This window comes from Salvia miltiorrhiza, chromosome 4, assembly GCF_028751815.1.
Source record: "Salvia miltiorrhiza cultivar Shanhuang (shh) chromosome 4, IMPLAD_Smil_shh, whole genome shotgun sequence".
NCBI classification, from domain to species: Eukaryota; Viridiplantae; Streptophyta; class Magnoliopsida; order Lamiales; family Lamiaceae; genus Salvia; species Salvia miltiorrhiza.
Window position 1 is genome coordinate 27,314,225 of NC_080390.1, and position 72,089 is coordinate 27,386,313.

Sequence of the window (72,089 nt, forward strand, 5' to 3'; positions counted from 1 at the left end):
ATGCTTTCCTTTAAATTATGTTATTTCAATTCTGCACTTTCGTTTTATGTCTTGCTTTAAATTATGCAATTTCATTATGTTTATGCTTTCCTTTAAATTCTGCACTTTAGTTTCATGCCTAGTAGATTAGTTGTTTTTGTTTACAAGTATTTAAATTCTTAGCTTAGTAGCGTTTACATTCAATTCGCCTTTACTTTAATTGTTTAGTCTTGCCTATGGTTTAATAGTTTATTTCGCCTAGTTAATTCTAAGTTCAGTTTTTCATTAAGTTTTTAATTACAAGTTTAATTTCACGTAAGTTTACTTTATAAGTTTTAGTTTAATAATCCAAGTTTATTGCTTTCTCGTGACATAATTAAAAGCCTTTAAAGATCTTCCTTGAGAGACGACATTGGGTTAATTTACCACTGCTAGATGATCACTAAATTATTAGCAACAAATTACCGCAACTAACACGGTGCAATTGTAGCACAAACTGGTAACCAAGTATCGTATCCACAGGGACTGACACAACGAAACTACTCTAGCTATCTCCTAAACAGACTAAAACAGTAGACAGGCAAACGAAAGTAGAGATTGATTTACTTAAACTAAAACGCAATTAACGATAAATAAAAGTATGTAGACGAATTCAAATATGAAAGACAACTGATCCTAGGGCAGTAAATTCATTAACTAAATCTATGCAATAAATCTATTAATCCTATGTACCAGTTTAATCCAGCTATGATGAGAGATCACACAACTATTCACAAGCTTCTCTAACGAACACCTATGAAAGTAGATTAATTTACCCCCCTTCACATTCAAGACTCCAAGGAATAAATTAACTCCCAAGCGTACACAAAGAATAGCTCCCTATAGCTTCACCTATCGCATTCAAGACTCAAGGCTAACACTATATCATGCATTCCTGAATCGGCTGAACAATTATCGCATTCAAGACTCAAACTGAACAGCTAGACATGTAAATTATTGGCCAAATAATTCACAAGAAATTAAGCACCAGGAATCATGAATCATAAACTGGAAGGCACAAAGGTATTAACAAATAAATCACATAAATTCAATCAACTATTTACAAACCCTAGAATCAGCTAAAGGAAATTAGCCAAACATAGCAAAATAAAACTTAAACATAATTAAAAAGAAAGCAATAATAAAAACTGAATTAAATAAAAATTGAATTAAAAACGATTGTAACGACTTGAATCTTCAATCTTGATCCAAGCCTTTAAAACTGGAAAGCTAAAATATTCTAAAGCTATAAAACTGTAAAATAAATGTTTGGAACTGAAAAACTAAAGCTGGGAACCATGAATAGGTGCAAGGAAGACCTATATATAGTGTCAGGGTAAAACTACAGAGTTTGAGCTCGAAAAGACTTCAAAAAACGAGAAAAAAAACGCGGAAGAAACGAAACACGCGCCCCGTTCGGCGACCCGTTCGGCGATCGCCGTCTGGGTCGCCGAAAATCAGCCTTTTTACTCTAAGATTCGGCGATCGCCGAATTTTCCACCGGAGGCCAAAATTGAAACAGGGAATTCGGCGACCTGGCCGGCGGTCGCCGTTTGGGTCGCCGTTTTGCTTCTTTAAAATGCCAAAATTCGGCGGTCGCCGTTTAGGTCGCCGAATTTTGACTGCTGCGCGCGACGTTTTTGTTTCGGCCATAACTTTCTCGTCCGAACTCCGATTTATGATCCGTTTGCGCTCACGAACTCGAATCGAGACGATCTACAACTTCTATTTCAGTACAGTTCTCCAAATTCGAACTCAATAAACTTGAAAAATCCTTCAAAGTTCGAGTAAGAATCATGTTTCACAAGATAAAGCAATTTAAGCACAAAACAATCATTCAACACTCAATTTCCTATAAAATTAACATCATATGAACATTAAAAACCATGGAAATATGAGTGTTATCAACTCCCCCAAACTTAAGCCATTGTTCGTCCTCGAATAATGAGAAGAACACAATCAATAACACGAATGGGTAAGAAATCTAGCTCATCGATGCCTCCGAAAAATAAAGAATGATAGAATTCTCAAATCCTCAATAATTAAGCACAAAATTCACCAACAAACACAACCTATAGCAAAATCAACCTTGACATTCCAAACAATTGAATCTCACAAGGTATGTGTATCACTCAACTCTCAATTTGATGGAATAAATAGGACGTGTATGCTCTCATCGAATTTAATGCAATATAGATCACTTACCATAGGCTTGCCAATCGTCTACAATCTCCATCGCTAAAAGTGTGCCAGGACTAAGATCAGAAAGGTCTTTTTCTTTGGGTTATAATGTAGGGACATTGGTTAAGGTAGGGAAATATAGGCTAAGTGACTCAAATAAATCAAGAACACCAACCTTATAGCTTCACAAATCAAGTATGGAATAAATTCCATCTTCCTCCCAACTATGCCACCATAAACAACACAACTCAAGGGATTTAATCATCACAAAATAGAACTAAACACTCTTTTATGCTCTCCATTTATTTCCAACACACAAAGTCGATTTTCAAACAAATATCTCAATATACACTCGACTTTATACTTTTTTCTCTTTCTTTTTCTTTTCTTTTTTTCTTTTTTTCTTCTTTTTTTTTTCTTTTCTTTCCACAACTTTTCTAGAGCTTATAAGAGTAAATAGTATCACAATATCATCCCTTCTTTTTCATGAACCACTATGATATTCACCACACAAAGATTCCCATATACTACATCACCCCCTATCATCCGGCTAAAGAATAAAAGCTAAATAGGCTCAAAGTGGATAACAAAGGATAATTTTTTTCAATAAGGACAGTGTTTGGGAAAATAATGTGGCTAACAAAAGATGGCCTAAAATCATCTCCTAATCCTGGGCACAACAGCAACCTCGACACAGAAACCATGGCAAGTTCTAGAAGATCACCACATATGCATGACAAAACTCACAACAAAGAATAAACTGTGTATGATAAACAGTTATGGCTCAAAATCTCACAGGTTTATTCAACGTCCAAAAGTCAAGGTTAAAATCACTCTAGAATTATGCAAATTAGTTCCAGTTATACTTAAATCATCAAAGAAAATCAAACTCCAAAATTTTTTTTTCACAGAAATCATCATTGGCATCTCACCAGAAATCTAATGGAGCAATAATCATCTCAAAAAAAACAATCACACACCACCAACCAAGTAGGATAAAACAATAAAGCTAACAAAAAGATAAAAGTGATACACATATCTACTCTCACCCCCCTCCCCCAAACTTATTACAGAACATAAGTTCGAAAATAAGTTTGGAGGGATGATGATATGTGTGTCACTACTCACAGAAATACATGCTCCATGGTGGTGGTATGAACCAAGCGCGAGTTCCCGCATCTTCCAAGCTCAACACTGCACTAAACTCCCAAACAAAACAACGAAACAAAACGAAACTAAAAGAAAGAAAAACAAAACAAAGAAAAACAGTTGGGTTACCTCCCAACAAGTGCTTAATTTAACGTCTAGAGCTCGACGATACCTCAAAAACTCATGGAGGTCGGAAACAGCACTCTAACCATTGGAAAGCTTTTCTACTCTTGGGTGCCCTCTCCACCAAAACACTTCTCTTGGCTCGGACATCCTCCACAAGCATTGCCCCCTTCTCATTCTTGTTCCGAAAAATCCGGAATTTCACTTTCTTCTTCTTGGGGGTATGGGTTTTCAAAGACCCCCCATCATACTCCAAAAACATACACTTCTCAAAAGTCAGAACTTCTTTTGGTTTTGGAGTTTTTTTCTTGGTTTCAAGCTTGGGGAGTTCATTCTTCTCAACCTCTTCATCCTCCAAATTTGCTAGAAAACTGTCAGCCAAATTAATCTCTTCATTCTGGGGAACTTCCTTTGGTGGAGGTTTCTGTGTGATACACTCCTCCAAAGGATCATCTACAGCTGCAGGAAAAGCTATCAGAGAGTCGATCATGTTGCACTCATCCAGCGGCGGCTCGGCTGGTTTTTTCATAGCATCATAGATAGATAGAGTCAATTTTTCATCATTGACTCTAAATGTGAGATCTCCATCCTGCACATCAATAAAAGCACGGCCGGTAGCTAGGAACGGACGTCCTAAGATCAATGGAGTATTCTTGTCCTCCGGCATGTCCAGGACTACGAAATCTGCAGGAAAAATAAACTGCTCCACCTGCACTAGGACATCCTCCACAATTCCCTTGGGATATGTGATGGAACGATCTGCCATCTGCAATGCAATGGAGGTAGGCTTGATATCTCCAATCTCCAACCGGTTGAAAATAGAGAGAGGCATCAAATTGATGCTAGCCCCCAAATCACAAAGAGCACGAGCGAAATTCTGTCCTCCCATCATACAAGCGATGGTAAAGCTGCCAGGATCCTTTTGCTTCAACGGCAGCTTTTTCTGTAGTACTGCACTGCACTCCTCTGATAAATTGATCGTCTCATATTTCCCCAACTTTTTCTTATTGGAAACTGCATCCTTGAGGAACTTAGCATACCCTGGCATATCTCTCAGCGCATCAAGTAATGGAATATTGATTTGTAACTTTGAAAATATCTCCATAAACTTGCCCATCTTCTTATCCAACTTCGGCTTTAGCAAACGCCCTGGAAACGGAGCTACAGGCTTGTACTCCGGTCTAGGGAACGAAGGGGTAGGAACAGGCTTCTTAACAGCAGAAGAGCTCGAATCATTCTTAGGGGGAGGAGTCTGTTTCGCTGCAAGCTCCTCCAAGTCATCATCATCGTCCTCCACTACTTTGCTTTTTCCTTTGTCATTCTGCAGCTCTGGAAAATTCTGGTACTCAGTCCCGCTTCGAAGATGGATCGCATTACACTGATTTTTGGGATTTATTTCAGTGTTGCTAGGAAACTTCCCTGGTTTGTGCTGCGCAGCTGCTTGGTTGGCCATCTGACCAACTTGAGTCTCCAACATCTGTACTTGCTTGGAAAGTTGTGAAAAATTATTTCCAATATGACCCACTTGAGACTCCAAATTGGTCATCCTTGTATTAACAGTTGTCTCTATCCCAGTCATCTTCATTAACATCTGCTGCATCATATCCTCCATTGATACCTTCTTCGGATCATTTATAACTCCTCCGCTAGACACAGAAAATCCAGGTGGAGGCTGCAAAGCATTGTTCGGATTGCCGTAAAAAAGGTTAGGATGCGGGCGTGCTCCTGGCTGATATTGCTGCTGAAACTGCTGCCCTCTGTTGTACATTCCTGGTTGCACCTTCTGAAAATTTCCAAAGTTTTGGCCATTGACAAAATTTACGTCTTCTATGCATATGGGATCTCTCACAGCTCGCTCCTGATTTCCAATGGTCAAAGCATTAATCTTAGTAGTCAGCTCTGCCAGCTGCGTAGCAATCGCTGCCATAGGATCAGAGCTGGAAGCAGCTGCTACCCTTTGCAATTGTACTCTTTCTACTGGCCATTGATAGCTTGTAGCGGCCATACTCTCTATGATGTTCCAAGCCTCTGAACTGCCTTTCTGAAGCAGAGAACCTCCTGCAGCTGTGTCCAAATGCATTCTTGTACGCTCTCCACAAGCATTGTAGAACATGATAATGAGCGTGCCTTCATCAAATCCATGGCTCGGACATTTTCTCAACTTCTCTTGATATCTCTCCCACGTATCTGCCAGCTTTTCTCCCTCAAACTGCTGGAACTGCACAATGTCCATCTTTAATTTCAGGGTCAGGCCAGGAGGATGGAACTTGCGTAGGAAAGCTTGAGCAACATCTTCCCACGTAGTAGTTGCACTCAAATTCAATGTATGATACCACGACTTCGCTTTATCCCGCAGTGAGAAAGGGAAAAGACGAAGACGGATAATATCATCAGATACTCCATTCATCTTTACGGTGCTGCAAAGCTCCAGAAATTGCGCCAGATGCGCATTAGGATCCTCTATAGCGTGTCCTCCATACTGGTTCTGCTGGACCATCGTGATCAAACCAGTCTTCAGCTCAAAATTATTGGCATTAATACGTGGAGGTTCCTGGTAAATATACCGAGGAACGAACATCTCTGCAATCGGAGGCTGATTCTGAGCTTCTTTAGCAGCTTGAGCGTCCAACAGCTGTTGCAGCTGCTCCTGGAGAGCACGAATTTGTTCATCGGTAGCCATCGTAAGCAGTGCCTAAAAAAATGAGAATTAAAAATAAAAAAAAATAAAAATAAAAGCCTGAAGTACTACTACGTCCTATCAGAGATATTAAAGAAACTTCTAATCAGTCCCCGGCAACGGCGCCAAAAAGTTGATCACTAAATTATTAGCAACAAATTACCGCAACTAACACGGTGCAATTGTAGCACAAACTGGTAACCAAGTATCGTATCCACAGGGACTGACACAACGAAACTACTCTAGCTATCTCCTAAACAGACTAAAACAGTAGACAGGCAAACGAAAGTAGAGATTGATTTACTTAAACTAAAACGCAATTAACGATAAATAAAAGTATGTAGACGAATTCAAATATGAAAGACAACTGATCCTAGGGCAGTAAATTCATTAACTAAATCTATGCAATAAATCTATTAATCCTATGTACCAGTTTAATCCAGCTATGATGAGAGATCACACAACTATTCACAAGCTTCTCTAACGAACACCTATGAAAGTAGATTAATTTACCCCCCTTCACATTCAAGACTCCAATGAATAAATTAACTCCCAAGCGTACACAAAGAATAGCTCCCTATAGCTTCACCTATCGCATTCAAGACTCAAGGCTAACACTATATCATGCATTCCTGAATCGGCTGAACAATTATCGCATTCAAGACTCAAACTGAACAGCTAGACATGTAAATTATTGGCCAAATAATTCACAAGAAATTAAGCACCAGGAATCATGAATCATAAACTGGAAGGCACAAAGGTATTAACAAATAAATCACATAAATTCAATCAACTATTTACAAACCCTAGAATCAGCTAAAGGAAATTAGCCAAACATAGCAAAATAAAACTTAAACATAATTAAAAAGAAAGCAATAATAAAAACTGAATTAAATAAAAATTGAATTAAAAACGATTGTAACGACTTGAATCTTCAATCTTGATCCAAGCCTTTAAAACTGGAAAGCTAAAATATTCTAAAGCTATAAAACTGTAAAATAAATGTTTGGAACTGAAAAACTAAAGCTGGGAACCATGAATAGGTGCAAGGAAGACCTATATATAGTGTCAGGGTAAAACTACAGAGTTTGAGCTCGAAAAGACTTCAAAAAACGAGAAAAAAAACGCGGAAGAAACGAAACACGCGCCCCGTTCGGCGACCCGTTCGGCGATCGCCGTCTGGGTCGCCGAAAATCAGCCTTTTTACTCTAAGATTCGGCGATCGCCAAATTTTCCACCGGAGGCCAAAATTGAAACAGGGAATTCGGCGACCTGGCCGGCGGTCGCCGTTTGGGTCGCCGTTTTGCTTCTTTAAAATGCCAAAATTCGGCGGTCGCCGTTTAGGTCGCCGAATTTTGACTGCTGCGCGCGACGTTTTTGTTTCGGCCATAACTTTCTCGTCCGAACTCCGATTTATGATCCGTTTGCGCTCACGAACTCGAATCGAGACGATCTACAACTTCTATTTCAGCACAGTTCTCCAAATTCGAACTCAATAAACTTGAAAAATCCTTCAAAGTTCGAGTAAGAATCATGTTTCACAAGATAAAGCAATTTAAGCACAAAACAATCATTCAACACTCAATTTCCTATAAAATTAACATCATATGAACATTAAAAACCATGGAAATATGAGTGTTATCACTAGAGTGTCCTTGTCCTATTGCAAGTCAATCTAGAGGTGTTTCTAGTTGAGCCAGGCATTCTGGCTGACTGCCGGATATTTTTGGTATAAAACGACGCACCACATACTACCACCGCCTGCATCAACCGCACTATATAGAGCAGGATTTCTCCAAGCTCTTGCCCATGTACTGCTTGTAACTTGACTTTGCCCATAACGTCATCGGCCAAATAAAGCTCTGGGTCTGCCCAAGTTGTTTGGATTCAGGACTAATGCTTCGGGAACACACATGCACAACTACGTTGCCCAGATACGACCTCACAATTTCACATGTCCAATACATAACTCGATTTTGCCCAAACCAGGAAGGAAAACTTAACTAGATATGATAAAGTAAATAAAGGCAAATGAAAAGATATAAAATATCATACTTGGATAAATGATATAAGGTCAATATGAAAAACGATCTCTGCCCAAAACCAACTTTGGGCAGAGCAAATAAAAACAAGACAAAACAAACTAAACTAAGCTATGGCTACCCAAACTACTCTAAGGATTACATAGTGATGATTGTAAAGTGTACAAAGTGATAAAGATGATGTAGAGTTGCAGCTCTAAAAAATCGTGTTCTGGGCGTAGAGGTATGCATCCTTATATAGAGAATGGTAGTGGGCCTTGGGCCAGGTCCATGTAGATTAAGGCTTCTGGGCGCAACAACTAGGGTTTTTGGGCACAACGGCTAGGGTTTCTGGGCGCAACTAAATTGCTGAGATTTCTTTCCATATGTGCTTAGCCCAATCAGATATGCATCCCATACTATGACAAGTAAATCACACGGATCTCTCTATAAAAGGTAAGTCAATATCCGCATTCTTCTTTCCTTATGTTGATGGGTGCGCGCTTTGCCCTTGTACTCCAGGTTTTGCCCCAAAGTCAGCATCGTATTTCTGCTCAATTTTTGCTCGACCTCTGACTTGCGGCTTTGCCCTTGAATACCAATTTTTTTTCTGCTTTGCCTTTGAACACTAACTTTTGGCTTAAAGTCTGCATCAAGTCTCTGCTCAGTTCCTGCTTAAAGTTTGGCTGGTCCCTTTGCCCTGGGTTCTACATGGTACTTGGTCTGGACAAAGGAGTACGACTGTTGTGCCCATGAAATGATCTCAAATCTTTGCCTATTTTGCGGAATGCAGCATGCTTTGCCCAAGAACCCGTCCACATGTCCTATTGCCCAAAATGTGTCCTTCCAAACAAAAAACACACGAAAACAAGACTCGATCTATACCTAAACGACACACAAAAAGAGCACAAAAAATGGGCTCGTCAGATATGATAGCATCTTGGGGAAGATGATTTGAAACTCACGAGTTAATTAAGTGGAGTACAATTGATGGAGAGCAAATGAGTGGGACATCTACCTACCATAATACCGCTCAAACTTGGAAGCTTGGAAGGTGTCTTGGGCAGGAAGGAAGTTGACTGAAGTCAAGACAAAAGACTGAAGGAAAAAAGAAGAAAGGAGTTATCATGGGCAAGATGGTGACATGGCAAAATCTTACCCAATCGCGGACATGAATAAGAAAGATCAGCAAGAATCTATTCTAGATAAGGAAAGAATTTGGGCAGGATAACAGAGGCATATATGAAAAAAATATGAGTGATACTGGGCGAGATAACACTGACTACTCTATAAGGAAAGTTATCAAACCCTAGCAGCCAGCCCACGACTTGGAGCCTACTCCAGCCCTCTCCTATAAATACCTAATGCATGTGCACGACTAAGGAGCATTTTTTACACATCTTTGCAGCCATAATCAACCCCTACACATAGCAACTTTAGTTTTAACTTTTATTTTCCGTTAAGTCCCTTCGGGGCTAGTACTTTAGTTTTTCATGTTATTTTCCGGCGACGTTGGAGTCGACCGTGCACTCTTTTCCATTTAATCGTAAGTTTTTTTTAATTTAATTATGTCTTCAATTATTATTTTCGTTTTTGTTCTTTATTTTATGTATAGCTAAGTTTTATAATCTAGGTTGGGCATGATGACATAAATATAAACTCTTAAAATTGTGAGGCTGTTTTGGGCGTGGGGATCTGCATATGTGTGTTCTCGAAGTGTTTGACTTGATTCTAAAAAGGTCTAATTTGTTTCGATTAATTAATAGGCCGTTAATTAATTGAGTAGACTTATATCACCAATAAATCGAGGTTAGAGGGTGTGCATAATCACTTTGCTTCTCGAGAGTATCGTGGGCACGGGAGATTGAAGTAAACTGCGGTCTGCTTGTGTCAATACCAGGTCTGTCTAGAGCTCAATGCTGCTTGGATGATTGCACTTACTGAGGAGTCCTTGTGAGTGGTTGGTCAAGTAAGTTAGCTTGCATAGGGTGTCCCTTGCATGTCTTTAAATAGTAAGGACAGATTGAATCAAGAATGGAAGTGCATGTGACAAGTGACAAAGGGGCACATGGCATTAGTGGTTTATAACTGGTAGACACGCATTGTAGTGAGTATCTTGACCAAGGACTGATCGAGGTAGATTACCTTTTTATACTAATCACTTTCTTATTTAATATTTCAGTTTACTTTTCTCTGTTGTCCTCTTGACCAAGTTACTGTCCCTTGAGACCAAGTCTCTCGAGACTAGGATGACAAATCCACCATTTTACCTTTTTCTTTGGTTACCGTGACAAAGAGACAAGCTACACCAACTCCTACTGGGATTGACCATATACCTCTGCTGGCTACGCCCGTCGTGGGCAATAGGAAATTATAAAATTATTTGTGTGAAGAGTCCAAACGACGCTTTCGTCAGCTGCCCTATGGGTGGACTGTGCCTATAAATAAGACAACCCACCATGCATCATTCTACACTTGCAAATTAATTTTATGCACACAAACATCTCATACGCACTCTTTGCATTTCACAGTTGAGTTCTGTTCTCGCCTCGTTCTAGTTCACTGGAGCTCGTTGGTTTGTGGTGCTGCTACCCACGAGACGAAGTTGTTTTATCTTTGGAGACGACATGCCAAACCTTGAGCACTACCAGCGTGTATCTAGTCTTGCAGATAGAGGATTATCCTCGACTCGGCTCTATTGTTCTATGGGTTCTTATTCTTGTAATTTTAATTCAATTTTGTTCTTAGTAATCTGATTTTCTATATTTTCCATTTCATTTGTAATACACCCAAGCAAGCTATCTATTTCCAACAACCGAGGACGTTGGTCATTGGTGGAAGTTTTACAAGAATGGAATGACTGAAGTTCCACGCTCATACCGTAATCAAAAGCAAACGGAGTTCTTGGACCTCAAACAAGAAACCATGTCAATCATGGATTACGAAAGAAGATTCAACCAACTGGCACGCTATGCTACTCGTGATTACTGAAGATCAGAAGGTTGATCGGTTCTTAAAAGGACTTCGACTTGTATTCTTGCAAGGCAAGAGATTGTGGATTATGGGTTGGCAATATGACGTGCTCATGAAGTGGAAATTGGCAATACGGTTATGGGTTAAATATGACCCACTATCCATTTTGGGTCATCCTATTTAACTCTTGAAAAATTGTGGGCCCTTCCGCTTTTATTCAATTTACACTTCCTTCTTAATCCCCATGCCGAAAAGAAGTGAGTCATGTTTAGTGGGACGGCGGGAGTATAATTTAGATAAATATTTTTTTTTCGTTATTTATGAGCACATTATACATAACACTATTATATATAACATAGTTTTAGAAGGCATAGATAACGGAGCAACTCCGTTATGTATGAGTGAATTTCTAATAGTGATATGGAGTAAACTTACCAAAAATGGAATGAGTCTATTTTTTATGAATAGATCAAAATGAAAAAAATTGGTCATGAATTAATAGACGGAGAGAGTATAATTTTATGCTGAAACAAGTATCATATATCTAACGCATGGTTTTTGTAATATCACCGGAAGCTAGAGAAATGATGATTAGTAACTAAACAATTATGTAAACAGTACGCACTTCGTTTAATTAAGATTCAATGAAAGTATTGCCGTGGTGTGTGGTCTCCATTTCCGAGCGATTTAAACCATCTGTACACTATGAGGTTGCCAAAACTTTGAGAGAAACTATGCAATCTGCAAAACATTTCTCTCAATATAGTTACCAAAGATATAAAGTCTACTGCGTGTTGGCTTCATCAATGTTGGTATCTTCTAAGATTTTACACTCCATTGCAGCAGAATTGGACGCATCTGGAGCCGGTTGAAATGATAATTCTTCCTTCTTACTAGCCTGCAGCCCTGTGTACCTTGCCAGATCTATCCATTGCTGCAGCGATCATACAAAATTAACTTGATCAAATGTATTAAGAGCTGAACATATCTAGCATGCTTTTACATTCGGTGAAAACTTATTTTATCAAATACTTTTCAAAAACTTATAAACTCTTAAATAACTAAATTGTTTTAAAGAGCTTATAAGCTCAACTAAACACCCTTGAAAATTAAAACTCTCTCCAAAACCGCATCTCAAAAATAGCTTCCAAGAAGGGGAAAAAAATAAAATCAGCAGCATTATCTCAATCAAACAAACCGAAATCCTAGCACCAAAGGATCCTACACACTGCTTAATCTAATTAAAAGACAAATTAAGCTGAAATCCATGCATATATATAAGTTAATGGAGAGGTGAATGTTGTTCCTAACCTGCGTTCCCCAGTAGGAGTTTAATGTTCGAGCCACAAATGAGATCACGTTTACAAGCAATGGCTGGTCAGAGAACTCGTCCGAAACACGATGCTCCACTATTCCTGCAATAAACTGTACAAAAACAATTTAATTAGTTAAAGAGGTATTAAGTTAACTTATAATTTAAAAATTTATTAATTAAAATAGGCATTTTATATTCAATGAATTTCACGAGAAAAGTTAGAAATAAAATTCATTTTGATTTTATTTTCAATAGAAAGTAAATAAGTAATAAATTTATATTTTACTAAGTTATTCTAATGTTGTTTTTGTAATTTTAGGAGATTAATTATTAATTTATGATGTTGATCAGAACATAAAATAATACTCTCTCTGTCCTAGAAAAAATAGTCTTAATTTTTTTCTTTTGAAGTGTCGGTAAAAACTGGTACTCCCTCTGTCAATCAAGAATGTACTTCCTTCATCCCATTATTGTTGTCCCAAAACTTTTGAGCACGATAATTAAGAAAAAGTGTAAAGTGATAAAAAGTGGTAGGACCAACATTTTTTGAAGGATTATTTATTACCTTATATGGAAATGAGACAACAATAGTGGGATGACCCAAATAGAAAAGTGGAACAACAATAGTGGGATGAAGGGAATAACATTTTTGGTAGACACGAATTTAAAAAAAATAATTAGTAGATGTGTGTTAAAGTAGAAATGAGTGTTTGTAGTTGAATTGAGTAAAAGGAGAAAGTTGGGTAATTGTGCTACATTCTTGGTGAACGGATAGAGTATATTAACTTATTTACATATTCTACCGGATGATATGCTCATTTTTCACTTAGAATACAATTAATTATCATTATTAATATTATCTTCGCTCACAATATACTCAATCATTGTTATTAAAATATGTGTCACTCTTTTTAGGATTATTTTTCAGGATGGAAGGAGTATAAACAATCTTTTGAGAAATTATTGTGTTACAATATCAAAATTATTAATCTACATATTCGGGCAAGTAGAAATGGAAGAAAATTAAAGTTAAAAGGGAATTGTAGTGTACCTGATATCGCAGATTCGCTGATGTTCCAAGAAAAGTGCAATAGACGAGCGCTGATTTGAGTATAGGCGAGCGTTTGTTCCCTTCCATCCCAGCAAGGGTGGGATTGAGAAGCTTCCGAAGCGCGTAGAGAATGTTGGACGAGGCGACAGCGCCAATGCTGGAAACAAATCCGACAGCAGCCAGCTTGAGGCCGCCAAACACTACGGATGCAATCCTATGATTGAAGTTCCAGTTCCTTCCAACTGGATTTTTCTGGAAGGCGTTGTCGGGGATGGAGCCCAGGAGGGTTTCTAAGCTGTCGGGGATGCTGTCGGCCACGGGGAGGAACGACAGCGTGGGCGCCGGGAGCCACACCGTGAAGAAATCCACTACGATTCCCCTTAGCGTATCGGTCACAACGTAGTCCAGCTCTTCCATGAATTTGTCTTTGCGCTTTTGGTATTGAGCTATCAGGGTTGTGCTGATTGATATGGATTCTTCTATGGCCAACCTGTGTAGAAATTTCGGATCTGCCAGTAATCTTTCTCTGAAACCCTGTTCATAAACATTAATTAATTTGAGTTAAATTGTGGCTAGGCAAAATATAGTGATGAATTCTAAACCATCCTTGACAAAAATGGAGTTGAAGAGAACGAGGTGCGTTACCTGGAAGCGGTGTGTGAGTTCGGAGATGAGAGGATATCTCTCTAGATCGAAGAAATTCTGCAGTACTTCAGGGGACACTAGACCACGATCCAGTCCATTTTGAAGGTCCTGATTAATGATCACAATTTGGATTAATATAATTAGCTGGTGTAATTATATTACATATAATCGAGGTCTTAAATATTTCTAAAATATTTACTAATTTTTATTTTTGACACGTATGGTACGGTTTATAAATTGTGATAATAAATTAAGGATTGGTTGAGAAATTAAAGAGAGCGAGTGACCTGAGGCAAGGCTTCTCTCCTGGTTCCAGCAGCATTCATGACTCGAGCAATCTCAGCACGATCGAAGCAGTTTCTACTGCACGGCCTCGCAGCCGAATACCACAAGAAATCCGCAACAGGGACTTCGCCCTCCCTCCTAATATACTGCCGCTCCGGGTCAAGCAATATCACCACTTGATTTTTCTTCTGCATCTTTCTCGAGATTCTTGCCGGCAGACCCGTCCCTCTCGACCCGTACGCCACGTGCCCAGCGCCCGTCACCACCACCAGCATGCCGTTGCTCCCACCTTCTGCCACGGCCTGTAAGATGGTCTGAGACATGGAGTAGTCCTCCACCACTCTCGCTTGTATGGAGAGGTACGAGCTCGGCTCGTACGGCGCTGGCGGGCTCGAGAAATTTATATCAAGAGACGACGACGATGATGAAGTGCGCCTTGAGATGGAAGGGAAGCCTGTGATGAAGCCCGACCCAGCAGGCGGAGCATACTTCTTACGATCACCTTTCGACAGCCCTCCAACTCCTTCACTTTGAATTGTTCGTAGGATCTATAAGACAACCACTTAATGTTATTATAAAGATCAAACATAGTCACAAACATCAAAAAAATAAAATTTAAAATAGTAATTATTTTTTGGTTTAAAGTATTATTTGCCATAACTCACAGTCACGGGAATTATGTGAGCTAGCCTTAATTAATCCACAATTAAAATTTTGTGGTTAGTAAATTATAGGCAAAATAAGGTCAATTCATGATTAATAAGTTCTATGATTTTTAATTATGGTTGATTAGTATAATTATAAGGATAAACTATAACAGTAACTATTTTTATCGTTCTTACAATAGCAAAATGTATATTTTATTAATTGACTTTGATAACTCTTTAAAATAAGCTTAGCCAAATACCTTCTTAATAGATTAGTCATATACAAATATCATCACTACAAGAAAACATGCCAGACACCGACAGAATTTCTCCTTACCGACGAAATATTTGATTTTACCGACGAAATCAATAATATATGGTTTCCCCTTTTTCTCCTGCGGTGACTCGATGTTACAATACCCTAAGTAGAACTCATCCCTCAAAAGCTAGGCTATTAAGGAGAGAATACCTAACACTACAAAAACACGCAATTACCGGCGGCAAATGCCGTTGGTAATCGGAGGACGGCGGTTAGTAATCGCCTTGCAGGCGGCGTTACCGACGGCGAGCCGCCGCTGGCAAAAACCTCGACGGTAAAAACCTCGACGGCTAGCCACCGCCGGCAATTAACGGCGGTGCCGCCGCCGCCATTTGTCGTCGTTGAACGGCATCGCCGTCCGGTGAACATTACCGACGGCGGCATTGAATTAGCGGCGGCTGTTGCCGGCAGTAATTATTTTATTTTTTATTTTATTGTATATCCACAATTTATTTTCGTATTTATACAGTATTGGATAAGTTAGACGAACTTCCCAGTCGGTCACCCATCTTACTTGTGCTCTGAGTCAAGCACGCTTAACCTTGAAGTTTTTTTTCGAGTGGTCACCAGTACAGAATACTCGTATTATTGATATATCTAGTACCTATTAATTCATTTAAAGGCTATATACAATATCATATATTCATAACTCATAAGTTGTTATAAACCACAACAATCAGCCTATACTTAATAGACGTGAAACGAATCATGACACTCAAACATCAACTTATTAATTGAAGGAAAAGCATCTTTATCATTTAAGATATTAGAGTTCTATATATATGTTTTTTCAAGTTCAAATCTTACCACTCCTCCTCTCTAAGAAATAAAATAAAATAAGTCCAATGGGTATTATGCTAGATAACCATGTAGTTTTAATATTCTTGTGATGGAGAGAATTCACAAAAAAAGAAAGAAAGATATAAACCTAGCTACCTGAAGTGGAAGGCCGCATGCAATAAGTCGAACTCCATTATCGCGGCAGTAAGTGAGTAGAGGCTCGTATTCTTGCCACCGCTGCGACGGCCAATGTGTTAGTAAAGACTTTAGGGCCTCTGCATTGCTCCTGCCAAAAGCTACCTCTTTTTCAGACACTACCACAATGCCCAGCTTCCACAAATACTGATTAATTTTCATGCCACAAACGGTTGTCTATCACTGTTTTTGTTGTAGTAGCTACTTAATTTAAAGACCGAATATTAGTAAGTACGTATGAGACTATTGCAGGGAACAAAAGTGCAATTGTGAATAAATACATCAAAATATCCATTTGTTAACTTATGATAAAGATAAAAGATAGCCATCAAATTAAAAAAAAATGACAAAAAGAAAGAGTTAATTATATATAGGCCATTCTATTCCATGTCACTCGGTAAAAATAAATTCTTGCTATATATATAGATAAACATATGAAAATAGTAATCTATGTTATTATTTTGCCCTTACTATTTACATGAATTTTTCATGTAAAGAATCATATAACATCGTAAATGACATTGTTACACAAAATTGTAAATTCGTAAATATTTTAAATAACATTGTTACACAAATTATGTAATAGAATAAATGCATGTAGATTGTTGTAATTCATACATGCATGAATTTATTTATGTAATCATCGAATTTGTTGTGTAATTAAGGGTGTTAATATATATCATTTTAACACAAAAAAATGAGTATTATTTTCATGTTTTGGCTATGATTTCTTAATTATACTATATATCATAGGCTATTATAAGGTGTTGCATGCCTCTAAAAAGATAGTCATTAGTATTATGTTGTAGTCTAATGGATAAGAGTCTAAAAAGATAGTCATTTTTTGGCTTAAAATGCTGCTTTATCCTTACTTTACGTGGATTAATTAACCTATTCATGAGTAAAAGGCTTCTAATTTGAATATCAGGCAAAATACAATCAATTCATGATTAAGAAGCTTTGTGGTTGTGAATTGTAGGCTAAATTTGATCAATTCATAATTAAAGAGCTTCGTGATTATAAAATTATAGGTAAAATATGATGAATTGACGATTAAAGCATGAATTTATTGATGATGAAAAGGCAAGAGAAATGAAACCTTGGATCCATATAGCGATTAAGGTGGTCCTGCAAATCAGAAGGAATAGCCTCCAATGCCAAAGACATGGGCCTCTCAACTTGAAGGCATCTCTTCCTCAAGCTCTTGACGATCTCCAGCTCCACCTCTTTATCGTCTCGCGTAGGGACTTGCTCCGCCTCGCCCAAATACACGATCCGCGCCTTCATCATCTTCTCCCACGCCTTTCTCTTGTCCTTCCCCAGCGCCAGCGGCTCTCCTATCGCCGTCGCGTCGTAAATCCTCGAGTTTATCACCTCCTCCTTCGCCGGAGCTTCTACCGCCTTGGCCACCGCTGAGTGGAGCGCGTACGCTCCCACGGCCAGCAGGGGAGTGATGAGCACGTCCCGCCGCTTCGCCGCCGGACATGCGTCGTCGGTGGCACGGCGGCAGAGCACCGGAATGCGGACGTGGCGGCGGTGGGTTTTGTTGGGTAGTAAATGGAAGCCCGGAGGTTTGACTGTTAATGCCATTTTTAAGATTGTTTTTGAGGTTGGAGAGAAGACCAATGGGAGAGAAGGGATTGATTTGAGGCTTGGAATAACAAATATTAAAGGAATTTTGAATATTTGAGCAAGATATATGCGAGTAAATTTAGTGGTGGATCTCGGCGGTCTGGTTTAGTGGCGGGAAGAGGTACACCGTTAGCTTGCATTTGGCTTTATATACCAACAAGTTGTGTGTAACACTTACTTTATAGTAGTATATTTGAGGTACACTTCCGTCCACAGCCGCATCTATGTGGCATAAGAGCAAGTATATTGGAGAGTCCCTTGGAGCCTCTATAGAGGTGGCCCCACCTTAGAGTCGACCCTTTTAAACGGGGGCTCTATAAGGTATTTTATAGATTTTAATTGGGTAAATATCATGAAAACCCCCGAATTATACCCAATTTATCAAAAATATCCTGAAACTTTTAAAATGTTCTCTAAACCCTCAAACTATCATATTTATATCAAATATATCTCATATCTATTTTTCGGTCACCAGAAACATGATGTGGCTCACCGGATACCACAATATAATTTATATTCATTTTTTTTTAAAATGACATGCAAAAACGACTTCATTTCGTACCATATCATTTAAACAAATTCACTATAAAATTTAAAATTCACTTTTATCGTGGTTGAAATTCACGCTAATACGATAGAAGTTATTCTTCTATCGTGTTTAGTCCTAATTTTATGTTATTAGCGTGAATTTCAAACACGACAGAAGTGAATTTTAAAGTTTAGAGTGGATTTTTTTTAATGATATGGTACGAAACGACGTCGTTTTTGCCATTGAATTTGAAAAAAATAGAAAATAAATTACATTGTGGCATCCAGCGAGCCACATCACGTTTCTGGTGACCGAAAAATAGATGCGGGATATATTTTATAAAAAACTGATAGTTTGAGGGTTTAGAGAACATTTTAAAATTTTCAGGATATTTTTGATAAAGCGGATATACTTCAGGGGTTTTCATGATATTTACTCATTTTAATTTTATTTTGTAAAAATAATGTATTTTTAAGATTAAAATAAATATTATTAAAAATTAAAATTTAAAATATCATCAAATTTAAATTCAAAAATTATAAAAATTTCATAAACGTGCTTACAAGTTCGAATATTTCTTCGTCAGAATCAACGGTCGGAGCCTCATGACCGGCCTCATGAGTAGAAAAGTTGAAAAAAGATAGTAACATATTTCTATTAAAAAAAATAGGGAAAATGTCACTTTATATCCCATCGTTTTAGCGAATTCTAAAAATTGTCCTAAATTTACGATATTATCAAATTGATACCCAACCTATCACAAAAATTTTGATTGTGTGCCTTAAAAAAAATTCGCCTCTCGAAAATTGATGTGTAATATCAGAGTTCCTATATAGATTGCATGCGTGTACTTATTAATCTACATGAATCATCGGTTATATTATATTTTAAAATAAAAAAACACAACTCCGCCTTTCTTTTCGTCGCGTGACGAAGATGGCGACATCGCCTACAACGAGGTCGTCTTCTTCCTCTCCTTCACCTGAGAGAACGAGATCGCCGACAGAACCTCTCCTTGTTGCTCGTTCTCCCTTCGCTCTTGCTCCGGTGCAGAAAATCCTTGAGAAATATCTACTTTTTTTAGTGCCTTCACGACACTGAGCAGGACAACGTCGTCTCAGCCGACTCATTGATCTCCTTCGCCTCCCTCACCCTGTCTCCGGCACCGGCGCTAGCGTTGAAGCCGCCTTGCCACTCATACTCCTCTGTAGTGTATAGAGGTGACATGGATCTAGCTTTCCAGTGTGAGTATTTCGGACCTCTGCCTCTCGCACTTGCACTTGGGGATTCGCCAGCGCACAGATCCAAAAATGGTGCAGCGCAACTCCTCCACGGCCTCTGCAGATGCGATGACTACTTCATCGGTCAGATCTGTCGTTGAGAAGACCTCGTCCACCGACATCATCGAGCCGTTGCTCAAATCGGTGGGAGAAAACCTAGACGAAACTCAAACTCGAACAAGCCGAAAATCCGACGCGAGAAACACAGGTCTGTCGTAATCTGGCGGGAGAGGTTAGAGATAGATAGGAAGTAGAGGGGGATATTGAGAGAGTGTGGTGGTGTTGGTGGTTCACCGCGACGCCCTTAGCCGGGGAATGAGGCATGATGGAGAAGAAAACATAAATACCAAATTATTGTAGTATTTTTTTTATTTTTTAACGTCCACATAGGCAAGCCATGTAGGAACTCCTGCATTCCATGACAATTTTCAGCAGTCGAATTTTTTTACAGGAGACAATCAAAATGTGATAGGTTAGATATCAATTTGATAATATCATAAAGTTAGGATATTTTTTAGAATTCGCTAAAACGATGGGTGTTAGGTCCCGGGGGGTCTCGAATAGGTGTATGGGGGGGAATACACCTATGGGCTATTTTCACAAAAATCCTCAATCAGAGGGATCTCAAGATAAAGATCTAAACGAAACTTTACACGCAAACAAAGACACCTGTTGACTGAAAACAGTTTTGACCAAACATGGTTGACGACTGATACTGAATGCTCTTCAGTAAGGAGTTATCAGTTAAGCTACTGTAACTTAACTGATGCACTTATGAGCTTTAGTCGAGTTTGCTAAAACAGAGATGATAACACTCTTCCTGACTATCAAAAGATAGATCAGTCAGACTGATATCATACGCAGCGGAAATTAAACTTAGTTTCGCAATAGTCTCGGTAGAGCACGTTGTTGGTCTTAGGTTTCTCTTTGCCGTTATCAGTATTCAGTTTATCAATTGAAACAACACAAGTAGGAATATAAAACTGAAAGCGATAAACAACACAGAGACTTTTACGTGGTTCGGGGGCACACAACCGTACCACTGAAGAAAACCCTTCTTCAGTATCCACGCTTCACTCGTGTCGGATTTCTCTTGCTTAGCACAACCCGCACTAAGACTCTCAGAGACAGAAAACCCTTCTGACCTCCGAATCACTCAAAACACTCAAATCTTTCTTTGGGAAGGAGGTTTGAACGAGTGCCAACTATACTGCAAAGAACAAGTTCTTTGTAGCAAGTTTGACCTTGGCTTCTGTGTAAACAGAGGTTTGCCTAAGGTCTAAGAGAATGTATGTAATCTGCTGAAATAGAAATTTTATTAAAAGGAAAAAAAGAAAGACAAGAGTCAAAACAAAAGCAGGCGTAAACACCCGCGAGAAACCACGGGTAAACGAAAAAACAAACAAACCAAACTAAGAGAAAATATTTAGAGATTCATCCTCATCCAAAGAGTCGTCGTCGTCCAACATATCTCCCCATCTTTTAGAAACCACCGCCGACATAGCTCGAGCGGCGTCGGAAGAAGAATGAATCACAAAATTTTGTAGAATCGCACCTCCATCCTGAGCCTGCTGTACTTTATTCAAGAATTCCACCGGCGATGAAGAGACAATATCTGCTCATGTGCCCTGCAAAACGGCGCCATCCGCACGACTCTTACTCATCTCCATACCATTCTTGATTATACGCCGGAGCCGGTGCTTTATAGAGGAATCGGAAACCCTCCCCTTCTTGGTAGTACCCTTTGGACGCCCACGGCCGCGAGGTATGGGAGAATCCTCCATCATCGCCGTTCCTGGCTAGTCCATCAAAGCTAGATCAACCGTCGGAAGAAGTTTCCCATCCGAGGGCTCATGCTGATTCGGACCAAGAGAAGACCCAGGTTGGGCCTCAGGTAGGACCTGATGGTAGGGGTGAGCATTCGGTTATATGGTTCGGTTTTTGCTAAAACCAAACCAAACCATATTTTCGTTCGGTTTAAAAAAAAACCGAACCGAACCGAATTAACCGAACAAACCGAACCAAATTAACCGAAATTTTTATAATTAAAACCGAACCGAACCGAAAAATCGAATTAATCCGAAGAAAACCGAAATTTTCGAAAAAAAAAACCGAAAAAACCGAAATTTTCGGAAAAAAACCGAAAATTCCAAAAAAAAACTATTAAATTAAAAAAATATTAGAAGTTAGATATTATAAAATTATAATTAAAACATTATATATATATATATATATATTTATATATATATTATAAATATAATTCGGTTTTTCGGTTTTGTTCGGTTTTAAAAAATCCGAACCGAACCGAAAAATCAAAATTTTATGGAAAAAAAAACCGAACTGAACCGAAAAACCGAAAAAACCGAACCATATTTTAAAATTTCGGTTTGGATCGGTTCGGTTATTCGGTTTCGGATTTTTTGCTCACCCCTACCTGATGGAGAATCACCGCAGAAGAGGGAGATGGTTGCCGAGGTGAAAGGGACTCCGAGGAGTGAGCATGATCCTCAAACGGCCCCTTAGGCAAAGGCTGCGTGTCATGTCGCTCTGGAACAATATTCGGGTCATTGACCAGAGAATCAGCAATATTCAAATCATCCAAAACCGCAAAAGGATTTGAATGAGTGTCCCTCTGCGGCAAAAGAGAAACACGAGCATCCTTATCATGAGGGGCGTGAGTGTCCCCTTCCTTCTGCTTATGTTGCCCAACCTGTCTCCAATCTGATTTTTCCACTGGGTCCGGTCCCGCGTTAGCTTTGTTAGAATCAGACCACCTGCAATTGTTAGTAGCATGTCCAACCACATTGCAAGTATGACAAAAGTGAGGGAGATCCTCGTAACCAAATTCAAGCTCAAAAACACGATCACCACATCTCACATCCATAAAATCCGGAATGGCACCAGAAACATCCATCTCAACCAAAACTCTAGCAAAATGACCAACGGAGGCATGCGCAGATAAACCATCGACAATAATAGGAGCACCAACTTGCCTAGCAATGCCGGAGAGCACTTCCGGGTGCCAATATTCATGGGGGAGATTGAATATACGAATCCAAACCTGGGAAAGGGAGGAAGTGGCCTTGTATGGATCAAAATTAGGGACCCAAGCCTGCAAGTGGAGAATACCTGTTCGTAATTTCCACGTTGCTTTAGCAAAAGCAATCGCTAAATCCTCCGACGAAGAGAATTTGAAGGTGAAGTACCCCTTCCCGAGGGGGATGATCTGCCAAGTCAAGTTCAGCCGCCAAACAAGGTTGAGCTCATCATGAAGATCAGCGGCGAATCTAGGATGATCCCCTTTGCGAAGTATAATCCTCCCATGAAGCGCGTGATTGAACCGTCGCACCTGCCGTTGATGAAAAGCTTCAGACAGAACAAGGCAAGGTTTGTCATTAAAGATCGTTGGTTTGAGAACAGTAAAATCGTGAGCTGGAACATCTGCCGGGCGGCCAGCCTTAGTCTTGACAGTATCAGCGAAGGACTGTTTAACATTAGGATGTTTCGGTGGGGCCGAAGACTCCGGGAAAAGCACCCCGGCTTTGTTGAGTCTTGACTTCTCCAAGATTCTCGACGAAACGGTTGTAACCGGCACATGATCGGTCCGATGTCCAGTCAACACCCTCTGGGAGGACTCGGTGAGAGCCCTAATCGCACTAGAGTTGGCAGCAGACGAAACAATTGGTGCATCTACGGAACTAAAAATCTCGGCTTGTGCATCAAGAACCCTAGCAGCGCTAGGATTTGCAGAAGTCGAAGATGGCAGCTGCTGTAAATCAGCAGCGGAAACCTTCGAGTGAAGGGCGACAGTCGGAAGAGCCCCAGCCTCCTAGTGTTGAAACGGTGGGGAGAATTCTGCAGAAACCCTAGTTTCAAGCGACGGCGGCGCTGAATCAGGTGGCGCAGACAAAGCCGTTTCCGGAAAGAGAATGTCGTCGACTATGAGAGAGCCGGTGATGGAGTCAGCGGCCATAGTGGACGCCAACAGACGGAGACTCGACATTTGAGAGTGATGACCTGAACTCGTTGGCGCAGAGGTAGAATTTGGCGTGAAGTTTGTTGAGACAATCGGTAGGTTAAGTCTTGATTTATCATGGGGGGCGGCGGAACCGCCGGCAGGGATCTCTCCGTCGTGATCATGGCGGAAGGGTTTCGCTAGGGTTACATTTCATCCCAAATCCGTTCGACGAAGTAGTCTCATTACGTGGTTCGGAAAAACCCTTTTCTACATCCACGGTTGGTTGATCAGACCAACAATCCACTCCGCAAGTGCTTAACAGGTGCACTGCAAACCGAACCGTGTGCTTGCCGGGTGCACACAACCGTACCACTGAAGAAAACCCTTCTTCAGTACCCACGCTTCACTCGCGTCGGATTTCTCTTGCTTAGCACAACCCATGCTAAGACTCTCAGAGACAGAAAACTCTTCTGACCTCCGAATCACTCAAAACACTCTTATGGGGGGAGGTTTGAACGAGTGCCAACTATACTTACAAAGAACAAGTTCTTTGAAGCAAGTTTGACCTTTAGCTTCTGGGTAAACAGATGTTTGCCTAAGGTCTAAGAGAATATATGTAATCAGCAGTGACTGATTTTGGCTTTGGAATTCTCTTCTTCGATTCAAGCCTTGGGGATGTTAAGCTTTAGGCTGAGTAGCAATTTCGGCAGAGCTTCGGCTTATGTCGTTGAATCGGTGAAGATTGAAGTTGATCCTCGAGCGCTATTTGTAGGAGAACTCTTGAATAGATCCGTTGGCGTAGAGCGTCTTCAAGATTTCTTCCGTTGGAGAGCAATTCGAATTTGGGCTGAGGCTTCAATCTTCGAGGTTCCTTGTCTGGTCGAAACGGCTCTCTTGAGGGACAGAAGATGTGACGTCTCTGATAAAGTAACCACCAAATAGGAATGACCTCTGCAGAGATAAGATCCTGAGATCTCTGCATTTAATGCGGTTGTACTCTTGTGAGTACGTGGCTTCCTTAGAACGTTGGAAGATCACTCCGAGGAAGAATGATCAACTGATACTTGACTTTAGTATCAGTCTGTGGCACGCATTAAGTAATCAGTTCCAAACTGATTCTTCAACTGATACTTCAGTTGGTATCTTCAGTCTTCAGTCCTTCGTTCTTCAGTCTTCAGTCTTCCGAACCGCATACTAAACTAGAAACGAACTCTAACACTTGAGTTCAAAAATTGTTCTAGTCTATTACAATTAAGACCTATGAATTTTGGTATCATCAAAACAAGGATTAGGATATTCCACAAGATTCCCAACAATGGGGACATAAAGTGATATTTTTCCAAAAAGATGAAGTAGGAGAAGAGAATAGAATGAATTTAATATGAAAATTTAATGAAGTGAGTAGATATTTATAGAAGAATTTTAGAAAAAAAAAATGAGAGTGTCGTTGAACAAATAGCTGATTTTTTTTTTAAAAAAAATGGCTAAACAGATGGTTAAATTTTAAATTTTAAATTGACTTTTTTCAATGATGTGTGCATACGCGCCTTTCCCATCCTCTCTCGTGCTCGGCTCCATCCATCGAGCTTGGGGCTCGGCAATGGGGCAGGGCTCACCGAGGGCCAACTTGAGCCTCTCGGTCAAGCCCCACTGTAGCTACTATAATAAGATAAAATATTTAATATGATATTTGTAATCGTCCTAAAAAAACCTACTAGAACACCACCGGCCCCCGATTCCTATCCCATGCCCTCATTGCTTTTTCTTTCTTCTCCATCTCTTTCAACCCTCTCTCCCCCCACCCCCTCTCACAATCATCTTCATGGACTCTACTTTGAAGCTATGATGCACGGATTCTTCAAAAAATAGCACAATGCAGTATCGGATACGTGCAGGGTGCGGGTGCGATTCGCGTGGGATTCGCACGGGATTTGCCAGGTAGCGAATCCTCCAAAAAAAAAAAAAAGGGATTCGCGAATCGGGTGCGCGCACCCACGAATAGGGTGCGTTTTGGGCTCTTTTGCAATTTTTTCAATTATTTTTGGGCTCTTTTGTAATTTTTGAGTTATATTTGTCTGCAATTTGAAACTTTTACATGCAATTTATTGAAATTTTTACTTTGACTTATATTTGCAATGTAATTTTTTTTTTCATTATTTTTGGGCTCTTTTGCAATTATTGAAACTTTTACTTTGACTTATATTTGCAATGTAATATTTAATTTATAAATGTTCTTTCGTTTTTCAATTTGATTGGTCAAATATAATAAAAATATATAAATATAACAGACGTATCATTCACAAATCGCACCCTATAATTTTTGAAAATCCGTATCCCCGCCCCCTCGCACCTGCGCAACATAGCTTTGAAGACATCTTCATCGCGGCCTCTCTCTTCTCCATCACCTTCACCGCCACCGGCTCTCTTCCCATTTGGAAAATGAGTCTCCACCGCCGCTCCTCTGCCACTCTCTCGCTTACTTTTGCCTTCATTTTCTCGACTTGATGAAAGATGAATATAGTATCTTGATTGTTATTTGCTATCAAGAAAAATCTTATTTAATTTTATCAAAAATCTTATTTGCATTTAAGCAAAGTCTATTCATCTTTTTCTCCAATCCAACCATGGTCGATGAGAGGCCTCATCTCCAATCATTTCACCGCCGGCACACACAAACTACGGAAAGAAAATAGCCATGTATCGCTGTAGAAAACATACATGCTTAGTCACTCTTCCATCTCCTATCATCATCGCTGCCTTTTCCCCATGCATGCCATTCGGTCGATATGAGAAAGAAGAAGACATAGTTAGTGGAGAGAGAGAGACGTAGAGATGGCGGCGGCGAGGCAACGCTGCGATTGGTTGAGGGAACGAGAGAAAATAGTCGAGGTGGCAGCCGTGGAGCTCCTTAATCGTGAATTAGCCTTGTTTTACCTATAATTCACGATGTAAAATGTTTCTGAATTGTGAATACACTTTATTTTACCTACAATTCACAACCAAAAAGTTCTTAGTAGTTACTTGACCTTATTTTACCTTCAATTCACAATCATAAAGCTTCTTCATTTTGCTTACAATTCACAATAAAAAATTCTTAGTAGTTAATTGATCTTATTTTACCTTATGTTCACAATCACAAAGCCTTTTAATCATAAATTAAGACTAGTTCACATGGATCAAGGGCAAAAAAATACTTCATTCGTTCCATCTTTTAGTATCCAATTTTCATTTTTTGGTTGTCCCACATTTTAGTATTCATTTCTATTTTTAGTAAAAGTAGGTTAGACCCTTGCTCCACTTTAATTATTTTAACACTCACATAAAATGTAGGACCTTTATTCCACTCACAAAACACTCAATCACTTTATTAAAAATCGTATCACTCTCAAATGGATACTAAAAGTTAGGACAGAGATAGAATACTTTATAGCTATTTCGATATATTAACTCTATAATTCATACCTTACCCTTTCCAATCTTGTAATGAGAATGCTAGTTTAGTAGCTTCTTAATCGTAATTTTTTTTTTTGATAAATTATATAAGTAAATAAATAAATTTTAAAAACCGTACGATGAAGGACTCAAACTCAGGACCTCAATCTTGTGCATTAACCTCCTACCGTAGTTCACATGCATCAAGAGCGAAACAATACTTTAAAGCTATTTCGATATTTTGACTCTATAATTCATACCCTACCCTTTTCCAGCCTTGTAACGAGAATGCTAGTTTAGTAGCTAGCACAATTTCGACTATTCGACGCTTAGTGCGTTCAAATATAAGAATATACATTCGACACAGAAGCAAAAAAAGTACTCCTAACATAAAGTTACATCTCCAATGCTCTGTTTTTCACAACACATTCGAGTAATATAAACACATGATGCACTATGCTGATCTACAAAACCGTCAAAGACTCATCCAAGAATGGTTGCATATCCATTTAGCGCATGATTGGACCTCATTTGAGATGCCAATGTTTCATTGTGGGCAGCTGTTTGACTGATGATTATTAGGTTCCTCCTCTTTCTTACTATGTTCTGCGACTTTTATCTTTATTGGCTTCCCAAGCTTCGACTTATCTTTCGTTTTTGCAATCTCTAGAGCCTTGGCACAAACGGGAAAGCCCTGATCATCCCACGACTCCAAGATCACACCAGATCCAATACAAGTTGACTCCTGGTAGAAGGCAGCAAACTGTCCGGCTGCCAGACCTTGATCGTCTTCGGACAATTTGACAACGCCGATTGCATGGCCATCTCCATCAACTTCTATAGCCAAATCACAACTGTATAGCTTAGGCCCATGCCTAACCTGAAAAGGGGTTGAGATTCAGTGATTACTAAATTAGTCTTAAGGTTAAAAAGAATGCGTATATAGGTAATACCGGCCACAAAAAGAGCCTTCAACAGGATTATATCGTTTTCCCCGCAATAAATTTAGCATCTTACAAGATTTCAATTTGAGCAACTGAATTTAAATAGTGAACTAGCTCCATGCCTTGAGGAGAAACTCATTATTTCAATAACAAAGGTCATGAAAACTCTTTCTCAATATGAAACACTTCAAAAGCATCAAGTATTTCCTGCAAAGAAACTATTCTGTAGATTGTAGTGAAAACACCCTACAACAGCAAGAGAAGCAATAATAACAACAATGATATCAACCAAAAGAACAAAAAGTTATACTTCACCTTTATAATTGAATGAGACTTTGGCTTCCTATGTGAGGGTATTTCAACATAGTTTATAAATACAGACAGAAATAAATACCTTGCACTGAATTTGAGTTATCTGCCTTGGAGGAGAACCACTAAACCATCTCAAGGACCCAACACGAAATTGGCGTCTTCTTTTGTCAACTGAAAAATAGTTTCTTGATACAAATACTACATTATTTTCAACATCTTTTTCCACAACGTACCTGGGTAGCAAGCAATTAAAATGTTCGAGAGTCTTACTAGTATATTCAAAAGGAGAAAGAGTGGCATTTAAGAAATTAAGTGCACTAACTAAAGAAGATTGAAACAACTTAACAAGCATGTACCAGCAGTGAGAACTTAAGGAGATTGCTTACCAAGGTCCACCAGGAAGACGTAACCCTTGACGTTGGCCAATTGTATAGAACCAAAATCCCCGGTGATTCCCGAGGAAATATCCTGTCTCAGCTTCTAGTATCACACCTTCCTCCTCTCCAATGTGTCTAGCAACAAATTCGCTGAACTTGATCTGTAGCCAAGTGCACAGGAATGTTCACAATGCAGAATTTTGAAATACTCAAAAAAGTTCCTAACATATAAGTCTTGTGGCAGGCCAGATGGCCAAAATTTGGAAGAGTTGGTGGTGATTCATAAATGATAAATCTCAAGCAAAAATCAAGTCTTTAGACAACAATCTGAACGCCCATGCATCATCTTCATAGATTTCTGCAATGTCGGTAAAACTACCTTTCCTAGAAAGCATATTCCTTGTGAATCCTTTCTATCTTGGTTGGGTAATCCAAATATTTTGGCAAGCCGACGCACTTCTTCCTAAAGGATCAAAGAAAAGGAGTCAAGTACTATTGCAAAATATAAAGGTGAAGTATAGAGAGAAACTAATCCATGGAACTCTATTTTGGAATCACAGTACAGCTGCTAGAGAAAACAAAATGGTACACACATCTTTTTTTTTTTTTTTTTTTTTAAATGGTACACACGTCTTCATATGGCCACATAAAATTCCAACCTGACCTTTTGGATGCATCCAAGAGGGAAGATAAGTCCTTTAAGCTGTGACTGTAAAAGATGTGAAAGAAAGTATGTTTGATCCTTAACCTGACACATAATGTAGGTATGTTATGAGACTACTGACTACTTAAACACCATTAAGAAACTGACACCAGTAGTTTCAAATCATATTGAACTAAAAGGTAAAATACTTGTGTTACCACTTAATGTACCATATCTTTTGACAATCTCAAAGCAGATGGCTCATCTTTATTAGCACTATCTGGGTGAACAACCATTGCATAATGTCCAGAGGCAATGTAATCAAATGACATACCACTTATGGCATCCACGAATGCACCTACGACCGAACCAATGACCAAACCATTTATTAACTATTTAATAACAAGTGGAAGGAACATGAATAAGGCTGTTTTGAAAACAGACCGAATTTTACTCTTGTATTACAGAGGACATCTGGGTTTGGAGTCCGGCCATATCGATACTCATCTATTATGTAGGACACCTGAAAAAGAAACTTTCATGTATTATTCCCTTTCTCAGGAGCTAGTGGACTATACTCGTACCAAGTAGTACGGATAAAAATAAGGACAAAGCAGGACCCACTGCGGACGGATAGTGGAGATATAGTATCTGGCCTTCTCCAGTGTATACGTATCACATCCCATACATAACACAAACTTAAGAACATAAGGGAAAAGCATATAAACTCAGGAGATTTTCGTCCGCATCTAAGATTCTTCAGTCTCTCAAAATAAATCCCCTATAATATGTGCACATGGTGAAAGATAATTAGCTCAGAAATTAAAAGAAAAGAAAGCACATGTAATTTCTTAAAGTTGCTGGCAGTGATATGAGAAGAGTTAACTATAGAACTAAACAATGAAGCCCATAACTGGGAAAAAAACAACTTCACCATTGCAAGTATGGGATTGACTGACTGATTGGTGGAAATTGGGAGTGGCTTATTGACAGTAACAAGCATATTGATTAGCCTCAAAAAAATCTGAACAAATGGAAAGAAAAACAAAGTATTCACCACATTATTCCAGTATTCATCCGTCAAATGGACAACTTCCAGAGGTACATCAACCTGCAATAAACCACATAAAATTTAGTAATATTATTTTGATTTTAAATGACAACTGGTAGGTAATGATTACAATATACTGGATTTGACAAAGGACCTCTATTTGCATTAAACAAAAAATGTGATGTATCTAGCTATGATTGCGGGGAAGATGATCATATTCATAGAATGCCCACCCAATGCCAGTAGGAATGCATTTGCCACAAGGAAGTGCCAAGAACTGATTTGGGAATCCTTTATTACTTTCATTATCTACTCCAATATACACCATTGTGTGATCTGAAAAATTATTACTGTTCTTAATGCACCTTTATTTTAGTCTTTTGGGATACATGTATATCTCTTTAGTCTTTACAGCAAATATGAAAAAAATGGGTATTAGTTAGCCATTCCAATTGTTGTAATTGTTCAGGGCTAAAATACCAAATATTTGTGAGCTCAAGAAGAGTCAAAAGGTGCAAACTAATAAGAAAGAAGGGAAGGATTATCCACATACTATGGCCAACATATAAATCAAATGTACAGAAACATAACCTGATCACAAACGGCTTTTGCATATCTCAAATCTTCTTCCCATGGGCACTCAGACCAGAAGTTCTCAAAGTCTTCCTAGAATAAAAATAATATCTCACAATAAGTCGAACTTACAATTTCTTTTAGAAGCATGACAAATAGACAATAGTATAATGCATTTACACAAAGGAATTGAAATAGTGAATTTAGTCGCATAGTCTCAATTAACAGAATCCTGCATGGATACACTAGCACAAGCATGACAAACTCATAATAAATAGCCCAAGGTATGGCCTGGTTACAGAAAATCCAAAAACCTTAAGAACCTTATAAGTGTCCCCAAGGGCAATAGAGTGTAGAGATGTAAACCAGAAAAAGAACAGATGGGGGCTTAAATCGTTTTAACTATACATAGGTACAAGCTTGATTGTGAGTTTTAAAGTTATGATCTTGGCTCATATTAAATTGTTAAACTTGCTAGAGGATCAAGCTCTGCTTGTAAATGACTCATTTATCAACTTATATGAACCTAGATCGAGCCATGCTAGTTACGCATATAGTTGAGTTTGAGCTGAAGGTTATTATTAAGCATATAACCTGATGGCAATAAGTTTATTAGGCATGTGAAATGGAAAGATAACAAACAAGTTGAGCTGGAGATAAAGTTCAAGATCGCAAACGGGTTTGGAAGCTTATTAACGAACCGAGTTTGAGCTCGAGCACAGTGATAGCCTCATGAACATATAAGCAAGCAAGTTCACGATCAAGCTAGGCTTGATAAAATTTTAAAGTTAGAAAATCTAGTTCCATCAGCTCGTTAAGAATAATGATCAATCCTAAAACAAGATTTTGCTCAAGCCAGGACCAAAATAGCTTTTAGCGGCTTGGCTAATTAGCCATAATTGGATGAAGATATAATTTATAAAAAAATCTAGTGAACAGATGCTAGAGAAAAGATTCTGCCCAGCTTGAAGCATCAATTATGACTTATTTGATTATTTCAATTGATAACTAGGGGCGCAATCAAACCGAGCTGAGCCGAATAATGTCATGCTCAAGCTTGGTTCATTTATTAACGAGCCGAGCCTCTGGCTTTGGTTACCGAATACTTTGAGGTTCAAAAGCTTATTTTAGTTTAATAGAGCTTTCTAGATTTAGATATATGTTCAAAAAATTTCTTCTAAAAATAAATTATTTATCCACAACGACATAATATATTCATTATTTTCTTAGAATAAATAAAGATAATTAGAAACTAATACAATTATAACTAATTATTGCATAGCAATATAATTGTATCTAGTTAATAATTTTATATTTCAAGCTAACTCACTTAATGAGCTTGTCATGAGCTCACGAGCCGAATACTACAATGCACAAGCTTGGTTCATTTACTAAATGAGCTTAAACAAGCTCTTATCAAGCCGAGATCCAAATAGCTCAGCCACCCCTATAGATAACCTACTAACTGCAATGACGTACTATAAATACGACGAAAACCACGGCAAGCCTCAGACATTTCTCAATGAAAAATACGAACCAGAGTTTGAAGAAGGGGAGAAGGAAGGAGCCCTTTACCTGCAATAGATAGAGAAGGATTTATTCAATCACATAGTTTGGGTCCTATTCCATCCCTTCCTAAAGTCAAGAGCCATAACTCAAAGCTCGGTAGAGAGAATAGTCACTCATTACCCCATTCCTCCCTAGAAGATCCTAGGTCTAACCATTCAGAAGAAACAAAGGAATAACAGATTATGAAATCACACAATTGCAGCTCCTTATGGCGTTCTTTATCACCATGCCCTCTACAGACCTGAGCTTAAAATGTCATATTTCCCAATGTCGTATAAATATCATGCAAATATCATGATGTAAAAAAAAAAAATCATGAGAAATACACAAAATTGATGACAAATTAACCCACAACTAACACGAATAACTGACTATTGGATTGAATTAGCGTGGGTATCGTGAATTCGCTAATATAAATAAATATCATAACAAATGGAGGTCACACGAACTTGGAACCAGATCTTGAGGTAGAAGGCGGTGCAGGAATGGCCAGCGGCGTGGAGTAGGCGGAGAGCGACGCTGCTGTCTACGCCGCCGCTGAGGAGAACAGCAACTTTGAGAGGTTTCTTTTCTGGAAATGAACACGATAAGTAGCAGGGTTCAATGGCGGCGGAAGAAACTGATGAAAAAGATAAGGTTCCCGACTCTACGGCGGCGGAGGTAGAACAGAGCGGCCTCAGAGTGGAAAAGAGTGGCAGGGGTTTGGGAGAGGACAGAGAGAGAAAGCGGCGGAGAGTGGGGCAATTACGGCGGAGGAGTTTAGGTGGGAAGTAGAGAGGCAAAGTAGATGCAATCACCGTTGCCCTCAACCACGGCATGGTCGTTCGCTAAACCCCTGTTTTTGGGGCCAAGACTAGATTAAAGATGGACAAAACCAGATTGTATAATACTCCCTCTGTGCCATCATTTTAGTCCCTTATTCCATTTTGAGATGTCCCAAAAAGATAGTCCACTTTTCTAATTAATACTATATAAAAATAATGTTTTTACTAAATTAACTTTATTTAATGCTTCACTTAAATGTGAAAAGTATGTGTGAAAATAATAAATATGGGTATAAAAGATAAAAATATAAAAATTAAATGCATTTTCTTAATATGTGTGAAAAGTGGGAGGGAACTAAAATGGTGGGACGGAGGGAGTACTACGTTTACTCCACGTTCAAATAATTGTTAATGTATTTTTGGGTGAGGGTGGGATTAGGGGTGGAACAGTACGGTATACCTTATTAAATCGACTATACTTTATGTCTTACCTTTATCTTCGGTATGGAGAAAATTCATACATTTATCTTATATTTACCTACGGTATACCTTAATTCGGTATACCTTAAGTACGGTATCGAGAATATACAAAACTTTTACCATACCTTTATTTGGGTATACCTTACCGAATTTCGGTATACCGCACTTTAACGGTATACCAAAATAATCGGTATTACCGAAATCGAAAAAATTCAATACGGTACAAAATTGATAACTTATTTATTTAAAATATATTTAGATAATGAATAATATTTAACAAATGTAATAATGACATAATAATTAAGGTATGAGTAAAATTTTAAAGTAGCCAAAATGAAGCATAAAACATAATTTATGGCCACACATTGAAAAAACACAAATTTTGGCCATTTTTATTGATTTGGATGTTTTTACCCTTAATGAGGCGGACCGGGTAGGATCAGGCACGCGGGTCGCGTGCCGGGTCGGGTTAGGCACTTATGGCACTATTAGTGCCATAAGTGCCAAGATTTTACTTTGGTTTTATTTTGGATTAATAGTGTCATAAGTGCCAACGGAAATCCAAAATAAAACCAAGTAAAATAATCATTTTGGGCACTTATGGCACTAATAGTGCCATAAGTGCCATACGTGCAGCACAAATACAGAAACAACATCATTTAAACCCTAAATGGAACATCTAAACCCTAAATGGAACATCTAAACCTCAAATGGATAATCAAAACCCTAAATGGCCGGAATATCTAAACCCTAGGGGGAAGTGTGCACTTATGGCACTAATAGTGCCATAAGTGCCATACGTGCAGCACACATATCAGATCAGATCTGCCATGGCTGAAATCGAAGGAGGCGGAGATCAGATCTGCCGATGGAGGAGGCGGCGCAACGATCAGATCAGATCCTCCACCGCCACCTCATCAGACCAGATCTGCCGCCGCCGCGCGCTGGAGAGAGAGAGAGGGAGATGAGAAAGAGAGAGGAGAGAGAGAGGGAGATGAGAAAGAGAAAGGAGAGAGCGACAGCCGCTGGAGAGAGAGAGAGGGGGATGATCTCCTCCACCACCACCGCGAGAGCTCCGACGAATTCTCCAAGCTCGGTGCCGCTGCCGCGTAGTCGCTGGAGAGGGAGAGAGAAGGAGATGAGAAAAAGATAGGAGAGAAAGAAAAGGGTAGAATAGTCATGACATACAAAAAATGGCCAAAATTTATGTTTTTTCAAATGGTGGACAAAATTTGATGTTGTATGTTGAATAGGGCCATTCGGCCCTATTGTTTCATTAAAATATATCACAAATAAACAAAAAAGTAATACATTTATTATTAATGATATCAATGTAAATTAACACCCATCAGGTGTAACTTATAACATCTATATAATTTACTATATATTACATGAATGCATACAAGTATGAGAATATAAATATCATCAAATGATATAAGAGTGAATAAAATATAATATAGTATGTAAGTTATATAATTTAACATAGTATAAATTATTTATATTGATATCATAACACAGTATATTATTGATATCATAACACAGTATATTGAGTTATATAATTTAATATAGTATAAATTATTTATATTGATATCATAACACAGTATATTGATATAATTAACTTACATACTATATTATATTTTGAGGCGAAATTTAAAGTGCCCTTTCTCTTATGAATAATTTGAAAAATGCCATCTCTTATTATGTAAAGCACTACATGCCCTAAATAAGTGAAGAACCGAAAATGCCCTTTGAATGTGATAGATGTGCATTGTTTTCCGCAAAAGTTCTTACACATCCATGACAAAAGTTGTTAAAGTGTAAGAATAACATCTATTCATCAATTTAAAGATTAAAATCGGTCAAATAAGTGTTGGAACATGTGAAAGACTGACAGAAAAAATTATATTTATTTATTTTTGAATTAAAATCGAAGGTTTTACAAGTAAATCGTAGGCTAATTAATCAATGGAATATAAATACTAAAATTTAACACAATCGATATTAGCACTCAAAACACACATTGGAAAAAAAAACACTATCCGACCGGAAAAACAACGTGTCCGACCGGCCATAAGGTTTCATCGGTCGGACGCATATATGTTCCGGTCGGATAGATGTTTTTTTGGTTCCGATTTGTGTTTTGAGTGCTAATATGGATTGTGTTAATTTTTTGTATTTATATTCCATCGATTAATTAGCCTTCAATTAAGGGACATAATTTTTTTTTAAAAATTGATGATAAATGACAAATATGATGTGAAATAGCCTTGTCAGTAAAGTATTCATGTCAAACACTCTAATTTCATTGAAATTCACGTGAAATGAAGGAATCTTTGTTTATATATGAGTGAATTCTCTCATCCTCTCATCCGAGCACTCAAAGTGAAAAAACACTCAAACTCATTAGAAATTCTAATATTTTCCAAGTGGTGAAGCTATTATTTGTGAATTCTCTCATCCGAACGTTTAAAGGTATGTCATTTTACGTTTGAAATGTAATTTAAGTTGGTTATTGTTTATTTTCAATGTTTTGTTTGATCCTATATGCTTATGTGAATTATTAGCATATTATAGCATACTATGATTTAAAGCCACGTTTGAAGGAAATACATGTGAATTAGAGCACATTCTATCATGTTTTAAAGTATTAATTAGTAATTATTAGTTGCATTTTAGTTCTATACATATATATTGCTGCATAACTCATGTTAATATGCTCGAAAATCATGTATCCGCCCGGACAAGTGTCCTTGAAAATGTGTCCGGCCGTGTGTAATTATATATCATGTAATACACGGTCGGACACATTTCCTCAGAAACTTCCTCGGGCGGATAGATGTTTTTCGAGTGTATTAACATGTTATATGTTGTATTTTAACATTGTATTTCCTTTACATCATTTATTTATTTATTTATTATTTTTTCTGTAGATGAATGAATATGGGAGATACTTTGTGGTTAATTATGGAGGTGCCTTCAATGGTTATGAGTACATCGGCGGCTCTTCTAAGAATTTGCATATTTTCGGAGACACAATGGCCAGTACGGTGTACATGATAAATCACCTGATGTTGGAGAATTCATTGAGCACTAATTACAGCTTGTATTATTTGACGAAGAGATTAAATGGCAGGGTATACAGTAAAAATCTTCTTGCCGATGACAATGATTTGCTTCAGTTGCTGGCGTCCCAGCCACATTTTCCTGAGATTTATGTTGTCGAAGACGATTATAGTGGAGGAGTGTATGTTCCTTCGTTCGATCTCCCTCAATCTTCCGGGTATGGAGGTGAATCCAGTGCAACATTCGAAGGTGGGGACGGATTGGAAGCAATCCAAAGATATGCTTATTTAGACCTATCAGCCGGAGATTCACCGGCGCAAGAAATTGTTGAACCGTCGGTCACTTGGGGTAATGATCAGTCAACGGGTTGGCCTTCATGGGATGAGCCAAATCCGTACAATTACGATCGCCTAACAACTGATCGTTGTTGGGGTCCAGCTGATAATCAATATACGTACGAGCCTCATTTTGTGGAGAATGCTGGTAATGTAGATGAAGATTATGTTCCATCGTCTGAAGCCGAGACTGATACAAGCGCCTCTGAAGACTTGTCGGAGCCAGAGAACGTGAGAAGGGCGGGGATTGAATATGCAGGGTGGCAGAATTTGTAGATCGACGACGATGATGACGAACAGGTTCCTGGAGCAGATGAACTAACTAATTGGTTAGTTCCGGTTATCCCGTTGGACGCTGCAGCGGCACTTGTGGATATTGAAGATTATCAGCTACTGTCTCGGGAGTTGTCAAAGAATATGTATTTCAATAGCAAAGATGATCTGATCGTTGCAATCGGTCTGTGGAACATGAAGCAGGGCAAGGAATTTTCTGTCAGCAAATCAGACAGCAGACGAGTCTACTTCAAATGCAAGCATTCAGATACGTGCCCCTTCAAGCTCCATGCATCGTCACAAGATGGAGCCATTTGGGGAGTGTATAAGTTCACCAATGAGCACTCATGCGACAGTGAGCTAGGGCGCGTAGCGCGAATAAAAGCCCCTGCAAAAGTCGTCGCAGCATATCTAGCACAGAAAATACACGACGATTGCGAGATCTTGAAGCCGAAGGCAATCCAGCTGGAGCTGCGACGTAAGTTTGGCGTACAGATCAAGTACGATGTTGCATTGCGAGCCCGTAATCGAGCCACTGAGATGGTTTATGGTCGACATGATCAGTCCTTCGAGATGCTGCCCAAGTACTTATACATGTTGAGACAATCCAATCCCGGTCCGATGGTGGAGTGGGAAGTTGACGATGATGGCCGATTCAAACACTTATTTGTTGCTCTTGCAGCTTCGGCTACCCCTTTCATGTTCATCTTACGCCCAGTGATTGTCGTCGACGGCACACACTTGAAGGGCAAGAATAGGGGTATTTTGTTTGTTGCAGTGACGAAGGACGGCAACGAGAGTTTGTTCCCACTCGCGTATGGTGTTGGCCCGAAAGAAAACGATGAATCATGGACTTATTTCATGTCACGCATTCGACGTGTTTATGGCCAAGCCGATCCACTTTTGATTGTCTCTGATCAACATATCTCCATTGCCAATGCTATCAGGAATGAGTTACCAAATGCAATCCACGGCCTATGCTACTACCATTTGCAAAATAACCTGAAGCATTACGGTAAGGCAGTGGTCGAGGTGTATCGACAAGCTGCATTTGCGTACGAGAAGTCCGACTTCAATAGGGCTATGAATGCCCTAAAGGTTATGAAGAGAGCCGCGTACGATAAACTAATGGGGATTGGGCCGGAGAAGTGGGCTCGTTCGATGTGTCCTATGCCTGTGCGACGCTACAGTTTTATGACATCAAATGCCGCTGAAGCTTTTAATTCCAGATTGTTGTGGGCAAGAAGACTTCCTATCTGCTCGATGTTAGAGGCAATCAGAATTGTTATGGAGAAATGGTTCAGCGAGCGACTAAGGGCTGCACAACAAATCGAGCAAGGCTTGACTGCTGAGGCCGGTAAAAGGGTAGCTATTGAAGTCCAAAAAAGTCGTCGATACACTGCACAAAGGTTGAGTGGCATGAAGTATAAGGTGCAAACTGCTGACAGAAGCTTTAAGGTGGATCTGGAGAAGAAAAAATGCGAATGTCGAGTATTCCAGCTAGACCAACTGCCCTGTTCTCATTCAATCGCTGCAATAAGGTACGAGCATTATTTCTAAGGCGGGTTCAGTTAAATGCAAATATGTTCTAATGTTCGTTATATTGATTACTGTCGGAGTTTGTTTGTTTTTATAGTGAGGCCGGTGATACGATCGCGGAGTATGTAGACTCGTACTACACGAACGAATTTCTTATCGATACTTACTCTCGCGAAGTTAATAATCTCCCGCCGAGACGCCAGTGGTTGGTTCCCGAGCACATCGCTGAGCAGGTTGTATTATCTCTGATTGTAAAAGGTCAATCGGGGCGCCCAAAAGAAGGAAGACATCGAGGTGGTGGTGAAGGCAGCAGCACACAAGCAGATGAGTCTTCTAGTATCAGGCGTCGTAAACCAAAGAAGTGCAGCATCTGCCATGAAGAAGGACACAGCAAGAGAACGTGCGCTGGCAGGGCGACTGAGCCTAGGGAGTAGTGGTTTGTATTTGTGTGTTGTAACAGTTATTGATATTGATTGAATTATCTTATTATTCGATAAGCTGAAATGATTAACTGGAAATAAAGTTCTTTGAATAATCAAATAGAACCACAAATGAATGTAACAATATACAACACTATCTAATGCCAAGGCGATCGCATCGGGCCCTCCAAGTTTCACACAACGAAAATATAGATCTAGAAATCTTGCTCCTATATGCCGCCACGTTGCTATTACCCCACTCAATGGATGGAGAGCCAGATATCAGTCGTTCAGCATACATGCAGACGAAAGGCCTGCAGCTGACAGAGTTCTGCTGGTGAAACTGAACCTCCGCTGGAGCAAACTCCGCCGTCATAAGTGGCCACTTGTCCTTTGCCACTGTCGAATCAATGGATGTGTCGTCTAGCCACCTCGACACCTGAAGGACAGCTGGCAACAATCTCAGTAAAGGTAGTAATTCACCAACTCGATTATCCTGTTGTCGAGGTGTTAGCTTGTGGAATACTGGGTCATAGACCTCGCAAACGGCTTCTCCTAACCGAATCCGACATAGGATAAAATGGTGGCCAATTATGACTGGCATGAGAACCTATGACAAACCACAATGAATTGATAAGAAACAACGATAAAGTACAAATGACAAGTAACAATAATTGTTTAACTGATAACCTGTGTGGCATCCATCCATCCTATATGACCAGAAGGAAGTTCATAGCCCTTAAGTGATTTTCCACGTACTTGGCAGATCCAGTCTATCTCAGGCTCCCAATCATCAGCCATTGCTGTGCTAGTCAATACATGAAACTCCTCGGGGCCGAACTCACTTCCTGCCCACTTATCCAATAGAGCGCCCCACTCTTTCTTGAGGTATATCTACAGATCAAATAAGTAATTATTAATTTATATCAGCACCAATGAAAACATATAAATAATTAAAGTTTACTTACAAACCAATCTGTGTCTACTATGATTGTGTTATTCATATCTACGTCATCCAGTAAATCCAGGGAACCTCGAAGTCTATTTCTCAAGGTCAAGAAATACAAGTCAATATCCTGCAACAAAGTTAAAATCAATAAGTTAGTAGACAGTAATTTAACAATGTTAAAATCAATAGATTATTTACCCCAGTTGTGAATTCCTGGCTGACATTATCCACCCGCGCGAAGTCGTCGTACTCCCGCAAACCACCACTTGCCTTGACATAAATCTCACCACCCCTACCCTCTCGACACCTAGCCATCCACTTCTCATAATGGTCACTGCAGTATTGTGTCACTGGACGTGGCATTCGGCTATTAACCCAAGGCGATCTCTGAAAGTTAGACGGACGCCTCACCCTCTGACTGCGACGCGGGGGCTCTGCTGGCGGCTTCTCTGCCGGCGGCTGCTCTGGGTGCTGCAGCAGCAGTACCTGTGGCTGCTCTGCCTGTGGCTCAGGCTCCTCCGTCTGAGCCTGCCCTGCCGAACTGGACTGTCCCCACTCATGTGGTGCAATAGAAGTGAGCGGTTCAGCAAAGAATATCGAGGTCTCTGTGCTATACTGCGGCTTCAGGAATGGGGAAGATCAATGAGGGTAGACCTGGGTCGACCAGTCAAAAGTCTGCTCTGTCGGTGTGTAGTCGCCCTGAACAGACTGATTTATGGCCCGCCACTGCTCGTTGTAATCCGGGGTCTCTGCTGGGCGGGAATGGGCATAATCTGAAGGGCGTGACTGCTCTGCCTGGGTCTCTGGATGGCGTGGTTCCTCATCGCGGGGGTCGTCGTCGCAGGGACGTGAAACGCTTGGCCCTGAAGCGTCGGGCCCTGAAGCACTGGGTGGAGGAGACCGTCGCTGTGGAGGAGACCGTGGCTGGTAATCATCAGGGGACCGTCGCTGGTCATCATCATCAGGGGAGTCGGGCACTGGGAAATGTTTGCTCTTCTTGCACCTATCCTTTTTACCCTTGCCCTTCAGTTTATCCACGAATTTATCGAAGGCCTTCTTAATCTCCTGACGGATCGTCTTCTTCACCCACTTACGGTCCACCTCACCCTCGCTGGGACTGGATACAGTCCGAGATTCGCTCGACGATGAAGAAGTATGCGGCGCTGGGCGCTTGCCCGGATCTACTGAATGACGAGCCGGCTCGTGGGGTCGAGCATCCCTCACAGGGCCCCGAACACTGTGACTGCGAGTCATACGAGGTTGTCTAGGTACATCCTCCTCGTCCCCGCGCTCCTCCATAACACGGGCTCCGGTCTGCTGTGGAAATTGGACACCCCGAGCTAATGGGTTGTCGGGGGGCCTGAAGCTCACCGAGAGTTCGCCCGGTGTCAGCGCTGATATGAAGTAGTGATTCGACAGATCGTCACCATCGGGCTCCAGGGGCAGGACACCACCCTAGAAAGCAACAAAGATAATATATTAGAACATAAGTAAAACCAGTAACGGTGAAACACTAAATCTTAAATAACTGATTACCTGTCCCTCGAATAGATCGCGCAGACCGTGAAGCCGGGGCTTACCCCTGAAATTCCATCTCAAACACCGAGGGTGCGCTGTCGGATCACCGCTAGATGCTGCGACCATGTGTCCGAAGCCCGGGACGCGCTCCAATGCCCAGACATATAAAGCCCACGAAGGACCGTAGAAGTGATACTTCTCGCCGGTTCCTATCTCATGCGTATAATGGCATAACATCTTATACGAATACGCGCCCCAGGGGAATCTATCAAATGTAGCCAGATCATCCACCAAAACCCAAAGCCACGGCTGTACCCGCGTATCCAACCCAAGAACAAGGGTGTGAGCCACACACACGAGGACAGCACGAAGGTACAGGCTCCCATCCTCATCATCCACTCGATGATCCAAATCGCACACGCGTTTGATAAGCGACTGTATGGTCATGCTTCGCGTACCGCAGAATCGTCGGTATGCCTCCACGCGACTGCAGTCGTGCTGTAATGTCGCATCGAACCTCGATCCCCCGAAATTGAGCCCAGTCACTAATGCGTAGTCCGCAGGGGAAAATCTGACTCGTGCTCCACACAGAAAGAAGCACATCTCATTTTCTTCTGACACAATCTGCCTCGATACAATCTGGTGTAATGCTTTATTGCTCTTCGGGCCGGGCCTTCAATCAGTGAAATGCCCAAAACATGATGCTCTAAATCTTCCCAATAAATCTGAATTGCACTGTTCGCCGACCACATTTAAAGTTTCAACCAGCTCCGGAAAATGTGAATCCCTATAGTAGGTGCTGATAGCAACCTCTGTCTGGTTTATAGTGTCGCGACGAAGATATGGGACATTCGCCTATTCATTTACAAAATGAAAACATATTAAATTCAGTAAAATATTTAAAAATAATACAAATAGGCATAATTAAAAAAGAGGCGAAATTAATTAATACCAAGCAATTAAATTAAATAATATTAAAATTCAGTAATTCAGTAAAATAGTAAAATTCAAGTAAAATAGTAAAATTCAGTAAAATATTAAAACATTTCCTCTGAGTAATATTAAAATATTAAAATTCAGTAAAATTCGAGTAATTCAGCAATTTAATATTAAATTCAGTAAAATTCGAGTAATTCAGCAATTTAATATTAAATTGAGTAAAAATTCAGTAAATTATTAAACTGCAATTAATACCAAGCAATTTAATTAAATTCAGTAAAATATTAAAAAACTGCAATTTAATATTTTACCAAGCAATAACAGTTTCAATAATTAATAATTAAACAATTAAATATATTTATTTAATAACAGTTTCAATAATTAAACAATAACAGTTTCAGTAAAATAACAGTTTCAATAATTAACGTAAACATACAGATATATTTAGTAACGTATTTTATGCCTAAAAAGAAACTATCCGGCTGGTGAAGTGTCCGGTAAAATGTATCCGGCCGGGTACATTTCAGATTGAAACTGTTCCGGCCGGACGCATTATTCCGGGCATAGTGCCGGCCGGATAGTTGCTATATAGGCATAAAATACTTTATTTTATTAAATTACACAAAAACCACACAAACAATGCAATGTAATACCCAGCAAAACTCGCAATAATAATTCAATAATGATTACTTAAACAAATATAATTAAATTAAATTCAGTAAATTTCTAATGATTAATATAAACATACAACTAATTAAAATGGAATAATTTATGCTAAAACACGATCGGTCCGGCTGGTGAAGTGGCCGGATAAATCGATCCGGCCGTATGTTTCATTTAAATAATGTTCTCGGCCGGATCGATTTATCCGGCCACTTCACCGGCCGGACCGATCGTGTTTTAGCATACATTATTCTATTCTATTCAATTTCATGAAAATTAAAAATAAATACCTGTGAAGAAGATGCCATGGATGAGTCCGAGTGTGCTTCAATCTTTTGAACTCTCTCTCTCGGTGGGTAAAAGTGAAGAAGCTCTCGGTGGGTAAAAGTGAAGAAGCCGATAGAGGTGTGTGGTGGAGTAAAAAACCCTAGTATTTTAAAGTAAGTGAACGGACCGATTGTATCGGCTTTATGTCTATCAAAAGGGAATCAAATTTTGAAGAAAGATATTTTTACCTTTATGTATCGGTAACATGCATGATTTTTTTGGGTAACAAGCATGCATTTATTTGGGACGGATATTGAGTATATTTTAAATTTAAAGATATCAATTGATTTACACGATATATATAGTGTTATATAGTACTATATATCAACATTCAAGAATAACACAATATATATATATATATATATATATATATATACAAATAATTTCAAAGAATATATGTATTGAAATTAAGATATTAAAGAGAAAAAAAATAAAAAATTTAAGATAGATACGCATGGATATATATTATTAGCGTCTTGATTTTTTTTTTTTATGAAATTGAATAAAATAGAATATTTTATGCCTAAATATCATCGATCCGGCCAGTAATTGTCAAGGAAAAATGTATCCGTCCGGGTCATTTGTAAATTGAAATGTACCCGGTCGGATACATTTCTCTGGCCATTTTACCGGCCGGATCGATGATATATCGACATAAAAGTTTGTATTCTATCTATTTGTATCTTTATATTAATTTTTACTATTTTGCTGAATTTGATTTAATATATTGTTTAAGTGTTAATTAGTGTCCGGTCGATATATTTACAATTTAAAGATATGAACAATATATATATATATATATATATATATATATATACAGTGTAAAAAAAATTATTGCATACACTCAATGTAATCATTTCGGTCATTATTGTGCAAAAATGCATTGAAACTCAAAAATGTGTAAGATTGTGTAAGAAGACCGAAATGATTACATTTGATGTTGACCCACTTAAGGGTTAATTAGTAATTTAGGGCATGGATTGCTTTGCATGATAAGGGTGGGCATTTTTCAAAATATGAATAAGGAGTGGGGCACTTTTGCCTATTAACACTTATATTTTATTCACTTTTATATCATTTGATGATATTTATATTCGCATACTTGTATGCATTCATGAATATATATAGTAAATTATATAGATGTTATAAGTTACATATAATTTATATGTTAGACGTAATATTATTTATAATATAATACTAATATTATAACTATGCTATTATATATGTAACTATTATAAGCTAGATGTATAATCTATTGTAAAACAATAAATTTTTTTTTTTGAGACAGTAAAACAATAATTTTAGTTATATATTATAACTATACTATAATATCAAAATAAACAATTTTATTTTATTGTATGACTTATACTATATATTATATTTCATTTGATGATATTTATAAATTCATGTACAATTGTATATATTCACATAATATAGATTATATACATCATTTTATAAAATTTATAAATATTTTTAAAAATATAAACATAAAAATATACTCCCTCCGTCCCCAAAATAAGTTCCTCTTTGGGGACGGCACAGGTTTTAAGGTAAATGGTAAAGTGTATTGATAGTGGAGAAAAATATGTTATAATTAGTATTGGGAGTGGTGAAAAGATGAAAAAGTGTTATAATTAGTATGGGGAGTGGTGAAAAAGTGAAAAGTAAGAATAAATAAAGTATTATTAGTGGTGGGGTAGTTGTCCAAAAATAGAAAGAAAGAAAGAGAAACTTATTTGAGAGACGTCCCAAAATAGAAAAAGATAAACTTATTTCAGGGACGGAGGGAGTATATTATATATTTTAAAATTATAGATTTTGATACGATATATACCGCGATTTTCGGTATACCAATATATACGGACAACTATGGTATATCAGAATAAGGTATTGTACCTTATTACCGGTATATACCGAATGTTAAGGTATACCAGAATAAGGTATGATATCGCATCACCGGTATATATAGTAATATTCGGTATACCAGTAATACAGTATCATACCGTGTTCCGGTATATACCTTTAATACGGTATTTATTGATTTTTTCGGCGTATACCGCGGTATCGGTATACACCGGTATACCCCGGTATTTGGAAAATTCATACATTTACCTTACCGTAAATCTTCAGTATGGTATCATACCTTACCAAAAAAATCGGTATACCTTAAATTCGGTATTTTACGGTACGGTATGGCCGGTATACCGAGTTTTCGGTATATTTTCCCAGCCCTAGGTGGGATCAGTTCGGTCATGATTTAACTGAATCGAAAATTTAATTTTTTGGGGGTTAATAGCCGAAAAATACATGAACTTTCACCGAATTTACATATTGCACATGACATTTAAAAATAGTCCCAGAATACACCACCTTTTAATTTAGTTGTAAATTGCACACGGCGAAAATTTCGGCAGCTCTTAAGTTTGACCGGCGATGACATGGCATTACTCGTGGCTTTTTTTACACAATGGCAAGTCACGTGGGCTAAACGATGTCGTTTTGCACAGAAATTAAATTAAAAGGTGATTTTAATTAAACAAAGTAACCCGATTCATCTTCTCCAACTCAGCTTTCGTCACGAATCCGTCCTCCGCCATCTCTATCGGCAACGCCACCTTCATTTCTTCAACCATGAAAATATGGTTCATCTTCTGCTCCGCGTAGAGAGGCCAAGTAATCATGGCAGCGCCACCTTTCCAGGCAGCGCCATCTCTACCGGCAGTAGAGCCTCCAGATCCGGCTCCTCCGCACCCTTCCCCGACGATTTGCAGCCTTCATCCTCTCCCCGCTCTCCCTCCTCATCCCCAGCCCACCACGCCTTCTGCTTCACCGGATCGCGGATCTTCGCTGCCCACAATCCACCATCGATTTCTACATGTTTATGCTTATTCTTCTTTCGTTTCTCACAGACACACACACACACATTTCTGCTCCTTCTTCTCTAGATTCCCAAAGTTGTCGCTGCCTTGCCCTCCTGCAAACCCCTATTCCTTCATTTTCCTTGCAGAGGAGCGTCGTCTAGCACACCAATTACTTCTCATCGTGCTTTGATTTACGTTGCCCCGCCATCTCCCTCTTCCCCCACGATTTTCGCCGCCCCGCCGTGCTCCTGCCCTAATTTCTTAGATCCGGACCGGCGCCCTTCGAAACCCTAATTTCCGCAGCGGTCACATGCTAAAGCTCGCGCACCTGCTCTCCACCACTACCACCACCACCGTTTTCCCTCATTTCCAGGAGGATGGCGGCGTTCGAGATTTGCAGAATGAGCGACGAAGGCAGTCCAGACGGGAAGAAGGTCCAAACGATAAATCAGGGGATTTTTCAATTTTTTGATTTTTTTAAAAAAATTAAAAGAGCTTGACAAAACGACGTCGTTTTACTAGATCGGAAAATCATCCACGTCAACAAAATCCGACAACCACGTCACCACCGATCAAGGTGTTAGTCAACGCGGGTGCAATTTGCGATTAGATTAAAAGGTTGTGTATTCTGGGGCTATTTTAGAAGGTCGTGTGCAATATGCAAATTTGGTGAAAGTTCGTGTATTTTTCGGCTATTAACCCATTTTTTTTATCCAACTCGAAAATTATGTTTTTATATATGTAGATATATATATATATATATATATATGTATAAATATTGAAAGAATGGTTTTGAGATAGGAATAAATGCTATGTAAAATAAATTTATAGATGGTAAGTATAAAATGGGATTCCCTAAATCCTATTATAAACAAGAAGTGTTTTGATAAGAAGAGAACGATTTTGTACGAAGAAATCGTTAAAATATGATTAAGATGAGATGGGATATGATTGTCACAAGACAAGTCTACCCTATTCAGGGTCTAATGTCTCATGGATTAATAGAACGAGACATGTGTTAAGCAGGAGAAACATGATTAATTAGTGTTAGGTCCCGAGGATCTCGAATAGGTGTATGAGGGGGGAGGGGGGAAATACACCTATAAGATATTTTTGACTTTTACAGGAGTAAAAAACGAAACATCAAACACAAATTCGAGTTTTGACCAAAACAGGGTTGACGACTGATACTGAATACTCTTCAGTTAGGAGTTATCAGTTAAGTCAAAAGACCTTAACTGATACACGTAAAGCTTCAGTCGAGTTTGATAAACAGAGATGTTATGAATCTTACTGACTATCAGAAGATAAATCAGTTAGACTGATAACACACGCAGCGGAAAACTTTTGTTTCGAAATAGCCTGTGAGTTAAGCACGTTGTCAGTCTTTAGGTTTCTCTTTGCGATTAATCAGTTTTCAGTTTACGAAAGGAAGAACACAAGTAAGAAAGTAAGTACTGAAAACTGTAAATAACACATAGATTTTTACGTGGTTCGAAAAATACTTTATACGTCCACGGTCGGTTGGTCAGACCAACAACTTCACTGTCAAGTGCTTACGGGTGCACTGCAAACCGATGCTCGTGCTTACGGGTGCACAACAAACCTGAACGTGTGCTTGCGGGTGCACACAACAGAAACAACTGAAGATCCAATCTTCAGTACCAACACACCTTGTTGGATTTCTCACTCCTAGCACGCACTGGGCACTAGGACCTCACGGAGACAGAACACCTGTCTGAACTCCTTTTTCACACAAACACTCAATTCGGTCGGTTGAAGAGAGGTTTGAAAACTTGCCAACTAAACTTCAAAGAACAAGTTCTTTGTAGTTAGTTTGACCTAGGCTTTGGGTAAACAAGGTTTACCTACGGTCTAAGAGAATATGTGTAATCAACAGTGACTGACTTTTGGCTTTGGAATTCTCTTCTTCGATTCAAACTTTGGAGAGATTAGGCTCTGGCCTGAGTAAGGATTTTGGCAGCGTTTCAGCTTATGTTGTTGAATCAAAGAAGATTGAAGCGATCATCAAGTGCTATTTATAGGAGATGTCTTGAATAGATCCGTTGGCGGAGAAGGTCTTCAAGATTTCTTCCGTTAGAGAGTAATTCAAACTTGGGCTGAGGCTTCAATCTTCGAGCTTCCTTGTTTGGTGAGAACGGCTACTTTGAAGAGCAGGAGATGCGACATCTCTGAAAAGTTAATCACCAAAGAGGAATGGCCTCTGCAGAGAAAGGACGATCCTGAGATCTCTGCATTTAATGTGGCTGTACTTCTGGAGTGCGTGGCTTCCTTTGAACGTTGGAGGTTCAGTCCTGTTCGCTATTTTATTTAACACACCGCAAGTGTACGGGTGCAATTGTGTACAGTAGCAAGCAAGGTCGTATTCCACAGAGACTGAATTAACCAATTTCTATCCTAAATTATTCTACTCTATCTAGACAAACGAAATTAAGAGTTTTGTTTTTAACAAATTCACCTAACTAACATGTTCAATTCAGTTAATCAGATTATTCCTAAGGCAATCTCTAAGCTAGTTCATACCCACTCCTGTGGCATACAAACCGTTGATTACATGCAATGTTACCATCCCTGGATCACACTTCTAACATGTAACTCCTAAAAGTTCCTAGGATTAATGCCCTCACAATTATCAATTCCCTTTAGAATTAAAATAAATGTGTTCTATGTTCTTAGTTCAGGTAATAATCATCATCTCCCGATCTCAAATTAAAACCTATGATTATGCTAAATTGGTGATCAAACAATAAAGCAAACAATTATAACAAGAACATAAAAAAGAATAACAATCTCAATTAATTGAATCAAACAGTCAGAAATTCAAATCATGTCTACTCCCTAAACCCTGGGAAAAAGGGATTCTAGCCACACATAGACATATGAACTAGAATCAATATCTCAATAAAATAGAAAAACATTCAACAATAAAACCGTAGTGAAATCGAGAATCTTCAGTTCTTGCTCTTGCTCCGTTCTCCGTCTCTCACAGCTCTCAGGAAAAGTAAAAAACATGATACATGGTGATAGAAGTTACTTTCAATATGTTTCTGGGGAGTATTTATATGCCCTAGGTCTCAAAATATAGGTCAAAACCGTGTAGGATCGAAAAATAGCTGAAATAATAGAAAAATCGCGCAGAAACTGTGCTGTCACGTGGCCCGAGGCGCGGCCGCGCGCCCAGCCCGCATGAGGCGCCACGAGATTCTGATAGCTTTGCGCAGCAATTTTATTTTTGCTCGTTCTCCCTCGTACGAACTCTGATTTACGATCCGTTTACTCTCACGAACTTCTCTTGAGACGAACTACAACTTGTATTTCAGCCAATTCTTCCAAATTATGCTTCATTATTTCTGAAAATTCGTTCAAACAACACGCAAGTGACAAGTTCTTGACCATAAACCAATATAAGGTCAAATAAACCATCAAACACACAAAATCCTCATAACTAAACATCAAATATGACACACCAAGAGGTAAAAATGCATGAGGAAGAATGTTTAACTGATACTTGACTTTAGTATCAGTCCGCTGATTCTACGTGGCTCGCATTAAGTAATTAGTCAAAACTAATTCTTCAACTGATGCTTCAGTCGGCAACTTAAGTCTTCAGTTCTCAGTCCTTCGTTCTTCAGTCTTCAGTCTTCAGAACAGCAACTAAACTAGAACAAGAACTCTAACACTTGAGTTCAAGCAGTTGTAGTTTATTACAAAAGAATCCTATTGATTTTGGTATCATCAAAACAAGGATTAGGATATTTCACTAAGTTCCCAACAATTAGTAAACAACTGAATTGTAGTTTATTATTATATATACGTCGTCTATCTTTTTTTTTCTATTATATATAGAACACGTACTTTCATGATATCGAAGGTTCGAGCAAAGGAAGCACCAGAATCTAACTACACACCCTAATACGTGGGCTTCGCGAACCCTCTTATGTGGGTTAAAAATATAAAATATTTTCAATCAAAGTTATTATTATTATTTTGGAAAAGTATTTCATAAATCGTTGACTTGCCCTATTTTATTGGATGATGATGAAATGTATGTTGACCTGCTACCATGAGATAACAATCGGCCTTGAACTATGTAAGCTGACATGCTACTAGTTAAGGTATGTGCACAGTGGTGATCGTGAGCCGTTGTCATGCATCGGCCGGTCACGGGGTTGAGAAGGAGGCCTCCTTCTCTTCGCCCATGATGATATGGTTGAATTGCTATGAGTATGATGATGATGATGGGTAGATGTGGTCCATACACTTTATTATTGTCGGCTTATAATATGAGATACAATGATATTATGACGATATTATTATTATGATGACTGCAGAAATTATCTTTTGATATAGCATGCACAGGTACCTTCTCAATCAAATATTACCTCGTGCTTGCTTAAAATGAGCAAGTTCAACCTATAGTTCTAAGTAGCAAGATTTCAATTATTTCTGGCATATGTCCACTGAGTAATAATACTCAGCCCTACATATATTTCTAAATGTGCAGGCTAGGTTTGGATGGGAGAGGAGGAGGGGGAGGTTTTACATTCAAGGTGGTCGTAATGTTTGAAGCATATTTGATGACTTCTATAAATTGCCCTATCTTTGCTTTCTTAACAAGGAAAATATTTTCATGATTGACTTGAAATGATACTACTACATTTTCTTGATGATACCTCATGGGTTACCCGTCTTCATACGTGTAACTTGACCATGATTCTGTTGTGCCACTGTATGAGAGCTGATAAACCATTAAATCCTTATTTCCTTTGGTGTTGTAAATTATAACCATTGATATGACTGGATTAATCTAACACTGGACTACTTATGCCTAGTAATTGTTTGCACGTAGACCATTATGAAAGTCATTTTCATTCAAATACTCATACTTGTGGTCATTGGTGACCTAAACTGTAAATTATAGTTGATTATGTGGGGAAGTCGATCCTTTAACCTTAGTTGTGTGATACTCGTTCTACGCTATCATTGGCTAGAAATCGGGCCATGACATGAAGTCAAGTAGAATATGTGTGAACTCTTTGTGATGTAAAATCACTTCTCAATTATATGAATTGTGTTGTGCATACTCTTGAACTTCATTGCCATGCAAATTATGTCATATTCTATAGCTTCAAGTGAGAATCATAGCCTTAGCAACTTGTTTAGGGCTGTTACGTCAGGTTTAATTGCACTTGTATGAGCTGACCATTTATCCATTGTACTCTTGTTGCAATTTATTCCAGATGCTGGTCTTCTAATTGTTGATCTGTAAAAAAAATCCAAACTTGAAATCAACTCCAAGTATATTTACACTATCATTCTTCGTGGCCTACAGATTTTGCCAACTCACTAAATTTATGCAATCACCATTTTATTGTTGTTTCTTTTGTAGTTTCCCACAATTGAGCAATAGTAATCCTTAAACATTCAAATTTGGACATGGCCATTTTGATCTTTCCCCTTGTTGGCTTGCCATTCAAGCTATCTTGAAGAAGAAACAAGACTATTGAATTTTTTTGCTAGAGTAGTTAAATCTTTTCTTCGCATTTTATTTGTTCTTTTTTTGTGTGTAAAGTGGTGAATGATGATGACTGAACTGTATTGAGTATTTTATAGACAAATGTTACTCCCCCCGTCCCATTAAAAATGTCTCACTTTTCATAATGGGATGTCCCATTACAAATGTCCTATTCCTTTTTTGGCAATATATTCTCTTTCTATACCTAATGTTTAAACAATTTCAATCAACTCACTTTATCTATTTTCTACATATTTTTTAATGAAACAATAGGGCCGGATGGCCCTATTGGTGATTGAAACTTAAATTTTGTCCACAAAATTTAAAACATCAATATTTGGCCATCTTTTATGTGCTCTACCTAATTTACCCTTTAATCCAATAGATCCAACAACTTTCTTTGACCCGGATCCAGATTTAGGGATTAACCCATGCCTTGTCTACCCCCAGACCCCCGACCCCACCCACCCCCCCACCCACCCACCCCCTACCACCCACCCCAAGCCAAAAAAAAAAATTTACTTCCCCTGCTTGTCTACCCCCAGACCCCCGACCCCACCCACCCCCACCCACCCACCCACCCCCAAGCCAAAATTTTTTTTTTTTTTTTTACTTCCCCTGCCTTGTCTACCCCCCAGACCCCAGACCCCCGACCCCACCCACCCCCCACCCACCACCCCCCACCACCCACCTCCAAGCCAAATTTTTTTTTTTTTTTTTTACTTCCCCTGCCTTGTCTACCCCCCCAGACCCCCGACCCCACCCACCCACCCACCCCCCCCACCACCCACCCCCAAGCCAAATTTTTTTTTTTTTTACTTCCCCTGCCTTGTCTACCCCCCAGACCCCCGACCCCACCCACCCCCCCCCACCACCCACCCCCAAGCCATTTTTTTTTTTTTTTTTACTTCCCCTGCCTTGTCTACCCCCCAGACCCCCAACCCCACCCACCCACCCATCCCCCCACCACCCACCCCATGCCAATAATTTTTTTTTTACTCCCACTGCCGTGCCTAGCCCCTGACCCCTGACCCTACCCCCCCACCCACCCCCAAGCCAAAAGGAACTTTTTAAACACTTCCCCTATAGGGTTTAGATATTCCATTTAGGGTTTAGATTATCCATTTAGGGTTTAGATGTTCCATTTAGGGTTTAGATTATCCATTTAGGGTTTAAATGTTCCATTTAGGGTTTAGATGATGCTGTTGTTTCTATATTTGTTCTGCATGTTTGGCACTTATGGCACTATTAGTGCCATAAGTGCTAAAAAGACCATTTTACTTTATTTTATTTTGGATTTTCGTTGGCACTTATGGCACTATTAGTGCCATAAGTGCCATAAAATAAAATAATAAAGTAAAATTTTTTGGCTTGGGGGTGGGTGGGGTCGGGGTTCTGGGGGGTAGACAGGGCAGGGGGAGTAAAAAAAATTTCGTTGGCACTTATGGCACTAATAGTGCCATAAGTGCCATAAAATAAAATAATAAAGTAAAAGTTTTTGGCTTGGGGTGGGTGGGGTGGGTGGGGTCGGGGGTCTGGGGGTAGACAGGGCAGGGGGAGTAAAAAAAAATTTCGTTGGCACTTATGGCACTATTAGTGCCATAAGTGCCAAGCTTGGCACTTATGGCACTTGTGACACCCAAATCCATTTTAATTTTAAATGAAAACGCACGCGGAAAAACTATGCATATAAATAAATATTTAATGTGAAAATAAAGAAATACATTTTTATTTAAACATACTTTACTCAAAATAACATTTTTAGTTAAAGCTAAATACAAAATATTTGGTTCGCCATTCGACCTTCCACGCGCCTCCGGCCTTTGAAACCTGAAAATGTTAAGTATGGGATGAGCATACAGGGTACACTCAGTGTGGGAAACATGCAATCATTGTCCACGTTAATAAAATGAGAATCACATATGATCAATACATTCGTAACTGAAAGTCGCACTGTGGCATACCAAGGACCTTTCCGTCCTGGACCGATTGAGCCGGCCCCTGGCGACTGGTTGCAACCATAACTTTAACATGAAATCGCATTGTGGCATACCAAGGACGGTGAAGTCCTGGACCCATTGAGCGGGCCCCTAGCGATATAATTTAATGCAACTCACATATGGTAAACACATGATATTAAAATGGACAAAGATTAACCACAGCATGTACTGAAATAAATCCCACACCTGAATTTTTGAACTTCAACTTGAACTTCAACTTGTATGCTAACTTGAGTAATTAAATCAAAATTTACGTCCTAGTCGCGCCGCACCTAGTCAGATAAATTCAGATAATAAAAATATAAGGGCCTAACTGAATTTATAAAATAATAATAATAGTTTAAATTTTAAAAATTTATTATCATATAATCATTTGAAAATAATTGGTCTAATGAACCAAATAATAAAATGCATGCTTCTTTAAAAATTTGAGTTGGGATTTAATAAAATCAAGTCCAACTTAATAATGAAAATTAAAATATGAAGTCCAAATATGACATTCTTTGTAAAATAATATGCAAATGCAAGCCTTTTGATAAAATAAATTAGTGCAATAATTAATCAAATTATAGCCCAATCATCTAATAAAATTAAGCCCCAATTAAAGCCCATTCAATTTAAAACCAAACTAAGCCCAAAGCCCATTTCATTTCCCCATTTCCCCTACTTTAACTCTCATTCTCCAACACACCCACATAACTCACGCACCACGCTCTTCACTCCTTCTCTCTCTCAGCCGCTCTCCCCTCACCCCTCTCCCTTCTCCCTTCTCAGCCTCCTGCCGCCGCCACAGACGGCACGCCGCCGTCGTAGGCCGGCGACTCTGCCTCCCCCTGTCCTCTCCTTAACCCCTCTCCATCGACTTCTCTCCCCCCTTCTGCTCTTCTCCTCGCCACTCCAAGCCGCGGCTGACTCCTCCTCCGGCCTTATCCTCCGCCAGCCGTCGCCTGCTCCTGCCCAACACCGCCCTCACCTTTCTCTCTCTCTCCAGCCGACAGCGCGGCCACCCTCGCCGTTCCGCGACAGAGAGTAGCGGTTGATCAGGCCGCCTCCCTCCGTCCCAGATCCGGCGCTGCTGCTGCTGCTGTACTTCTTCTTCATCGCCAGCCGTCACCCCGGCTTCTCTCCGCCGGCCGCCGTGGCGCATGCAGCGCACGGCGCCGACTCCTCTCTTCTCTGTCCCTATTCCTCTTTCCACCTCTTCTATTTCTTCTCTATTTTAAATTTGTTGTAAATTAGTGAAAATGTTATTCTTCGATTGTAGGGCTTTTGATTCTTTTGAAAAATTGGGAATTTACAAAGAAAACAGAAATTATTGCATATGAGTATTTAAACTTACAGAAAATATTAAAATTACCGATTGATGATGTGCAGTGAGAAATGGCAGATTGAGTTTATATGGTGAAGTGAACAGATGAAGAGAAAATTGCTGGTATACAAATTCGGGTGATTTGTGTTTAAATAGTACTCAATTCTTGGGCTGCACGAAATTAAATTTGTGGCTGAAGATTTTTAAGTAAAATCATGTGGCTGAAAAAGGAAAAGAGAAATTAAGTGGCTGAAGATGAAAAATGGAATTGTGGCTAGGGAGAAAACACGTAGCTATTGTTTCAATTAGAAACGGTAGAAATTTCAAAACAGTAAGTAAAGAAGAAATATAAATGCTAATGATTTTTTTCTAAAATGAGATGGGCTCATAATACTTTAGGCCAACAAAAGTAATTGAGGCCCAATATAGAGAAATTTATTCAGGCCCAATAATGGTAAGTAGTTATATAAGAATTAAGGCCCAATATAGGAAATTATACGATTATGTATATACATGGCCTATTCTTTGAGAAATAAATTTACTATTTACTAAAATTAAAATTTGTAACTTAAAATTAACTATCTAACTAGGGGCGCGACTAGATTTATCACAACTCGACTCATAGATATATATTTTAATAACTCAAAAATATACTAATTTTCAAATAAAATTTGCAAAGGAAGTAAACGGTTTTGGGCTGTGACAAACCTACCCACTTAAAAAAATTTCGTCCTCGAAATTTGACAATTCATAGCTGCAATAATCTTCAACATAATAACATGAATACTGAACTTTCTCATAATAACTTGCATACTGAACTTGAACTTTCTGATAATACTTCAATCATTGCAGCAAAACTCAACATACTTTCAACGTAAATAATTTATACTCATCCCCTTGAAAAATATTTGAAATATCTTTACCTTGATGTCGGAGCACGTAGAGGTCGAATGGATTTGTCATACTTGACTTAAAAACATTTTAAGAAAATTTTTATTTTGCAGAGTCTACAGGAAAGTAGACCTGCTCTGATACCACCTTGTGACACCCAAATCCATTTTAATTTTAAATGAAAACGCACGCGGAAAAACTATGCATATAAATAAATATTTAATGTGAAAATAAAGAAATACATTTTTATTTAAACATACTTTACTCAAAATAACATTTTTAGTTAAAGCTAAATACAAAATATTTGGTTCGCCATTCGACCTTCCACGCGCCTCCGGCCTTTGAAACCTGAAAATGTTAAGTATGGGATGAGCATACAGGGTACACTCAGTGTGGGAAACATGCAATCATTGTCCACGTTAATAAAATGAGAATCACATATGATCAATACATTCGTAACTGAAAGTCGCACTGTGGCATACCAAGGACCTTTCCGTCCTGGACCGATTGAGCCGGCCCCTGGCGACTGGTTGCAACCATAACTTTAACATGAAATCGCATTGTGGCATACCAAGGACGGTGAAGTCCTGGACCCATTGAGCGGGCCCCTAGCGATATAATTTAATGCAACTCACATATGGTAAACACATGATATTAAAATGGACAAAGATTAACCACAGCATGTACTGAAATAAATCCCACACCTGAATTTTTGAACTTCAACTTGTATGCTAACTTGAGTAATTAAATCAAAATTTACGTCCTAGTCGCGCCGCACCTAGTCAGATAAATTCAGATAATAAAAATATAAGGGCCTAACTGAATTTATAAAATAATAATAATAGTTTAAATTTTAAAAATTTATTATCATATAATCATTTGAAAATAATTGGTCTAATGAACCAAATAATAAAATGCATGCTTCTTTAAAAATTTGAGTTGGGATTTAATAAAATCAAGTCCAACTTAATAATGAAAATTAAAATATGAAGTCCAAATATGACATTCTTTGTAAAATAATATGCAAATGCAAGCCTTTTGATAAAATAAATTAGTGCAATAATTAATCAAATTATAGCCCAATCATCTAATAAAATTAAGCCCCAATTAAAGCCCATTCAATTTAAAACCAAACTAAGCCCAAAGCCCATTTCATTTCCCCATTTCCCCTACTTTAACTCTCATTCTCCAACACACCCACATAACTCACGCACCACGCTCTTCACTCCTTCTCTCTCTCAGCCGCTCTCCCCTCACCCCTCTCCCTTCTCCCTTCTCAGCCTCCTGCCGCCGCCACAGACGGCACGCCGCCGTCGTAGGCCGGCGACTCTGCCTCCCCCTGTCCTCTCCTTAACCCCTCTCCATCGACTTCTCTCCCCCCTTCTGCTCTTCTCCTCGCCACTCCAAGCCGCGGCTGACTCCTCCTCCGGCCTTATCCTCCGCCAGCCGTCGCCTGCTCCTGCCCAACACCGCCCTCACCTTTCTCTCTCTCTCCAGCCGACAGCGCGGCCACCCTCGCCGTTCCGCGACAGAGAGTAGCGGTTGATCAGGCCGCCTCCCTCCGTCCCAGATCCGGCGCTGCTGCTGCTGCTGTACTTCTTCTTCATCGCCAGCCGTCACCCCGGCTTCTCTCCGCCGGCCGCCGTGGCGCATGCAGCGCACGGCGCCGACTCCTCTCTTCTCTGTCCCTATTCCTCTTTCCACCTCTTCTATTTCTTCTCTATTTTAAATTTGTTGTAAATTAGTGAAAATGTTATTCTTCGATTGTAGGGCTTTTGATTCTTTTGAAAAATTGGGAATTTACAAAGAAAACAGAAATTATTGCATATGAGTATTTAAACTTACAGAAAATATTAAAATTACCGATTGATGATGTGCAGTGAGAAATGGCAGATTGAGTTTATATGGTGAAGTGAACAGATGAAGAGAAAATTGCTGGTATACAAATTCGGGTGATTTGTGTTTAAATAGTACTCAATTCTTGGGCTGCACGAAATTAAATTTGTGGCTGAAGATTTTTAAGTAAAATCATGTGGCTGAAAAAGGAAAAGAGAAATTAAGTGGCTGAAGATGAAAAATGGAATTGTGGCTAGGGAGAAAACACGTAGCTATTGTTTCAATTAGAAACGGTAGAAATTTCAAAACAGTAAGTAAAGAAGAAATATAAATGCTAATGATTTTTTTCTAAAATGAGATGGGCTCATAATACTTTAGGCCAACAAAAGTAATTGAGGCCCAATATAGAGAAATTTATTCAGGCCCAATAATGGTAAGTAGTTATATAAGAATTAAGGCCCAATATAGGAAATTATACGATTATGTATATACATGGCCTATTCTTTGAGAAATAAATTTACTATTTACTAAAATTAAAATTTGTAACTTAAAATTAACTATCTAACTAGGGGCGCGACTAGATTTATCACAACTCGACTCATAGATATATATTTTAATAACTCAAAAATATACTAATTTTCAAATAAAATTTGCAAAGGAAGTAAACGGTTTTGGGCTGTGACAGCACTAATAGTGCCATAAGTGCCTAACCCGACCCGCGTGCCTGATCCTACCCGGCACGCGACCCGCGCTCCTGACCCTACCCAGTCCGCCCAATTAAGGGCAAAAACGTCCCAAAGCTATAAAAATGGCCAAAATTTGTGTTTTTTCAATGTGTGGCCATAAATTGTGTTTTACGCTTCATTTTGGCTACTTCAAAATTTTACTCTTTTTTAATCTTCTTGCCCAAAAGTAATGTGACATTTGTAATGGACTAAGGGAGTATTTTTTTATTTTTTTTTTTGAGAAAAATTTGAGTGAATACAGAATTTCTTTGGAGCTCTTAGAATTTCAGTTTTTGTGTTCATTACTATGCACCATTAGTTGGCAAAAAAAATGATCATGTCGCCAGTTTAAAGAAATTTAATTCAGCCAATTGAATCATTTTTTATTTAACTGAACTAAATGAAAATAAAAATAAGAGAAAAACAATTTTAGTTAATCACATTAAGTAAGATTTAATAGGTTTAAAATTGGGTTAATTTGTTTTAAATTCACAAACTTTATACATTTTTCAGTTTTTCCCAAAACAAATAAAAATCTATTCTAAATACCCAAACTTTCAAACTTTTTGGAATTTCCCACAAAAGTTAATTCCGATGAAATTGAATCTGATGTGGCGTTGGATTGTGTTGAAGCGGAATATTTTAAAGGTTTGAAGCGAAATTGAATTCCCTAATGTGATTGCGTTTGATTGTTTATCATCTTCAAGGAAAATGGGATTTGATTATAAAGGCAATCACATTAGGGAATTCACCTCTAGCGGAGAATTGGGTCTGATCGGATTGAATTGTATCATGTGGTTGTTGCTTCTTAAAATCTTAACAATGAACATCTCGTGAGGAATGTGAAAGGCTAAGAGACTTAGATTGGTTGGAGATGTGAATGGTGAGGAAGTTTTCTTGTGAACTATCTTTTGGTGTCGTGACTTTGCTTGAGGACAAGCAAAGGATCAAGTGTGGGGGGGTTGTTTAGCCCTATTTTGTGATGAATCTCTGGGTGTTTACGTGTTATATTGACTTTTATTTTGGTCTCTTTCACTTAAGAGTTGAATGATTTGAGCTTTTGTGCTAATTTTGTTGTCTCAGGATTTTGTGCTCACATTGATTGATATGTGAACAAAATTAAAGTCAGAATTTAGTTGAATGGTCTGATGAAGAATCAAAGTTCGTCTCGATACGAGTTCGTAGGCGAAAATGGATCTAAAATCCATCTTGAAACGAGGGAGAACGGACCAAAACAAAAACGCCGCGCGCACGGCGCCCGCCTAGCCTCGCCGCTCGCCTACTTTGGAATGTCGAAAGGGGTGGTAGGCGGCCGCCTACTTCTCTAGGCCACCGCCTACTTCTAGGCCACCGCCTACGTCTAGGCCACCGCCTACTTCTAGGCGGCCGCCTACTTCTAGGCGGCCGCCTACTGCGTGATCTGGCAGTTACGAATTTTTTTAGTTTAAAACCCATCTCTAGGGTTTCACTTTATACACACGAACCCAGCAGCCTCCAAGGGCGATTTCCACATTTTTCCTTGGGTTTTTAGAGTTTCAAATCAATTACTTTCGATTGTGGATTCATTGGATTGCTTTGGATGTCAATTAACACTTCATCGGATTGGTTTTCCTTGGATTGCTATGTTTTGTAAGAACTCCCTTTGATTCTCTTTGTTTATGAATCTTTTGGTTAATTAAGTTTTGTGTTTTATGCTTTGATGAATGTGATGATTGGAGATTATTATTGTTGAGTTTAGATAATCTTGATTATATGAATTCTTTGGTTAATTGAATCCTTGTTTTATACTTTTGATGGATGTAAGGATTAGAGATGATTGTTGTTGAGTTTAGATAATCTACGTGATTCGTAGTTCGTTGCTATTGCTTACGTTTTTCCCTTCTTGTTGGTGAAAGTTTAGAGATTTCTTTTTATGGAGATTAAGATTTTCTTTGCATTCGAATCTTATGCTTGATTTAGTTTCTTGCCTAGGTAGTTATTAATCTTTGATGTTTACAAGTTTATGATCGTTTGGTTTAGTGTTGGAGTTGGAAACTCTTGTTGATTTCGTTAATGTTCAAATACCATGTTCTAGTTAGTTCGTCGTTGAGTTGCTTGCGGAATTCTCTTGGATTGTGTGTGTTTGCTTAACATTCATTTGATTAAATGTTAATATGTTATTTCGCCTAGATAATCGTTGTTTATGGTGTTGAATTGATGATTGCTTTCTAGATTGCTAGTTTAGAACCTTAGCTTTGTTTTCCTTCTTGCGTTCTTATTGGCTTCCTATCTTTTGCCTAGTTAACTTTATATGCTTTATTTTAATTACGCATTAGTTAATCGGAGAGAAAGTGTCAGACCCAATTACCCGATTAGAGTGTTTAGATTTCTTTTAAGTTTCTTGTGAGCAATACGATTAGAGCCCTGCTAAGTCTTCCTTGTGAGACGACTTGAGTCACCTTACCACCCTAGGACGACCTCGTATAAATTCGAGTCCATCCGTTAGGTGTTTTTGGATGAGTCAAATTTTGGCGCCGTTGCCGGGGAAGGCTTTAGGCATTTGATTGTGTTGCATTGTTTTCCGTGTTTATTTTTGTTTATTTCTTTTGACTCGGTTATTTTCTCCCTCCGGTGCGTTTGATTTGTTTGTTCGTGTTGTGTATGCAAGGACGTAGAAGCTTGAAGAGAAAGCTTGCACCTTACTACGACAACATTCATCGACCTCGGGAGGTTCTTGCAAGCCTGGAGAAGGAGTCCGAGTCCAGTTCGAGAAGTTTTGTGGAATCACAGTTTCGAGAGAAAAATTTTGAAGAGAGAATTGCTTCCAATTCCACTCTGGAAACCTTTGAGGAGACACTTTCAGTGCATTCTGAAAAAGAAGAAGAAGCTTGGCCCAATCCTGACCAAGAAGCAATGGCGGAGCAGAATGTTCAGTACATGGGAGATTTTTCCAGGCCAATTATTGGGACCACTAGCACGTCAGCGATAGTGCTTCCCACGGCGGTCCGGAATTACAATCTGAAGCCCAACGATTCAAACCTGCTGCCGCTCTTTTATGGGATGCCGAGTGAGGATGCCTTACAATTCATTCGTGACTTCTGCACTCAAGTGCAGACCTTCCCACTACTGGAACTCACCGAGGATCAGTTGAGACTCAAGTGCTTACCTTATGCACTCAAGGACCGGGCTAGAACGTGGTTACTATCCTTGCCGCCAAACTCCATTACCACATGGGCAGAGGCGAGTGAGAAGTTCATGCTCAAATACTACCCTAATCACAAGACGCAGGAGATTAGGACACAGATAATGAACTTCATGCAAGGAGCTGACGAGCCTCTCCACGAGGCTTGGGAGAGATTCCAAGAGCTTCTTCGCCAGTGTCCACAGCACCAGTTAGCACCTGTTATGTTGATGCAGTTCTTTTATGACGGATTGATTCACACGGCACAGTTTATGGTGGACAGTACCGCTGGGGGAAACATTGCCCGAAAGACAGCTGATGAGCTCAAAGAGATCTTCAACACTCTTGCCGCGAGTTCTCAACAAAAATCAGTCAGAGGAAGGAGGGTCGAAGCCAATGCTGTAGCCCCAAATAATGAACTGCAGAAGCAAGTTGCGGACCTGATGAGGCAAGTTCAGCATTTAAGAATGAACCAGGTGGAGCCTCAACCCGTTCAAGCACCGCCAGCTCAGGCACCTCCAGCTCAGGCACCGCCAGCAGAAGGATGTGGCATATGTGGCGACTTTGGCCACGGAACCAACGAGTGCCACCGAATGGGGGAGTTCACACCTGAAGGGGAGGCAGAGGTCTATGCAGCCCAGGGATACCCAGGGAGGCCTCAGTTCGAGCAGAGGCCCATGTTTAATCAAGGGCAACAGAATTCCAACTCTGGGTGGAGAACTCAGCAGAATTCTGGATGGAGGAACCAAGCGCCTGGCCAAGGGTCGGGATCAAATCAAGGAAGTCAATTTCGCCGTCCTCCTCAGCAATTTGGGTATCAGAACCAGCAGCAGTTCTACCCACCTCAACAGCAGTTCCCCTTTCCTCAGCAGCAGAACTACCCTCAAGCTTACCAGCAGCAGCAGCAGCCCCCGCAATATCAGCAGTATCAACAATTCCCTATGCAACAAGGGAATTTTCAGCAGCAATACCAGAATGCCTCCCAACAGTGTCAGAAGCAAGCTCAACCGCAGAAGCCGTCTCTCGAGGACACCATGCAGTCCTTCATGGAGATGACCAAACAGAACATGGAGTCTCAGAGTGCAACCATCAAGCGCCTCGAGACTACAGTTGGGCAACTTACAGGAGCCCTAAATCAGCTGCAGCAAGAACAGCCAACTGGGAAGTTCCTAAACCAGGACAAACAGCCGCGTCAAGCTCATGCCGTGGCGGTAATCAAGGAAACTACCCCAATAACCACGGGGAAATGGAGAAGCAGAACCGTGCAAGCAATCAAGGCAACCCAATGCCCCAGTGAGCCACTGCCACCTGTCACTGTTGCACCAGACCAACCACCAACCAAGCAAGGAGATCCAGGTAGCTTTATCGTTGATTTTAGCTTAGGAGGGGTTGAAAAGGTCTTGGGAATGCTTGATTTGGGCGCGGCAGTCAATTTGATGCCGCTTGATATTTTTGAGAGGTTGGGAAATAAAGAGCTGAAATGCACGAACATTAAGATAGAACTAGCTGACGGCTCCATTAGCAGCCCACGAGGCCTTGTCGAGGATGTTGAGGTAGTCGTGAGGGGGATTAGTGTTTTAGCTGACTTTGTTGTACTTGATGTGGGAAAAGGGATTAGAGGCGAGAATGGGCATCTCGTGCTACTTGGCCGACCCTTTATGGCTACCACCCATACTCGCATCGATGTGGGTACGGGAACTGTAAGTATGGTAGGGGCAGGTAGAGCGGTAACATTCTCAGTTTTTGATAAAAAACCTACTACCCCCACTTCCTTAATTCAAATCTGCTCTTATGTTGAAACATTTGATGCTTTGGATGAGGATTGTATTGTGCAGGAATTCCTTAATAAGTTTCAGGAGGAGGACGAGATTGTGGAGGAATTCCTTGCTACCTTGCAGGATGAAGCTGACATTGAGCAGGAATCTCTGGATAAGCTGCACGAGGAAGGTGATATTGAGCAAGGCTTTCTGTGTGCCTTGCTCCTAGAAGAGAAGCTTGATGAGGTTGGGTCATTCAATCTCGTGGGCTGTGTGGATAGAGGGCCATCCCAGGATACGAGCATGGAGGACTCATTTGGAGGACTCGCAGCTACAATTCAAGAAGATGTGTTTACAAGGGCGCTAAGGCAGCTGGATCTTCAATCGGATTTTGGTTAAGGGGTTCTCTTAGTCGGGCTGGCGACTTAAAAACTAGCGCTGCATGGGAGGCAACCCATGTTTTTCTTGCTTTTTCTTGCTTCATTTTTCTTTCGTTTTGTTTGTGTTGTGTTTTGTTGCTTCTGCTGTTTGGTGCAGGTTGTTGCGTTGGAGACTGCTTGTTCTATGGATGAGAGAGAGGCAGACATCGTGGGACACTACAGACTCACCACTGGATCGGTATTTAGGGAAGTTTCCTCTTTCACCTCTCTTTTTGTTTGCACTGAGGACAGTGCCAGATTTTAAGTGGGGGGGGTGTTTGTTGGTAGTTGTGAATCCTGTGGGTGTCTTTTTGTTGTGTTCTTGGGCTTTCTTGTGTGGGGCAAATGGTCCCCTTTATCTTGATTGTTGTTTGGCTTCAAGTAATAATGCACACTTTGATGATTTGTTCACAAGTAAATTTCATGCTTTGTGTTGGCTTGGTTGCTATCTTTGTCTCTCAGGCTATGCATATTCCTCTCTTGATGTAAGTTGTTTAATGTTTTGGATGCAACATCCTTATGAGCTATTCTTGACGTGATTTGTCCGGTAGATGCTAGAGGGAGTGTTTTCCTTGTGATAGCCTACGATCTTATCCCTTGAGTTTGAATGTTGGTTTGTTGTGAAGTTTTCTATAGCTTTGGGTCTCTGCTCCTCTGACAGTAGTGTTATGAGCATGGAAAACCACGTGAGAACATTTTGGATTACCTCCAAAAGTGTTGATCTCACGAAAGTTGGCCCATCTATTGAGAATGGAATAACATCACCTTTAAAAGAAAGATGTATAAAATTTGATTTGGTTTGATTGTTTATCATCTTCAAGGAAAATGGGATTTGATTATAAAGGCAATCACATTAGGGAATTCACCTCTAGCGGAGAATTGGGTCTGATCGGATTGAATTGTATCATGTGGTTGTTGCTTCTTAAAATCTTAACAATGAACATCTCGTGAGGAATGTGAAAGGCTAAGAGACTTAGATTGGTTGGAGATGTGAATGGTGAGGAAGTTTTCTTGTGAACTATCTTTTGGTGTCGTGACTTTGCTTGAGGACAAGCAAAGGATCAAGTGTGGGGGGGTTGTTTAGCCCTATTTTGTGATGAATCTCTGGGTGTTTACGTGTTATATTGACTTTTATTTTGGTCTCTTTCACTTAAGAGTTGAATGATTTGAGCTTTTGTGCTAATTTTGTTGTCTCAGGATTTTGTGCTCACATTGATTGATATGTGAACAAAATTAAAGTCAGAATTTAGTTGAATGGTCTGATGAAGAATCAAAGTTCGTCTCGATACGAGTTCGTAGGCGAAAACGGATCTAAAATCCGTCTTGAAACGAGGGAGAACGGACCAAAACAAAAACGCCGCGCGCACGGCGCCCGCCTAGCCTCGCCGCTCGCCTACTTTGGAATGTCGAAAGGGGTGGTAGGCGGCCGCCTACTTCTCTAGGCCACCGCCTACGTCTAGGCCACCGCCTACTTCTAGGCGGCCGCCTACTTCTAGGCGGCCGCCTACTTCTAGGCGGCCGCCTACTGCGTGATCTGGCAGTTACGAATTTTTTTAGTTTAAAACCCATCTCTAGGGTTTCACTTTATACACACGAACCCAGCAGCCTCCAAGGGCGATTTCCACATTTTTCCTTGGGTTTTTAGAGTTTCAAATCAATTACTTTCGATTGTGGATTCATTGGATTGCTTTGGATGTCAATTAACACTTCATCGGATTGGTTTTCCTTGGATTGCTATGTTTTGTAAGAACTCCCTTTGATTCTCTTTGTTTATGAATCTTTTGGTTAATTAAGTTTTGTGTTTTATGCTTTGATGAATGTGATGATTGGAGATTATTATTGTTGAGTTTAGATAATCTTGATTATATGAATTCTTTGGTTAATTGAATCCTTGTTTTATACTTTTGATGGATGTAAGGATTAGAGATGATTGTTGTTGAGTTTAGATAATCTACGTGATTCGTAGTTCGTTGCTATTGCTTACGTTTTTCCCTTCTTGTTGGTGAAAGTTTAGAGATTTCTTTTTATGGAGATTAAGATTTTCTTTGCATTCGAATCTTATGCTTGATTTAGTTTCTTGCCTAGGTAGTTATTAATCTTTGATGTTTACAAGTTTATGATCGTTTGGTTTAGTGTTGGAGTTGGAAACTCTTGTTGATTTCGTTAATGTTCAAATACCATGTTCTAGTTAGTTCGTCGTTGAGTTGCTTGCGGAATTCTCTTGGATTGTGTGTGTTTGCTTAACATTCATTTGATTAAATGTTAATATGTTATTTCGCCTAGATAATCGTTGTTTATGGTGTTGAATTGATGATTGCTTTCTAGATTGCTAGTTTAGAACCTTAGCTTTGTTTTCCTTCTTGCGTTCTTATTGGCTTCCTATCTTTTGCCTAGTTAACTTTATATGCTTTATTTTAATTACGCATTAGTTAATCGGAGAGAAAGTGTCAGACCCAATTACCCGATTAGAGTGTTTAGATTTCTTTTAAGTTTCTTGTGAGCAATACGATTAGAGCCCTGCTAAGTCTTCCATGTGAGACGACTTGAGTCACCTTACCACCCTAGGACGACCTCGTATAAATTCGAGTCCATCCGTTAGGTGTTTTTGGATGAGTCAGTTGGTGGTAATTACTGATTCTACTGCTAGAGAACTAAATAGAGTTGTTGTTGCCGCTGTGTGCTGTTGTTTTTTGTTGCGGTGAAGTGGTTTTGACTTTTTGTTTCGGATTACTTTTCACCTAGGAATTGCGGTATTCCATAATGGATCAATGAGATATATTATGTGTTATGACTGCATTGCATGATGGATGTGGGAGTCATGCACATATATAGTTGAGAATTTTGGTGTATTGGGATTGATACAAATCTACGATGGCTGTGAGATGTTAGCTTCATCTTTCCATGTTTTTATAAAAATCTGCCACAGACCAGGATTTTGGTTACACATGTGTATTGTGTTTCCAGCTGAATATATATTTTCTACCTTAAAATAAGTTCAGACTCTTCAAGAGATGGATCGTTGAACATTCACTTTCTCCTCCCTCTCACTTATGATTTGTTTTGGACATTACCTGAGTCACCAACTAGGAAGTATAATTGACCAATGCTTTTTACATGCTTCTCCTCATTGGCCATTCAATATTGATGATTGATGAACATTGCACTCGCAGTCGGAAAGGAAGAACTAGACCTCCCATTTTCACTATACTTGCAGGGAGGGCCGTGGCGGTGGTGGTAACCGTGGACGGCGCCGGGAATGGATGGAGGCAGCAGCGCCGCTATGCAGTCCGTCTGTGTGTGCATGAAAGAGAGAGAGAGAGTAGAAAGAGGGATGAGGTTACACTGGGCCCCACATTTTAATTAACAAAAAAAAGGTTGACTACCGGTAGATAACGCCGTTTGGTCAGAGGGGCCTAATTGCACGATTTTTTTGAGTTTGAGGGTTTAGTTGCACACACAATGAGTAAGAGAGGGGTTAGCTATAGGGGCTATAACTTAAAGGTTCTATCCGCACCTTTTCCCTATATAATATCCAAGAATTTTAATTTTGAACAACTTTTAACTGAATTTTGAATTCAAAAAATTTCATCAAATCAACAATCATCAAGCCAAAACCTTCATAATTCAATAGAATCTGCTAAAATAAATAAATAACACACAATCATATCCAAAGAAAATGCCAAAACAATTGGGAATTTCAATAAAACCTCAATTCAGCTTTAGAGGATTGTGTTTCAAAAGATAGTTGTAATACTAGAAAAGAACTAAACACAACTCAAAAGACATATTTTCCAGCTGAGTCTTCAAAATATGTAGCCTAGCTTTAACTTTCTTTTATAGAAACTGCTTTCTCATTTCCCTTATCAACAATTGCCTTCTCTTTTGCAACACTTGACCTCTTAGCAGGCCTTCCTCTCTTTAGTTTCTCCATAATTGTCCCTTGTGGTTTCGGTTTAGAAGGCCTTCCTCTTTTCTTTTGTAAAACAAAGTCATGTTTAGATAAACGAGGAAAGTATATTAGGTACAATAATATAAGAGTTATCTCTTCCTTCGGCGGTTCCTTCACAGACTCATTTTTGCATGTTCTGGATTTGTGACCAATTTGCTGGCATTTTTGACAAGTCATTTCAACACCAGTTTTCTCAACTTGTTTAAGTTTTTTGGATTATCTCATCAGGGTCCATTCTTCTTTTTTTTAGGTCTCCCATACATCTTCTTCATCATAAGCGGTTGCATTATGTAACCTTTTGCTTGAGGCCACATACTCTTACCTCTCACGGGTTCTAATGCAAAACTGTAGGCCTCTAAATACCTACTCACACTATAATATTATGCACAAAAGCAGCTGGATCTTTTTCAAATACATGATTGCAGAAATGGCATGAACATGAGGGATCCTGTAAGATCACACACACACACTACAACTAAAAGTATTTCTTTCTCCAACAACCACATGCTTATCATCAAATAAATCCACTTCAAACTTCCCCCCCCCCCCCCTCCAGTGCAGGATGTCCAATGCATTTCCTACTATAATACTTAAGTTTTTCTAATTTATTTCTAATAATTGGGTACAATGTATCATTCAAATTACCAACAACATTAGCTTTCTCAACTTGTCTCTCCATAAGAGAGCGCCTGATTTCTTCTTACATATCTATCAGATGCTTCCCTCGAGCATTAACAATGTATCAATTGAATGTCACAGATTCATTGTTATCAATCATGTCATCGTAGGAAAGAAACCGTTTAAAATACACTAAATATGTAGGTCTTCTTTCATCTCTCTCTAATTTAACTCTTCTAAATAATTGTGCCGAAAAATTTTGTTTCTTAAATAATGAGACGGAGTAAATATATCTTTAGGATCATTTTTCGGTGCCAAAATATCAACATGGCTCGTGATATGCCACATGGAATTGTGTGAAATTTCCCTATTATTTAAAAATCACATGAATCCCCTATCATTTAAAAAAATCTAAAAGTTATGTTCTTTATTTGATAAAATGTCGATAATTTGCAATTTTGATTATTATTGTGAAAATTCATGATATTTTTTATAAGATTCAAGGTGATTTGTACTTTAAATTAAACAAAAAAAATTATAATTATATATTTGAAAAGGGGTGTGGCGAGTGGCACTAAGAGCATCCACAGAGGTTGAGTAAGCTCCTTACTCTATAGAGTGGGGGGGCCACTTATGATTAACACTACAAGAAAATGCGGCTCTAACGATCGAAATTTCGGTCGTTAAAACCCAAAAATCGGTCGTTAATATTTTTAACGACCGATTTTTTCGGTCGTTGTTTGCATCGTCGTCCGAGTTTTAACGACCGTTTTTTCGGTCGTTAAATTTAATGACCGATTTTTTATTTTTAACAACCGAAATTTCGGTCTTTAAATTTCGAAAAAAAGAATAAAAAATATAAATAAAAAAATTATTTTTTTTATTTTTTTAAATAACGACCGAAATTTTATTTTTAACGACCGAATTTTCGGTCGTTAAAAATTAATAAAAAAATATATTTTTTTATATATATCTTTGTATCCCACAAGTATTTTTAGTGTATTTCTAATGTATTTTGACATTAATTGCATACCATTTGACGAACTTCCCAGTAGGTCACCCATCTTACTTGTGCTCTAAGTCAAGCACGCTTAACCTTGAAGTTCCTTTCAAGTAGTCACCAATATAGAACACTCGTATTATTGATATATATAGTACCTATTAATTAATTTAAACTCTAATTCAATATAAAATATCATCAATCATTCATCACCTTATAATATGTCGAGATAATAACTAAGATTTGTGGTGCCGGCGAAACATTGACGGTAAATATACGATCGAATTTAAAATAATAAAAAAATAATATTATCGTAATTAAAAAAAGGAAAGAAAATATGAGTATGATAAATAACAATCAAATATACAACAAAATCAATATTAAATCAAATAATCAATATTAATAAAATTAATATTCAAAAAATAATTTTATTAATTTAAAATAATAAAATTATTAATATTTTGAAAATAATGAATCTAATAATTTAGAAAATCTAATAAGTCTAATAATTTATTATAATAAATCTAATAATTTATTATTATTTGCAAATAATATCACATTTTTTATTAATAATCAATATTATCTATTTTTTTATAATAATATTATGAAAATAACAATCATTTTTAAAATATTCTCTATTTGAAAATAATAATTAAATACAAAATTAATAAAAAATAATTAAATATTTATATATATAATCAAAAAAATAAAAATAAAAATAAATAAAAATGAAATTTAAAAAATTTAAAAATTGAAAAAATAATATTAACGACCGATTATTCGGTCGTTAATAAATAAAATAAATAAATAAAAAAATTAAAATAAATAAATAAATAAAAATAATTTTAACGACCGAAAAATTCGGTCTTTAAAAAAAATAATTAAAAAAATATTTTTTTCATTTAAAAAATATTAAAAACTTAAAAAAATTAAAAAAATAATATTAACGACCGAATAATTCGGTCGTTAAAAAAAATAATTTTCTTTAAAAAAATTATTCTTTTTAAAATTATTTTTTTTATAAAAAATTAAAAAATATATTAACGACCGAATTTTCGGTCGTTAAAATTAAAAAAATAAATTTTAGGACGAAAATTCGGTCGTTAAGAAAAATAAAATATTAAAATATTAAAAAAAATAATTAGCGACCGAATTTTCGGTCGTTAAAAAATAAAAAATAAAATCAGTCGTTAAACGATCGTAAATCGGTCGTTAAGGCCGCAAAATTAATGACCGTTAATTTCGGTCGTTAATCGCGTGTTTTCTTGTAGTGTAAGTAGCTTACAGTGGGATGACTCATTCTCTTACTCATTCTTTTTAGTTTTGATTTTTGTATTTTTCATTTAATTTAAATTGCACCAATTTAAATAACAAAATTTACTTCAAATTAAAATTGCATTAATTTTAAAAACCTACAAATTACACGCACTCAAGCAAAATAAGAATGAGTAAAAAATGAATTTAACTTTTTAAAAACAAATAAGGAAAAAAAAGGTGAAAATAAATAAGCAAAACAAATAAGGTGTAAATAAAAATAAGAAAGACAATTAAGCAAAACAAATAAGAAAAAAAAGTGGAAATAAATAAGCAAAACGAATTTGAAACAAACGGATTTAACTTTATATATATATATATATATATATATATATATATATATATATATATATTAGGTGTGAATTGCATGAGCTCAAGCAAAACAAGAATGAGTAAAAAAACGAATTTAACTTTTTAAAAACAAATAAGGAATGAAAAAGGTGAAAACAAATAAGCAAAACAAATAAGAAAAAAAAACGTGGAAATAAATAAGCAAAACGAATTTGAAACAAACGGATTTAACTTTTTTTTTTATAATAGGCTTGAATTGCACGCGCTCAAGCAAAACATGAATGAGTAAGACTCGAAAATTCAAGTCATACTCGAGTAAGCAACACCCTGTTGGAAATATAGTTTTGACCATAATCTGAAATTAATTATTTAATTAAATATTTATTATTTAATTGAAATAATTATTGGATGTTAATCTACGTCTCGAGTAGATGAACATAATATACTTGTCTCAAAACCGATTTCCGGTGAGTGA

The 72,089-nt window shown here is 38.7% G+C and overlaps 5 protein-coding genes and 1 long non-coding RNA gene across 7 annotated transcripts; 2 read left to right on the top strand and 4 right to left on the bottom strand.

Annotated features, from left to right (window-relative positions):
* Positions 1-11,771: 11,771 nt before the first annotated feature.
* Positions 11,772-18,156, bottom strand: LOC131020070 (protein RETICULATA-RELATED 6, chloroplastic-like). The gene is made up of 7 exons (XM_057948726.1): positions 17,479-18,156; positions 16,341-16,470; positions 14,441-14,986; positions 14,154-14,261; positions 13,509-14,042; positions 12,454-12,567; positions 11,772-12,076 (listed from the first exon to the last, which is right to left on the bottom strand). The coding sequence occupies exons 1-7, from the start codon at positions 17,967-17,969 to the stop codon at positions 11,927-11,929; spliced, it is 2,073 nt and encodes a 690-aa protein (XP_057804709.1). The 5' UTR covers positions 17,970-18,156; the 3' UTR covers positions 11,772-11,926.
* A 9,420-nt stretch (positions 18,157-27,576) lies between these two features.
* LOC131020072 (uncharacterized) lies at positions 27,577-33,865 on the bottom strand. The gene is made up of 11 exons (XM_057948727.1): positions 33,825-33,865; positions 33,129-33,572; positions 31,129-31,203; positions 30,544-30,597; positions 29,931-30,009; positions 29,717-29,844; positions 29,508-29,591; positions 29,223-29,306; positions 28,853-29,004; positions 28,549-28,699; positions 27,577-28,090 (listed from the first exon to the last, which is right to left on the bottom strand). Exons 2-11 carry the CDS (start codon positions 33,495-33,497, stop codon positions 27,758-27,760), a joined length of 1,509 nt encoding a protein of 502 aa, XP_057804710.1. The 5' UTR covers positions 33,498-33,572; positions 33,825-33,865; the 3' UTR covers positions 27,577-27,757.
* Positions 33,866-37,789: 3,924 nt separating this feature from the next.
* On the top strand, positions 37,790-38,864 carry LOC131023222 (uncharacterized). The gene is made up of 2 exons (XM_057952764.1): positions 37,790-38,750; positions 38,824-38,864. Exons 1-2 carry the CDS (start codon positions 37,790-37,792, stop codon positions 38,862-38,864), a joined length of 1,002 nt encoding a protein of 333 aa, XP_057808747.1.
* Positions 38,862-39,657, top strand: LOC131020073 (uncharacterized). Its single transcript, XM_057948728.1, has 2 exons — positions 38,862-39,135; positions 39,231-39,657. The coding sequence occupies exons 1-2, from the start codon at positions 38,882-38,884 to the stop codon at positions 39,565-39,567; spliced, it is 591 nt and encodes a 196-aa protein (XP_057804711.1). The 5' UTR covers positions 38,862-38,881; the 3' UTR covers positions 39,568-39,657.
* Positions 39,658-40,337: 680 nt separating this feature from the next.
* On the bottom strand, positions 40,338-42,642 carry LOC131020074 (uncharacterized). Its single transcript, XM_057948729.1, has 4 exons — positions 42,038-42,642; positions 40,700-41,956; positions 40,521-40,628; positions 40,338-40,446 (listed from the first exon to the last, which is right to left on the bottom strand). Exons 1-2 carry the CDS (start codon positions 42,620-42,622, stop codon positions 41,141-41,143), a joined length of 1,401 nt encoding a protein of 466 aa, XP_057804712.1. The 5' UTR covers positions 42,623-42,642; the 3' UTR covers positions 40,338-40,446; positions 40,521-40,628; positions 40,700-41,140.
* Positions 42,643-54,225: 11,583 nt separating this feature from the next.
* Positions 54,226-57,903, bottom strand: LOC131020075 (uncharacterized). 2 transcript variants are annotated; one of them, XR_009100601.1, is made up of 2 exons: positions 55,703-57,903; positions 54,226-54,617 (listed from the first exon to the last, which is right to left on the bottom strand). It is a non-coding gene; the product is annotated as an uncharacterized LOC131020075 (long non-coding RNA). The 2 variants fall into 2 exon arrangements; XR_009100600.1 differs by having other exon boundaries at positions 55,685-57,903.
* Between the last annotated feature and the right edge of the window lie 14,186 nt (positions 57,904-72,089).

Bases quoted from the DNA above. Each gene is read 5' to 3' on its own strand.
- LOC131020070 (XM_057948726.1), bottom strand. From the start codon at position 17,969: ATGGCATTAACAGTCAAACCTCCGGGCTTCCATTTACTACCCAACAAA. The intron at 14,987-16,340 runs GTAGCTAGGTTT...GTTGTCTTATAG, and splicing joins CATGCGGCCTTCCACTTCAG to ATCCTACGAACAATTCAAAG. The intron at 14,262-14,440 runs GTCACTCGCTCT...ATCATTAATCAG, and splicing joins GGAGAGAAGCCTTGCCTCAG to GACCTTCAAAATGGACTGGA.
- LOC131020072 (XM_057948727.1), bottom strand. From the start codon at position 33,497: ATGCCGTGGTTGAGGGCAACGGTGATTGCATCTACTTTGCCTCTCTAC. The intron at 29,307-29,507 runs GTCAGGTTGGAA...TTGATCCTTTAG, and splicing joins CTCTTGGATGCATCCAAAAG to GAAGAAGTGCGTCGGCTTGC. The intron at 29,005-29,222 runs GTAGTTTTACCG...ACTTGGCTACAG, and splicing joins GAATATGCTTTCTAGGAAAG to ATCAAGTTCAGCGAATTTGT.
- LOC131023222 (XM_057952764.1), top strand. From the start codon at position 37,790: ATGAAGCAGGGCAAGGAATTTTCTGTCAGCAAATCAGACAGCAGACGA. The intron at 38,751-38,823 runs GTTCGATGTGTC...TTTTAATTCCAG, and splicing joins TGGGCCGGAGAAGTGGGCTC to ATTGTTGTGGGCAAGAAGAC.
- LOC131020073 (XM_057948728.1), top strand. From the start codon at position 38,882: ATGGAGAAATGGTTCAGCGAGCGACTAAGGGCTGCACAACAAATCGAG. The intron at 39,136-39,230 runs GTACGAGCATTA...TTGTTTTTATAG, and splicing joins CATTCAATCGCTGCAATAAG to TGAGGCCGGTGATACGATCG.
- LOC131020074 (XM_057948729.1), bottom strand. From the start codon at position 42,622: ATGTGCTTCTTTCTGTGTGGAGCACGAGTCAGATTTTCCCCTGCGGAC. The intron at 41,957-42,037 runs GTAATCAGTTAT...GTTGCTTTCTAG, and splicing joins GCGATCTATTCGAGGGACAG to GGTGGTGTCCTGCCCCTGGA.